This window comes from Hibiscus syriacus, unplaced genomic scaffold, assembly GCF_006381635.1.
Source record: "Hibiscus syriacus cultivar Baekdansim isolate YM2019G1 unplaced genomic scaffold, ASM638163v2 tig00110469_pilon, whole genome shotgun sequence".
NCBI lineage: Eukaryota > Viridiplantae > Streptophyta > Magnoliopsida > Malvales > Malvaceae > Hibiscus > Hibiscus syriacus.
The window spans coordinates 1,529,351-1,601,439 of NW_024062751.1; the positions used below are offsets into that span (position 1 = coordinate 1,529,351).

At 34.6% G+C, this 72,089-nt stretch overlaps 7 protein-coding genes across 7 annotated transcripts in view; 5 read left to right on the forward strand and 2 right to left on the reverse strand.

Moving 5' to 3' along the window:
* Nucleotides 1-2,733: 2,733 nt before the first annotated feature.
* LOC120127600 (ankyrin repeat and SAM domain-containing protein 6-like) lies at nucleotides 2,734-3,982 on the forward strand. Its single transcript, XM_039145461.1, has one exon. It carries the CDS (start codon nucleotides 2,795-2,797, stop codon nucleotides 3,716-3,718), a length of 924 nt encoding a protein of 307 aa, XP_039001392.1. The 5' UTR covers nucleotides 2,734-2,794; the 3' UTR covers nucleotides 3,719-3,982.
* A 1,203-nt stretch (nucleotides 3,983-5,185) lies between these two features.
* Nucleotides 5,186-8,820, reverse strand: LOC120127570 (long chain base biosynthesis protein 2a-like). The gene is made up of 12 exons (XM_039145433.1): nucleotides 8,528-8,820; nucleotides 8,335-8,400; nucleotides 7,950-8,038; nucleotides 7,559-7,704; nucleotides 7,351-7,475; nucleotides 7,142-7,235; nucleotides 6,894-7,057; nucleotides 6,540-6,701; nucleotides 6,250-6,376; nucleotides 5,968-6,134; nucleotides 5,696-5,803; nucleotides 5,186-5,566 (listed from the first exon to the last, which is right to left on the reverse strand). The coding sequence occupies exons 1-12, from the start codon at nucleotides 8,651-8,653 to the stop codon at nucleotides 5,468-5,470; spliced, it is 1,473 nt and encodes a 490-aa protein (XP_039001364.1). The 5' UTR covers nucleotides 8,654-8,820; the 3' UTR covers nucleotides 5,186-5,467.
* Nucleotides 8,821-20,236: 11,416 nt separating this feature from the next.
* On the forward strand, nucleotides 20,237-22,993 carry LOC120127595 (ubiquitin-conjugating enzyme E2 27-like). The gene is made up of 5 exons (XM_039145453.1): nucleotides 20,237-20,535; nucleotides 20,880-20,928; nucleotides 21,903-22,062; nucleotides 22,270-22,359; nucleotides 22,587-22,993. The coding sequence occupies exons 1-5, from the start codon at nucleotides 20,358-20,360 to the stop codon at nucleotides 22,692-22,694; spliced, it is 585 nt and encodes a 194-aa protein (XP_039001384.1). The 5' UTR covers nucleotides 20,237-20,357; the 3' UTR covers nucleotides 22,695-22,993.
* A 737-nt stretch (nucleotides 22,994-23,730) lies between these two features.
* On the reverse strand, nucleotides 23,731-28,993 carry LOC120127637 (probable protein S-acyltransferase 7). Its single transcript, XM_039145499.1, has 6 exons — nucleotides 28,889-28,993; nucleotides 28,219-28,401; nucleotides 27,300-27,596; nucleotides 26,766-26,999; nucleotides 26,098-26,627; nucleotides 23,731-23,742 (listed from the first exon to the last, which is right to left on the reverse strand). The coding sequence occupies exons 1-5, from the start codon at nucleotides 28,976-28,978 to the stop codon at nucleotides 26,118-26,120; spliced, it is 1,314 nt and encodes a 437-aa protein (XP_039001430.1). The 5' UTR covers nucleotides 28,979-28,993; the 3' UTR covers nucleotides 23,731-23,742; nucleotides 26,098-26,117.
* Nucleotides 24,135-25,964, forward strand: LOC120127638 (mitochondrial import inner membrane translocase subunit TIM8-like). Its single transcript, XM_039145500.1, has 3 exons — nucleotides 24,135-24,265; nucleotides 25,600-25,873; nucleotides 25,914-25,964. Exons 1-2 carry the CDS (start codon nucleotides 24,218-24,220, stop codon nucleotides 25,792-25,794), a joined length of 243 nt encoding a protein of 80 aa, XP_039001431.1. The 5' UTR covers nucleotides 24,135-24,217; the 3' UTR covers nucleotides 25,795-25,873; nucleotides 25,914-25,964.
* A 37,204-nt stretch (nucleotides 28,994-66,197) lies between the features above and the next one.
* Nucleotides 66,198-67,665, forward strand: LOC120127553 (bidirectional sugar transporter SWEET12-like). The gene is made up of 6 exons (XM_039145422.1): nucleotides 66,198-66,249; nucleotides 66,376-66,412; nucleotides 66,501-66,711; nucleotides 66,790-66,951; nucleotides 67,069-67,188; nucleotides 67,345-67,665. Exons 1-6 carry the CDS (start codon nucleotides 66,198-66,200, stop codon nucleotides 67,663-67,665), a joined length of 903 nt encoding a protein of 300 aa, XP_039001353.1.
* A 4,180-nt stretch (nucleotides 67,666-71,845) lies between these two features.
* LOC120127641 (bidirectional sugar transporter SWEET10-like) overlaps nucleotides 71,846-72,089 on the forward strand; it is a 1,590-nt gene continuing 1,346 nt past the window's right edge. The window contains exon 1 of the mRNA XM_039145502.1: nucleotides 71,846-72,036. Coding sequence (XP_039001433.1) covers nucleotides 71,957-72,036 — 80 coding nt within the window. The 5' untranslated portion in view covers nucleotides 71,846-71,956. The remainder of the gene's footprint in view (nucleotides 72,037-72,089) is intronic.

Below are 72,089 nucleotides of genomic sequence, written 5' to 3' on the forward strand. Positions count from 1 at the left end.
GTAATTTATCGAGTTAAGTACGAATCCTCAAAGTATTTTCTCATTCAGGGTTAACTCGGACTATTTTTACCTCTCAAGGCGTTTTCATAATTTCTTAACTAGATAACTTCGGTATTAACTCTTAATGAACATTCTTATAATTTAGAGATCCTATGGTTAATTGTTTCCTTGATCATTATCTGATCTTGAAATGATTCCTTAACAGACTTCTAGTATCTTGCATAAACTCTCTTGGGGTTAAAAATCGGTTATTCAAAATTTTCAAATAAAACTAATATTTCTTATGCACATCAATAGTTTTATCAGATCAATGTCTCTTCAGATTTATTAATCCACTTCCAGGGACAATTCTTGTCATTTTCCAACATAAGGGTAATTTCGTAATTTTACCTAATCGAAATATTCTCATAATTTATCATCTAAGTACCTTTAATGAGATAAATTATAATCTACATATACATGGTTGATTCCTTTATCACTTAATTCCAGAACTTGTAATTTAATTCTAAGTGTCCTCCAACTTATAATAATCATCTGAGCCATATTCAGTTACTTACTTCCTACCGCATTCGTATCGAGTGTAGAACTTCATTACTTACACATATGAGACCAAACATTTTCATTCATGCATTTACCAATACCAACATGTTCTATAAAGCATAAAGAGGTAGTAATGTATTACCTCGATTTCTGTGCCATATTGCTCGACCATTTAAATTAAATTTGAACGCCCTCGATCTTGAAATCAACTTCCAATAAATCCTCAGGTACATATTAATAGAAATTTTATAAAAAACGGAGCTTAATTCCGAAAAACGGATCGAATCGGGTGATTAATCAGTGAAAAACAGCTTATCGAGTTTAAATTTGGTGAAACGAACCTCAAAATCGAAACATCAACAAAACCCAAAATATTAGTCTTAAATTCCAGCTCACCAATTTGATTTCTAGCTTCCAATCTTTTTCTAACGAACACGTATAATTTATCATACAAATACGACTTCCAATAATTTTCCTTACCATAAAAAAACAACTTGTTAGAATCTAATTAATAATTTGGAAACCCAATTTGTATAACTAAAAACTTGAAGAGCTAGTAATATTTAATTACTAACATCATGGACTAAATTGATCTTGTAAAAACTATTATGTCATAACTATAACCACTTGGAAAATAAGAGATAAGGTAAAGATCTCACCAAACTTGGATAACATACCTTGTGGTTTACCCCCTTTTGCTTGTTATCTATAATTTCCCACAACCACGTGAATTCTTTAATTGCTCTCTTTTCACTTTCCCAAAGCCATATGCACTATGACATTCCTTCATTTTCACGCAACTTTCACAAATTCTCTTTTTTTTATTCTTCTACGCTCTTCATATTTCAAGCAATGATGTAGATCAAAAGCTGATATGGTTCAACGATATGGCTCAATACGTTTAGCTTGATATTCTTTAGGTTTCGTCGATCTACGGAGTTGAAGATCCACAGGGGAGTCTTGCTAAGCATGTTGAGTTGGGCGGAGCTTCAATCCTCCACATGAAATCCAAAGCTTCTTTCATGGCTTGGTTAGTTCCTCTCAATATTTCACCACATGTCACAATTAGCGTCCATCAATTGATTCAGCTCCGGGTCTTTCGAAGTGTCTCATGATATCACTAAAGATCATTGCCTCGCTTCAAACTTCTATCTAGCAACAGCTAATCAAGGCACTACTTCAGGCGAAGCTCTACACTTTTGAAAATCCATGTAAGCTTCAAAGAGGCTAGTAATGAGGATGAGCAATGATTCTGGCTTTGGTAGCTTCTGTCTTATTCGAGGTTTTGCTCCCTTCTTAACAGTGATGAAACGCTTGGTGCCCTCTAAACAAAAGGGTAGTGAAATTGTTTTGACCACTTTGAGAGGTAATTATTAGAGAAAATGAGTTGTCTTTGACGGTTGATGAACAGATAAAGATATGTTTATCACAAATTTTCACTTTGAGTTCGTAGGCTCAGGGAATGCTTTTATTATAATGGATTATTACACACTCTCCATCTCTTTCATAATTGAAGAGTGGTTGGCTTGGTGCCTACATATAATAATGGCATTAACAGGTGATCATATTAATTACTACAGCCAATATACATGTGATCTTAATAATTATAATAATTGGGGTGTTACAAGAGGACTGAATGCAACAGCCCCACCACTATTGTTTCGCTACTGTGGAGATAAAGAAACGTTGGATATAGTCTTCCCTAATTGGTCTTTTTGGGGATGATAAAGCTTTCATTTTTATTAATTTACAACCGCGCCACCATTGTTTATCTCTTTGAAACTTTTGTTGGCATCTGCATGCATGGTATAATACACACCTGTCAGCTCTAAATGTAAATCAAATGCCAAATGTAATTATGGCCTGCCCATGCAGTTCTGGTTTATTTGCTATTAGAGGGTCCCTTATTCACTGACAAGTGGTCTATCATTTTTCTTCATATGATAGCACTATGATACCAAATTATATTTTTTTTTTGTCTCCTTGAGGGTTGAAATAAATATAAAATAATGACACAACATACTGAAAGATATTAAAAAGCGAAATAATAATATCAAATGGATAGATAGGAAACAATAGTTTAGGTACTTACCCTAGAATTTAATGTTTGAATTCACCTTCAATCCTTTTGAGTAGGAAAACAAGGACACGTGTTACTAAAGCAGCATTTCACTTTCACAGTCTCTCTTCCCTCTCTCTCTCTCTCTCTCCCCATTACGAATTCAGAAAAGAGAATTCGAAAGTAGGAATAAGCATGGTGGATATACAACCATCAGACGTCCCTTTGAACGGCGTCGGAGAACCCCTCGCGGTGGTTTCATGTGAGACCGTTGCATCCAAACGCCAGCGACGTCCCAGCTTCCGCTTAGGCGATATCGGCGGCGGTCAACCTTACGACTCTCATTTCCGACGATCCTCCTCTTCCTCCGGATCCGGCGCCGCTTCCAAGCAGTGGAAACACCAATCCCATCTTCCGCTAAGCCCCTCAGCAGCCGTCGCCAATGCTAAATCGTCCAAGACTCGCGCCCTAACCAATCTCAGCACTGACGTCAACGCCAGCAACGAGACCCTCGATAACGAAAGAGAAGCTAACAACAACAACGGAAATTTAGACGGCGTTGCGATTAGTAGCTGGAGAGTCAAAGATTCCAAGAAACGGGGGAACACTACGAAGCGGGTTCGATCCAATTGGGTCCCCAAATTCGACGATTCCAGTGGCGGAAATCTCAACATCAGCAGCAATAATGCGGAAACAGAGGGAAAATACAGTGGCAACGTTGATAACGATGACTTCGAATTGGAGAACTCGGAAAGTCCCATGAAGAGCCAGAGTCCAGTACTTTCTTTGGATAAACTGCGTGTCAATGGCAATGAAAGGGAAATTCTTTATCATGGGAGTAATCGAAGGAGGCCAATTCGGACTCGGGTTCCAGATGGGATTGAGTTATCTGGGCCATCTGATACCGAAACGAGACGGTGTGAGGAAGATGGGGTTAGGATATGGTTGAGTAGTTTGGGGTTAGGAAGGTATGCCCCGGTTTTCAAGATCCATGAAGTGGATGACGAGATTTTGCCATTGTTGACATTAGAGGATTTGAAGGACATGGGAATAAAAGCAGTTGGCTCTCGAAGGAAAATGTTTTGCGCGATCCAAAAGCTCGGTAAAAGCTTTTCGTGATGGTTTTTTGATATGGTTGTAGGGTTTCTGAAAGCAGAATTTTGTCAGACATGACAATGTAAGAAGCTTTTTGTATGTTTACCTTCTTTTTATAGTGAAATGTAGGAGAATCAGTAGGATTTTTTGTTAGTGTTGCAACTTCTTTGCAGTGCATTGTGCTAACTACTGTTTGTTGAGAACTTTATTGGGAAACAATGAGATAATACCAGCTTTTCTTTTGGTTAAAGGAAAGTGGTTGACAGAACTCATAAGTAAGGTAATTTAAACCATATTCTTACGGTTCTCATTTTTTTCATTTTCTTTTTGCAATTAGATGTGTTTTATATGGTAATAATCGGGGCTTATTAGTACTGAATATCGATATCAAGAATGTATTTCTTAAGAAATTGTTAGAAGGTTCTGTATTTTAGTGTCACTAATTATATTGTTATAGGTTATATGGTGATTATCTTGTTGGGAGTATATTTTTTCACATCTCAAGTGCTTGAACTTAGTTACCCTTAAGTCCCCGATCGTTCTGCAAATAGTAATGATGTTTGAATCTTCAGTTAGCAAGTCGATAACTGCTTCAGGCATAATTCTGGAAGTTCTAGCATTCGTATCGGGTTAGGCTTTATCATACATTATCATGTGTTGATTATGCATAAGATTGTAACTCTATATAGCCTAAAGTTCCATAAGATATCATAACTTCCTATAGCCTAGAATTCTTGGTTTGTATACCTGATTCTAATTTTAAACTCTATTAACATTTTTACTCTCGTCTTTTCCTGGCAAACCTTGGTAATATACATGCTTGTGAAACAGTGATAGTATGACAAAAGATACTACATGAATTGGTGCTGACATAATTTTTGCATTCCGTTTCATTAATTAGGAAGTTAATTTATGGTTTTGTTGAGTACATATTGATCTATAAAGAACTTGGTTCGCCAAAAAAGGAAAGAAAGAACAAACAGAATGGAAGGTATTACTGAATTGTGGATATGTATTACTGGAGAGATGCTCAATCCATGTGGTCTTTCGAATAAGAATAAGTCGGGTATTATACCATGCTTTAGGTGTGAGGAAATGTAGAAACTCTAAGGAAATCCAAGTTTGTTTTATGAAACTTGGTTCGTCCAAGAATATCCGCAATTTCATTTGTGGTTTTCTGAATTATTACTGGACTTTGTTGTTTGCGAGCATGTGCATGAATTTGTTGTATTGTATAAGATATTTCTTAGCTTCTCAACTGCCAACTGTTATCCTAGAACTGGGAATGATATACCAGGAAGAATGGAGCTATCGTTTTTGTAGCATATGGTTATGATATACATTTGCAGACAGGAAATTGCCTTGACATCCCCATATTGTATTACGCAATGGTGGTATATTTTGAATCAAACCCAAGCATCTTGCCATTTGGTTCAATTCAATTGAACACCTGCATAGTATCATCATCTTGATAAACCTGCTTGGGTTTCTATACAAACAAAAATGATGATATAATTGAATTAAATTAGTACCCTATACATCAATTGATTCACTAAAATCCAAAGAAGATGCCCAAAACACACCGCTACAAACGCGAAGGAAAGCCTTAGGATACCCAAGCTATTGGTTCTACAAACTTCCCCCTGATTTTCAGAGAGGCTACGACAATCAAAACATGGAACCCGGTGAAGAATTCGCTTGATTGACATCAGTTCTACGGTACCTGCTCGAAAACAAAGCGGGAATTCAACTTCAGCCAGTCTTGGAAACCTATCACTCCAACTTAATTGTCTCTTTCCCCGGCTGCAGCTGCTTCTTAGGCTCTGCAGGGAAGTATTTTATGCCCACCAAATCACCAACCTGACTGATAACCTGGCCATAAGAATGATTATAAGTAACGATATTAGATAAAAACTTCTGCCTACTATCTGAGAACTCCGATAATAAATTCTAATCTGTGCTTTAAACTGCCAGGCAAAAGAAATCACATCCAGTAGTTACCTCCAAAGCTTTAAGAAGGTCCTCCTTGGTATGCGAGGCCGAAATGCAAATCCGTGCCCTGGCCAAAAGTAATGGGGTGGCAGGGAAAGCAACCGTAACAACCGCAACCTGTAACAAAAGGATTACATTTTCAATAACTGGTCTGTACGCACTTAGAGGGATACAAGCAAAGGGAATATAGAAATAATGAATGGAAGAACTAAAATGTCAAAATAAGAATGGCTGAAAGTTCAATGTGAATTCATGGACGGCTGGATTTGGCTTAAACTCACATTTTGCTTGAGGCACTCTCGAGAAAATGCGGGGATTTTTGCTGGATTGTAAAGCATTATGGGCATCACAGGGGAATCATTGTCTCCAAGGACTTCAAAACCCATCTTTTGTAGTTCTGACCTGAAAAAGTTACTATTCTCACGTATCCTTGCAAGTTTTTGAGCTCCTGATATTATACAAAAAAGCCAACTCAAGTCATGACAAAACGAAATGATGATCCAAATGTGAATATTCCAGTAGAAGTCCGGAGATCTTAGGAAGAGAGAATATGATGTGCGTACCTCTGCTAGAGCCATCATCTCCAAGAATAACCTTTATTGAAGATATTATTTGCTGTGCAGCTGGAGGTGATATTGACGTTGCATATAGATGAGCAGGACATGTGTACTTAAGATATTGTATAAGTTCCTGAAATCGACATAGGAACAAGTTAGTAAAGAGATTTATAGAACCGATTTCCATGAACAGCAGGACCAAGCTCGACTATAAATGGAGCATAATAAAAAATGACGACCGTCCAAAGTGACTTTAAAAGATCCGGAGAAGTTGACAATTAGCAAAAACAACAAACCTTGGATCCAGCAATATAGCCACCACAAGACCCAAAAGATTTAGTAAAAGTTCCCATCATGATATCCACATCACCAGTATCCACTCCTAAGAGTTCACATACACCTCTTCCTGTTTTTCCCACGGCCCCAATGCTGTGAGCCTCATCCAAGTAAATATATGCCTGAAACAAATGGGAGATAAACACAAAATACTTAGGACAAGAAACAAATATGATGGCTAAAAATGCATTATAAATGTAGTCAGAAAAATCTATAACTGGAGGAACCAATTAAAAAATAAGACGGAAAGGACATGTTCAAGAACAAGCCGAATGTATTATCATGGAACATGATCAATATATCAACTGCATCACCTTGTACTTCTTGCATATGGCAACAATCTCAGGGAGCTTACAAAGTTCGCCTTCCATACTATAAATACCCTCCACAACAACAATTATCTTCTTCCATGGCCTATGCGTCCTGGGCTGCCCCTCAGCAATTTGTTCTCTCAGAACCTTCTCCAAATGAGGAGGAGCTAAATGGAAAGAGCAATTTTCTTATATCAGTATAATGATATGGAAATAAATTTACTAAGTGTCAATTACCACATAAAACTTACTATTATGTTGAAAAACTCGGATAGTAGCTCCAGAGCCTCGAGCACCATTAACAATAGAGTTGTGGTTTAATGAATCACTAATAATTAACCCTCCCTGTTGATATATGCAAAGAAGAAGAAGAAGAATGACGATAATCAGAGAGCAATGACCAAAAGAAAGTTCATATATGAACTTTTCACTTAAACACTCAAGCTAACATTATTTATACCTTTCCAATTATGACAGGAAGAATAGCAGAGTTTGTCACATAGCCCATGCCAAAGACGACAGCAGCAGGCTTTCCAACAAAGTTTGCAACACACTCCTCCAGTTCTTCATGCAGTGCCGTAGTTCCTAGTAGAAAAAGGGAAGTGAAAGATTTCAAATAACCAGTGTGTGACCAGACAGACTACGGTGAAAAATAAAAAAATATATACCTCCCTCAACACGAGTACTACATGTGCTTGCTGAAAATTTATTTAATGAATCAATTACACGTGGTGTGCAATATTCATCAGCTGCTGCAAAGCCAAGATAATTGTATGATCCCAAGTTAAGGCACCTACTTTTCTTTTCAGTTCGCCTGTAAGAGATCAAGAAAAAAAAAGTCAACATAAGCTAGTTACATATATATTTAGCAATCAAGGTTTCTATCTCAATCATTCACCTAAGAAGAACAGCTTTTAGTTGACAAATTTTATTTGTATATTGTCCAAATGCGGTAATAAAGCAAAGTCAAAATTTAGCGCAAATGGTTGTAGTCTTGTAGAATGAATGAAAGTGGGCTTTAAATAAGATTGAAGAGTGAAAGCACATCAGAAGTCTTACTTCAATGTTTTATTACAGTCATTGGAGTACCGCTCAACTACATCAAACCAAGCATCCGGAGCACTCGCTATCGGTCTTCCGAAACAATCCTACAGAGGTGAAAATGTCAGACATGTTAGCAGCATATAATCATGCAACAGAAAGTCATCAAAAGAGCAAAAAGACTGTTGAATATTAAATTTGAGCTAACTTAGTCTTCAACGATTAAATACGAGCAAGAAGCAAGTGCTTCAAAGCAAAATATAATAATAAACCAGATCAGAAACCAAATTTAGATTAAAACATTGATTTTCTTCAGCGATTTCAGGACGAAAAATCTCAAGGAAATCTGAATAGTAAATAAATAAATAAATCAAGAAACATTTGAAGAAAAAAAAGTAAATACCTGAATACGAAGATACAAGCGTCGAATATAGAAATCTTCAAGTCCTAAACAGATCGGCGCATAACCCTAGAGAACAAAAAACGAACAAATCGTCACGCAACTTAATTTATATCCACGCATTTTTTAAGCCAAATATAATCTAACAATCACGATTCTATAAAGAAAACGAAAAATTTAAGAAGAATGAAACGACCTGAAGATTGCTGGCCTGCCACCAATCAAAGATTTTCCTGAAGAAATCACGGAATTGGCCAAACGCGAAGAGAAGGCCATAGCTGAAATATGTGGTTAGAGCGGTCAAATACGGAATGGTGATCATTTTTTTGGTTCGATTTCTTTATCTCTTCCCTCTTTTATCTCTCTTCGGCCAATTTAAAGGGGGGGGGGATTGAAAACTACTACTACGATTTAGATCTGAAATTTATGAAAAATTCTAAAGATTTTTCAATAATTTATGCGTCCAAATGAAAGAAAGAAAAAGAGATCAAAGACATTAAAAAAAAAAACTCTCTTGAGGAGCGAGAGAGAAAGGCAGAGAGTTGGATTGACCAATCTGTTCTACGGTTTTAATTTTCAATTTTGGAAAAGTAAAATAAAATTCTAAACATTGTTTATCCTGAGTTTACCGCATTGAATACAAAAATAGTTCAAGGTCACATTGATTTTTAGAAAAGTTTGAAGGCCTCACATACCATTAATCCTTCAAAAATTAATTCATTATAAGAATTTTAAGTATGATAAATTACTTATTTGTTTACTCACCTATTCTTGTGTTTTTGTTTTAGTCACCAACTTTTCCCCCCAAAATCATACATATTAGTGATGGTAAACGGGTACAATTTCATGGATTTCGTATCGTACTCACTTCTATTGGGGCGGGGTTGGGTATAACTTTAGTGGGTATTAGGCGGGTGTGGATTTAGAAAGTGGTACCCATCACGGGTAGTGGGCAGGTGATGGGTTTGAGACCTTACTCGCCCCACATCCGCCTGCCCACTAAATACCCATTAAATTTTGGACCATTATAAATTTAGGTATAATTTTAAGGTTTGTCATTTATGTGTGCCAAAGAACAAAAATATTATGTGTTTGTCATTTAAGTTTCTAGGATTTAATTATGTCTTTTATTATGGTGTTTTATGTACTTTAAGATCTATGTTAACACTTAACTCAGATAATCATTAGTTTATTTTATTATGTTTCTTAATGGATGTGTTTGTTTTATGTTTGTTGCTTATGTATAACTTAAAGTTGATGTCAGACGGGTCTAGTCGGGTATGTCTCAAGTTGGGTAGTGGGTGTGGGGATGGATTTGAGAATGTACCCTTGTGGGCGGGTGTGGATTTGAAAATTTTACCCATCATGGGTGGTGGGCGGGTGGTGGATTTGAAAATATTAGGTGGGTATGGGGATGGTGGAGAGGGTATCCGCACTCGACTCGCCCGTTCGCCATCCCTAATACATATGTTTCGTTTTTGCTTTGATCACCAGTCATTAGGTTTGTATTGAACTTATATTTTGATATAACAAATATTTTTTAAATTGATTTTGAACTTCAAATATTAAAAAAAAATTCAAAGTCCAAGATAATTTGAAAATTATGTTTTCTAAATTATTTTTTATATTATGAAATATTTTTTTAGTTAATTAAAACATGTTTAAAGTGTTAAAAATTTATTTAAAGCTTTTAAAATATGAAAAACATTATTCAATCACTATTTGATACTATTCATAACATTGTTTATACATGGGTCTGTTCATGAATGGTGAGTTCTGAAACTTCTGATAAAGTTTCAGAAATCTCGCCCGTGGAACATGTAACACCCTAGACCGGTACGACACACAATCGACTGATGTAGGATGCTACACGGAATCACCAAAGTGGCTAACCAACTTTAAACTTATTTTCTCATGCTTTAAAACAACAATAAAATAAACTGAAATATAATAAAAATCTTTTACTGACGAGCTCCAAAATAAAATATTTACACTTCAAAAATATTACAGACCAACTTGACTGAATTTACGACTCAACTAGACAATAATGTTTACATATATACAAGCCCAAATAAAAATGCTGAGACGTACATCTGATATGCACTGGACTAGTCTGGACCTTGGATTATCTTTTGCTTCCCAACTGCTTGATCTACTAAACTGCCCACAGAAACATCCGAAGGCTGAGTTAACTAGCTCAACGTCGCATTAACGACTAAAACATACTAATTGCATCACTAAAAAACTCAAGCTATCAAGTCTACTAGTATAAGGTCTACTGGTATATGTTATACTATTTGTTCTATTCTACTAGCCCACTCCTTGAGTGTTGGACCTTGCTCCCAAGTTAGTATACTTTAAAATTGATTTAGTGAGTATTCTCAAATACTCACTCTCTACGTTATGGTAGACATCATAGTGCAACTGAGGGTTCTGCATCTCGGAGCTCACACACCCCTCTAGTCTATCCTGAATATGGCCCTCAGAATTCTCTACATCGGAAACCATACCCCTGACTAACCCATCATTTCTTCTAAAGAGTGTTAAGGCCTCTGCAAACATAGTTAGTCTGAAGGGCTCAGCCATACCTAAGGATATTCGGACTGAATCTATACTGTCGACTCTACTATCTTTTCTAAAGGAACTCAGGTGTCATTGTCGTTTTCCCGAGCATTCAAATAAAGCTAGTCTTGTTTCACCCTACTTTATTCTCGTTTCTACGTTTGAAATTAACATTAATAAATGTTCTCACTTGTAGTCTTATTTGAGAGGAATTATAAGATATTGGAAACTTCACTTACCTCTATATTTTCTCTAGACTTAATGATCATTTCTCAACCTTGGTATCGATACTAGCCTTACAATATCGATATCCTCTCTTGCCTCTACACTTACTCGTGCTTTAAAGCTCAAACCATACCCTCTCTGTAGTATTGATACACTTCCTAAAGTATTGATACCTCTACAACTATTTCATCTATTTTAACGTAACTTTAAACACCTTCTATAGCACTTATTCTAGTGTTGTATACCTATTCAATCCCATTTATGGTCATACTATGGGTCTAGGGCCTCTCGGCAACATTTTGACCAAAACAAACTGAAAGTATCAATACTAGCCCAAGAGTATCGATACTTCTGCAAAAGTTTCAACACTTTATATAAGTATCGATACTTTTAAACATTCTGTTCTGGCCAGTTTCAAAACTTTCTGGGAGTTTCAAAACTATGACCCAAAGTTTCAATATTCTTGCCCAGAAACTCACGAATCTACCCAAAACGAAGAACATATATCGATACTATTTCTATAGTGTTGATACTCTACATGCAGAAATCATAAAGCAAGTATTAAAAACTATATTTTTTTAATTCCAAAGATCCTAGTAAGGTCCCCAAATATTCTTTAAAGTCTTATGTGATTACAAGGAGCATAAATAAGGTTTTATACCATACTTATAACATCAAAAGAACAATCTAACATGGAAATTGCTAAACATGCTTTAAACTTAACTTTCTAACACATCTTAACTTTTCATGATCTACACTTGGTATGAGAAAGCTATAAGTATGTTACCTTACTGCCTTGGCTGCTAAAACACTTCTTGAATCAATTAAGATTCACCCTACCTTCAAGAAAAACTCATTTTGAAAACTAATTCTAAAACTTATAAAATGTAGCTTAAAACAAAGCTTGAAGTATGGAGAAAAACATTCTTACCTTGGCTACAACAAAATAAGCTTGAATCCTTAAAACTTATCACTTAAGAAATGAAGAAGAAAAGAGAAAATGATGAATAGGAAGAGATGAGTGTTTGGTGAGAAAATGGTGGAGTGGTTCACGTATAAGATATAAAAAAGGGGAGGGTTTTCAGCTTTTCGTTTTAGCAATGGGCAAACTACATTATTAGTCCCCCAACTTCTAAATCATAAGACTCTTATCACTTAACCATAATTCCCTTAGGCTTCAACTCAAGCTCACTAACACTAAACTTGGTCCAACTAATTTATAAAGTCTTTTGGGCTCAACTTTGGGTCTCGGGTTAACCAGAACTACTAACCCGGATTCAGGATGTTACAACCATCCCTCCTAATAGGAAATTTCATCCATGAAATTTTGATAAGGCATATACTACCAATCTCAACTGTTAAGACTTATATTCTAAGGGTTGATCTTTGGGTTAACTATAATGGTTACTGGAATAGAAATAGGGTAAGGTTACCTGAGATATCATCAACTGCATCATCCTCTTCACTAATTCTGATCGCAAACTAACGGGATACAACTCTAGGTTCCCCACTAGCTCTGAGTTGAACAACACATCTACCAATCTAACCAGAAGAACTCTCTCTTCTCTGAAACCCTCTACCTCTCTGAACTGATGGAGCTGACTGTTGGGTCAACGCTAGATCTACATCCTAAGCCTCTAAGCAATCTCGGAGAAAATGATCTAAAGATCCATAACAATAATAACCTCTGGACCCAAATTTACAAACTCCTGAGTGTATTCTACTACAAATAAAATAAATGGGCCGAGAAAGTGCTATCAACGATCTTCCGACACTAGCTACTGGTGGGTAAACAATGGTCTCCTGCGTTAACTGGTCATACTCTCTCATCTGCTCACATTTTGAGCTGGTCGGCTAAACTAACCTATCAGGGATCTCTCTAATTCTTGAGATCTTCTCAACCTCTTGGATGGTTGGGATAGTTCAGCTGACTCGACCACCTCTCTACCCTGACTTAAAGTGGTACATTATTCTGCTGCTCTTCTTGTAACAACTCTCTCTACCGCTTTTGCCTGATGAACTAACTCAACAAAAACTCTTGGTGGATTAGCTGCTAAATGAGTGAAGATGTCTAGTCAGAGACCTTATCTGAACTTCATGCAACTCTGATACTCTGAAGAAACCAACTCTAGGGCATATCTACTCAGTCGGAAAAATTCTACTTCATACTTAAACACTGATTTGTTCCCTTGAACCAACTGAGCAAACTGATCTCTCATAGCATTCATATGGGTATCCCCAATATACTTCTGACGAAACTCCTCTAAGAACTAGTCCTAAGTAAATCGCTTAGGCTCTAGCGACATCTCCACTGTCTCCCACCAATCTAACGCGTCGTATTTCAGAAGGGATATGGCGCACTTTAGCATACCCTCTGGAGTGAGATACAGTAAACAAAGAGTTATAAGGGTTTCTCTTAACCACTGGTTGGCTACTACGAGATCATCATCTCTGACTCAAAAAACTCCGTGGTTCGGTACCTATAGAGCCTCTCTACTGAGGTCTCTTGAGGTGCTACTACTGAAGAGACTTACTGGGCTGACTGAACATGTGTCTTAGGGAGGACTTTAGCTATACGTTCCAAGGTGAAAGTGTGATTTCTAAAGAAGTTTGCCTTCTTTACCCCTACACTCTCGGGCTCTTCAAACTATGTGTCTAAGACAAACTCATCTCCTAGATCACATGCTAAGAAAGCTCTACTCTCATCTATAACCCCTCTATTGCGGTCTGGGCTACTATCCATATCTAAGATTTTGAAATTAAGAGGAAACAAACAATTACTACTACTATTAGAGATACAGAAGTACGACTTAACTTTGTAAAACAAATATACTCATAAACACTTTTACTGATCCACGAGCCCTAGAAACGTCAAACCAGATGCTCTGATATCACTATATAACACCCTAGACCGATACAACACACAGTCGACCGATGTAGGATACCACATGGAACCATCGAAGTGACTAACCAACTTTAAACTTATTTCTCATGCTTTAAAATAACCATAAAATAAAACTGAAATATAATATAAAAATCTTTTACTGAGGACCTCTAAAATAAAATATTTACACTTCAAAAATATTATAAACCAACTTGACTAAATCTACGACTCAACTGAACAATAATGTTTACATATATACATGCCCAAATAAAAACGTTGAGACGTACATCAGATCTGCACTGGACTGGTCTGGACCTTGGTCTATCTACTACTTCCCAGCTACTTGTTCTACTAACCTGCCCACAGAAATATCCAAAGGCTAAGTTAACTAGCTCAACGCCACACTAACGGCTAAAACACACTAACTGAATCACTGAAAAGCTCAAGCTATCACGTCTACTGTTATAAAGTCTATTGCTATATGCTCTATTGTCTGTTCTGTTTTACTAGCCCACTCCTTGAGTGTTGGACCATGCGTCTAAGCTAGTCTGCTTTAAAACCGCTTTAGTGAGTATTCTCGAATACTCACTCTCTAAGCTATGGTAGACATCATGGTGCGACTGAGGGTTCTACATCTCGGAGCTCACATACCCCTCTAGTCTACCCTAGATATGGCCCCCAGAAGTCTCTGCATCGAAAACCATACCCCTGACTAACCCACTATTTATTCTAAAGAATGTTAAGGCCTCGGCAAACATAGTTAATCAGAAGGGCCTCAGCCCTACCTAAGGATATCTGGACTGAATCTATATTGTCAACTCTACTATCTTTTCTAAAGAAACTCGGGTGTCCTGATCATTTTCCCGAGCATTCAAACAAAGCTAGTCTTATTTCACTTTACTTTATTCTCGTTTCTATGTTTGAATTAAACATTAATAAATGTTTTCACTTATAGTCTTATTTGAGAGAAATTATAAGCTTTTGGAAACCTCACTTACCTTTATACTTTCTCTTGACTTAAAGCTCTTTTTTCAACCATGGTATTGGTAATAGCCTTACAATATCGATAACCTTGCTTGCCTCTACAGTCACTCGTGCTTTAAAGCTTAAACCATACCCTTGGTATCGATATTGGCCTTACAGTGTCAATACCCTCTCTGTAGTATCGATACATTTCCTAAGGTATCGATACCCCTACAGTTATTTCATCTATTTTAACCCAACTTTAAACACCTTATATAGCACTTATTCTAGTGTTTTACACCTATTCGATATCATTTATGGTCATATTATGTGTCGAGGGCCTCTCGGGCAACGTTTTGACCAAAACAGACTGAAAGTATTGATACTAGCCCAAGAGTATCGATACTTTATATAAGTATAGATACTTTTAAACATTATGTTATGCCCAATTTCAAAACTTTCTAGGAGTTTTGATACTATGACCCAAAGTTTCGATACTCTTGAAATAGTATTGATACTCTTGCCTAGAAACTCAAGTGTGTTACCTTACTACCTTGGCTGCTAAAACACCTCTTGAAACAACTAGGATTCACCAAACCTTCAAGAAAAACCCATTTTGAAAACTAATTCTAAAACTTACAAAATGGAGCTTAAAACAAAGCTTGAAGGATGAAAAGAAACATTCTTACCTTGGCTACAACAAACTACGCTTGAATCTTTAAAACTTTGCACTTAAGAAAGGAAGAAGAAAAGAGAAAATGATGAATAATAAGATATGAGTGTTTGGTGAGAAAATGGTGGGGTGGTTCATGTAAACATGATATAAAAAAGGGAGGGTTTTCAACTTTAAAAAAGAAGGGAAATTTGCACTATTAGCCCCTCTACTTTCTCTTAAATAAAAGATTAATCACCTATCAACCAAATCTTTTGGGCCCAACACAAGCCCACTAACAAAAAACTGGTTTAGCTATTTTATAAAGTTATTAGGGCTCGACTTTGGGTCTCGGGTTAATCCGAACTACTAACCCAGGATTCAAGGTATTATATTTTAGGTATAATTTGGGCACTTATTTTAGTATTAAACCCAATATAATATCCAACAATAAACCTGGAAAACTTGACCCGAATTACCCGAATCGATCTACCCGACCCAATACTCGATATTAACCTAAACATGATGATCAAATTTGATCCGAAACTCGAAACATACCCGATCCAAAATTTAGATGACCTAATATGACCCATATCTAATTTAACCTGAACCAAAAACAATCTGAACCGAAAACAACCCGAACCAAATTTAATCTAAACCGAAAATAACCCAAACTGAATTTAACTCGATCCAAAAGTAACCCAAACCGAAATTAATCCGACCTGAAAGCAATCTGAACCGAAAATATATATATACTTGATTAAACTCATAGCAAATTCAACCTGGATTGACCTGATTCAAAGGTTGACCTAAACTGAAAATCAATCGATTTGATATTGACACGATTCAAAAATCAACTGATCCGATATTGACTCGACCCGAAATCTAATTGATCTGATACTAATATGACCCAAAAGTTAAACGATCTTATATTGACCCGAACTGAAAAACAACTGATCCAATAATCACCCAACCCGAAAACTTATCCATCTGAAAATTGACTCAACCCGATTTATCATACAATCGAATTAAATTCGAACCAGATCCGATCTGATCCAAATAAAATTAAACTGAATATAATCTAAACCCAAAATGACCCCGACCAAAACCTGATCCGAATGACTCGTTTGTCAACTCTAACCAACAATCAATTAGTTTAATATAACGAGACACTAAATCCTTTAAATAAATTTAAGGATTCAAATCTAACATTGTAAATGTAATAAATTAAGTTGAAATAATCATTTTCATATTAAGTAATACGATACTCAATTTAGATAAATTGATTAATAAATTAGATATTAATGATTAAAAATTAAACAAAATAATAAAAGGGAAAAACTAATAATCCAAACTTAACTTTTTACTAAACAAATATTCTGATTTTTTTTGTAATTTTAAATAATATGTTTATTTTTTAAAATATTTAAGGTTAAATTGAAAAATAATAAATTGTTGAGGGATTATTATACCTTTATTAATTGAAAATTATTTTTTAAAATATTACATGTCAGTTTTTTTTAACACATTATTGTTCTTCAAATTCCGTCACGGAATTGACTAAAATAATTTACGATATAATATTTTATATATAAATTCAGATAAAAACAATTTATATAAATATTACAAAACTAATATAATATATATATAAATAATGCATGAATTAAGCAATTTAAGTGATAAAAAATTATTGTTATTTTTTAAGGTCTTAGGTTATGAGTATTTAATGTCAAATGGTTAAGAATTATGTTTACTTGTATTTACTTCAGATTAATCAAAATAAATTCGGAACTAGGGATGGTCAAAATACCCGAACCTGATGGGTCCCAACCCGACCCTATATGAGCTATTTTTTAATTTTGGAGCTCGAGGCGGGACATGTTATATGGTATAAAATTTTGGAGCAGGACTGGACCAGGTTTAAATTGAAAAATCACCTACCTGACCTAATTCATTTTTATTTTTATATACATATTATATTTAATATTTTAATCATTTTTATTTTTATATAATTAAAATATATTATTCAGTTATTAAAATTATTGACATTGTTATAAAATATATTAATTTAACATTTTAAAATATAATAAATAATTATAAATATATTATTATAAAATATATTATTTTAATTATTTAAAAATATTAATATATTGGATCGGATTGGGTCAGAGTCGGGGTTTTAATCTAAAAATTGGGACAGTTCCGGGGTGGAAAAAACCTAATTTTTTTTGAGACAGATTTTAGGCATATATTTTCGGGGCGGCCAAAAAATTAACTAACACTGCCTCGTGCCCATCCCTATTCGGCTCCATCTATATATCACACTTGAGTTTTTCGATGAATATTTTTATATACACAAAAACCGAAGTCGAAAGGTAAAATCAAATTACTTATCACTTGAATATAGTTTATAGTATATTTTTAATCAATTTATTTATTTTTAGGGTAAAGTATATAAATAGTTCTCGAATTTTTAGGACGCTTGCATTTTGGTCATCCAACTTTTGAAACTTGCAATATGCTCATCGAACTTTTAGTTCGTTTTCAGTAAGGTATTTACCATTACCTCTCCTTAGTTTTTGCTGGCGTGACAGTTAACCCTCCGTTAACCTTCTTTTTTTGCTGACGAGGCAGTTCTTTCTTCTTCTTCAACTCCCGTTGACTTCTTCTTTTGCTGACGAGGCAGTTCTTTCTTCTTCTTCAACTCCCGTTGACTTCTTCTTCTTCTTCTTCTTCTCCTCTCCTAATCCAAATCATTCTTTCTCCAAGTTAAGCATTATTGCCCATTCGACGGTCGTCGTACTCGTATTGAAAGAACCTTATTTTCATCGTTGGTTTTGTAACTTTTGAAACTTACAATACGTTTTCTTTTGATTGATGTCGGATTATGGATTGACCACTTTTCCCTAGCAATGGCTGTGCAAGGGGTTTTTGTGGATGCAGAAGATGGATAGATATAGAATCTATACTGTAATTATTCAGCAGCTTCTGTACAATTTTGGTTGTGAAGGAAGTTATATGACAGTGAAGAGCAGTGTAGGTGAGAATGATTGAAAAAGGCGCTGTTGGTTCATTATTGCTTCATGCTTTGTGTTTTTATATGATCCATTGTTAGTTACAAGCAAGTTGAACGAAATTATACGAATAATTAAGAAGTGTAACATTTTTATGTTTATTTTTAAAGTGTAGTTACTTGTAATCCCAAGTTAGAAGTAAACTTAAAAAGTGAGTGTTATCAACCGCATTACAGTTGAGGGGGGAGAATAGGGCAAATTTATATGCTTGTTAAGACTTTTTTTTTTTATTTTTTATAATTCAAGGTCCATCAATCCCAATCACTACCTAAATTTAGGGTATGCTTCTTTTAATTAAAATATTTTTCGGAAAATGTTTTCCTCATTTTTTCAGTGTTTGGTTAGAAGAAAATTGATTGATTAACGTAAAATATTTTCATGGTCAACAAAATTTCCTTTTCATTTTTTGAAAAATGACTTACGGTCTAAATGACTTACAGTCTGATTTTCCGTAAGTCATTTTCCGAACTTTTCACTTCAAAAAATAAACACTTAAAATTATTTTATTTTATAAATTTGATATTAATATGATATTTTAATATCATTTTAATCAAAATATTAATTATTAAAATATTTAAAATATATTTATTAATATTTATAATATATAATATTATATCTTTAATGTTATAATAATATACTCAATTATATTATAATAATATAAGATATTATATTTTTATTTTAATAATATATAATAAATTATTTATTATTTAATAATTTCATAGAAATAATATTATTAAATTATTAATAATGAATAATATTATTTATATATTTAATATTAATATAATAATATTTTAATATTTTAATAAAAACATTTAAAATATATTAATTAATTTTAAATATATATAATATTATTACTTTAATAAATTAATATAATTTATAATATTTTGTTTCAATAGAATGTATTAATCTTAATATTTTATTAATAAAATTATATAACTAATATTTTAATAATAAATAAATTATTCTAATATTTAAAAAATAGTAATATTAATTTTTTATGAGAAATAATATTATTTATTGTATTTAGTATTTTTAATAAATAATTTCTAAGAAAACTCAACAACAAGTGGAAAATGATTTACACAATCTCTTCCAAACATTGTAAAACATTTTGAGAAGATGTTTTCCAAAAGATGTAATTCTTTTTATGAAAAATATTTTCAGTGAAACAAACGAAACGTTAGAGGAAATGAACCCCCAACACACACAATGAAAATAAGGTTCTTACTATACGAGTACGATTACTGTCTAATGGGCAATGCTTAACTTGGTTCTAGAGAGAGAAAAAATGAGTTAGATTAGGAGAGAAGAAGAAGAAGAATGAACTGGCACATCAGAAAAATAATGTTAACTGTTACGTCAGTAAAAACTAATAAGTAATTGCAAGGATGATTGTATTGTAAGTTTTAAAAATTAGGTGATCAAAATGCAAGTTACCTAAAACTTTGAAAATTATTTATATACTTATTTTTATTGGCGACGAAAGAAAACAACTAGGCAACTAGCTAATTACCTCACTTTTTTTTAAAGGAAAAAGAAAGCCAACTGACGATTGACGAAGAAAGGGAGCGAGAGTGAAAGACTGAAAACGTAAAAAGAGTGAAGGGGGAACGGCTTACTTGTCGAGGGCGTAAGGTTTTGATTGGAGGAGGAGAATTTGGAGAAGATGATAGACTTTGCTCGTGTTCAAAAGGAGCTACAAGAATGTGGCAGAGAGAAAGACTCTTCGGGCATTAGGGTCTCCCCAAAATCAGACAATCTTGCACGCTTGACTGGCATCATCCCTGGTCCCCTTGGCACTCCCTATGAAGGGGGCTCATTTGAAATCGATATCACATTGCCCGGTATTTCACTCTCACGAGTTTCTTCTGTTTCTTGTTTTAAAGTTGAGATTTCCCCCTGTTGAGTTTAGAATTTAAATTTCGGCTGAGGGTTAAGGGTTTTGCACTGGGTAACTTTTGTTTTCTTATAGAAATTTTCAGAAAAGAAAGAATGAAACTTTTATGTAAATTTAGATTTTTAAGTGAGTTTATAATTATAAACTTGGAATGCTGAACTTGTCTCTGAATGCAATATCGATAGATACTGTCAGTTGGGTGATAGTTGGACGAAGATTAGTTAGCCGTGTTTTAAAATGGAATGGATCATCGATATTGATAGTTGCTTGTGATTGGTTTCTATTTTACAGATGGTTATCCCTTCGAGCCTCCCAAAATGAAATTTGTGACCAAAGTTTGGTATGAAAAGAACAAGCATCATCTTATTTTAACTGCATATTTATGATGAAGTTTGTGACCCCACTTTGGTAGACAAAAGAACAAGCATCATCTTATTTTATGATCTGCACATTTATTATTCATTTGTTAACTGTGTCGGATAGTTGAATTGGTTTTATGGTAAGCGTAGTACAATGGGGATGGGATTGATGGAGCAGTATAGGTTGTATTTAAAAATGGTCTAAGGTGTCCCTAAAAAAAATGGCCTGTGAATAGTAAAGAAGATGGTTAATTGCTCTTATTGTACATTGTACTAATCATAGTTTCTACTTTCTAGGGCTTTTTTTATTTTTTGTGTGATCTGTTCCTTATATGACTCGATTGGACGAAACATTGATAATCTTTGCACATTTTTATTAGCATTTTGCACTGATGAAAAACTTGGATTAATAAACTTGACTTGGGAATCTAATCCCGATTCTGCATAACCGTTTCCGTTTTGCCCTTTCTCTTACTCATTGCGTAGCTGAAACTAAACAACCCCTTTCTGAAATCATGGTTATGAGTTGTATAATTAATTAGGCTTTCACTTTGCATTAAAGACTTGAAGTGATTTCTTTTCTCTTTCTTTCCCTTTCTCTAGAGAAAAATAACATGTTAAAAATGTCCTGCCTTGTACTGCCTGATAGATATTCAACACCATGTGCAAGTGTTATTGTCGTTAGAGGATATTCGAAAGGAGAAAAGAAAAAGTGAAGTTTATACCATTACCCATGCATGTTATTGCAACGAGTTCAAGTTGGTACAAATGACTTTGTTTTCCTCTTGAATATATTCTTGCGTATGAATTTCCAAAGCATAAAGAAGATGCACTTGAAATTAGGAGCCAACTGATGGTCAGTTATAGTCTATTGTGTTTGATGCATAGAGATGAAGTGACTAATGATATACGAAATTAACTCTTGAAACTTCCTTCTGTTCTATTACTACCAAAGGCACCCAAACATTAGCAGTCAAAGTGGGGCGATATGCCTGGATATTTTGAAGGACCAGTGGAGCCCTGCTCTCACTCTTAAGACAGCCCTTCTTTCTGTTCAAGCTTTGCTCTCAGCTCCTGAACCTGATGATCCTCAAGATGCTGTCGTAGCACAACAGGTTGGTTTGCTCGATGCCCATTCTTTGCTATGCTTCTTGCTAAACTGTTTTGTTGTTTCTCTTTTATTGGCCTTATTTGAATGTGCAAGTTTGTATATTATATATAACCTATGTTGTCACCAGTCCAGCTTCAATGCCTATTTTCTAATAAAAGTCTTTATCACTCTAGCAAGCCATTTATCTTCCCCCCCCCCTTTTCTAATGCAGTATCTTAGAGAGTATCAGACATTTGTCGGTACGGCTCGTTACTGGACAGAAAGTTTCGCCAAGGCCTCTTCTTTAGGGGTTGAGGAAAAGGTTTGTATTCTTTATCTGTGTAGGAATTCGCAGAATCAAGTAAATATTTCTTGCTACGTATGCTCCAACTCCGAGTAAATTCTTGAGAGGCGACATCTTTTTTAACAATAGACATTTTCCATGCATTAGATGCATTCTTTGAATATGTATTTTGCTAATGGACCAATAGCGACAAATCGTATGTTTAACGACCTAAATTCGCTAAGACTGAAATTGGATGGGTACAGGTGCAACGACTCGTGGAAATGGGTTTTCCCGATGGTTTGGTGAGAAGTACTCTAGAAAAAGTTGGCGGAGATGAAAACCTGGCCCTTGAAAAGCTTTTGTCCAGCTGACCTGTGCTGGAGCTGCCAATTGTTCTACATCATTTTAGCTATTCTTCACCTACCTGGTGAATTTGAACAGTATACAAGGACACAGAATTATATCCGAATATAAGCTCTTTTTATATACTGAGTTCTGATTCCATAGATTCCTCTTTTTCGTCGACTATGCTTTAACTTTTGATGACGAAACGTTGTTACTTGCACTTTGTTAAACAGCAGCTTCAAGTTGCCGATACTGGTTTTCTTGATGATTATGTGTATGCTAAGTCCTAACCTTGTAATGAATCAAATTCTGAACTGTATGAAGATTTATGATGCCTGATTGGATTTCTGTTCTGTGTTTTTGGAGTTACCGGACAACTGTTGCTCGTGTCTGCATGTAGAGATTGAACCACTGAGAGCCAAGAGGATCTAGCGGGAATCTCTGAATCCGAATTTAAAACCTTAAGGCATTCAACTCTTTTAGCATTTTCCCTCCTTTGCTTCTAGCTGTAAAATCTACATTGCTGCCGATTTTTGAGTAATCAAACTTTGGTTAATCTAAAACTTGGCGATCCTCTTCCTTTTCGTTACCACCACCACCATCACCACGATTATTATTATGATTATTATGATCATCATCATCATCATTATCATGATTATTATTATGATCATCATCATCATTATTATCATGATTATTATTATGATTATTATTATTATGATCATCATCATCATTATTATCATTATTAGATTTTGATTATTATGATCATCATCATCATTATTATCATTATTATGATTTTGATTATTATGATCATCATCATTATTATCATGATTATTATTATGATTATTATTATTATGATCATCATCATCATTATCATTATTATTATTATTATTATCATTATTATTATTATCATTATTATTATTATAATTATCATTATCATTATTATTATCATTATCATTATTATTATTATTCATTATTATTATTATTCATTATTATTATTATCATTATTATTATTATCATTATTATTATTATCATTATTATCATTATCATTATCATTATTATTATTATTATCATCTTCTTCTCTAACATCATTATTAGAAATCACAAGCTCGATTGACTCAGGTGAACCGAATGGATGATGATAATGGTAAGAAAAAGGGTGTCTCGATCTCGAAATTTCAAGGGGTAACATTACTTTTAACTGGATAATTGCTATGTTTTTTCTTCTTATTAATGACATTTTTAGCAAGATATAAGAGAAAACACTATCCTTGGTGTCCATCCTTAATATCATATTTCAAAAATTTTAAATATTTAATAAAATTTAAATTTTAGGGTTAAATTGGGAACCAATTTAGTGCCCAACAAGGCAAAGATTTTAACCCATAAGGTTAAAATGGGCTTAAACTGGTCATGTGCTTAGTCCAAACCATCTATTCACAGTGTTTGTTTAGGGTTTTTGCGAATATTTGCCGAGTTCGAAAGAGGGTTTTAGGGTGATTTTCTTTTTGGATGCCATTGCAGAAGCAGTGCTTATTTCGGTCTTATACAAATGGATCCATCAGCTCTCAATTCTCCCGATTTGCAACGATTCCTCAATGTTTGATCTCTTTATATTTTGCTTCATTGTCGACATAACCTGTTAATTGCTCTGATTCTGTTAATTTTATCACCCAAATTTCAAATCTGCTTTAATTTGATGACTTGATTGCTTTGCCACTTTTGGGTTTTGATTTTATTTTTTGTAAAAATTTTGGGTTCATAGGAAGTCTGAAACAAAATCATGGCGGTAAAGTCAGGTAAATTGGTTCATGGCATCCCCTTTAGCTATTTATATGACATCTTTTGCACCTTTTTTAGGGTTTACTTTGCTCTCTGTGTATACCCTTCAACCGGTGCAACTGAACATTGATTAGTACTTTTGTTAAGTGTTTTTGCTGTTGAATGTCTTAAGGTTTCTCTCTAGGTAAGTAAGTATGCTATTTAGAATAATGTTATTACATTAAATGTAAAAGTTGGCAACTTTGTTGATTATTTCAATACACCAGATAAAGATATTAGTATGTATAGAAACTTTGAAGAGTGCTCTTAAGACAATTACTCGGTCGCATAACATTAACACGTTATCTGAATTAATAGTCTGAAGATTTTTGTTTTTCCATTTTGTAAATTAGTTTCATCACTAGATTATTGTTTTCTAGTAAACACAGTGGCATATTCTAGTATTGTTTTTTATTCCAGATTTTGTTAATGAAGCCCTAAGCACACTGCTTAAAGTTAGTTTTTGTCATCATTGTAGTTTTCTCTCATTAATTGCAGTTGGTGAAAGTTTATATACTGATTTTTCAATGCAATGTGAGAAAATATTACTCGAGACAAAAAACCTAAAGAGTGCTCTTAGGACTTTCCAGTGCAAAATTCATTTAGTATTTATCGTGTGTTGTGTGAATGATATGATTAACATATTGTATAGGTAGACATTATTTGTGTATCGATCCATGCACATCTTATGCCCCCATGCTAGGTTCGGAAGGGACAAGTGTGTCTTCTGTTGATTTATCTCCGGCCAGCTTGGAGGAGGCGGACAATGTGCATGACATGAGTGGGTATAGATGGGATCCTTATACAAGGCTTTCAGAAAATTCTGCTGAAATGGAAATTGGAAAGTGAGAAGACTTAAATTTGAATGGTTTGTTCTTTTGTCATCTTTTAGAGATTGTCTCATTTAAACTCGACTCTAATTTAATAAGTGGTTTTATAATTAGTATGATTGGTTATTGTTGTCAAGTGTGATGGATTAATGATTGTTGATATAGTTTGAGGACCTTTGCAATAGTTGTTTTTGTAATAGTTGAATGCAGCCTTTCTGGTACATCGAGAAACTTTGAATCCTGCCTTCTTTGGCTCTTGATTTATTTTGTTGTGGCTATATAGCAAGAAAAGGAGAAGGCCATGGTCAATGAGATGGTGGCAAAGCTTACGAGTGTGTGCTGGGACAAGTGCATCACAAGCACTCCCGGGAACAAATTCAGCTCGAGCGAATCAGCTTGCCTTTCTAATTGTGCTCAACGGTTCATGGACATGACCATGATCATCATGAAGCGTGTTCAATCCATGCAGGAAACCTAGAGCGCACTGTGCGTGCAGGCCTGGTTACAAGTTAGTTTTTCCTGCAAAATTTGCTGTATTTTTTACAAACCGATACTCTGTTTTTGAAATTCATACACAAGGACATCTTTTGGGTTGAGTATTCTACAAATCATTTATCTGAACTATTGTGGCCGTAAAAAAGCATGCTTCTTTTCTTTTGTAGAGGAATAAAGCAGCCCCAAGATATCGTATCAACACAACGCCTTACAGCATAATACAGTTTAGCATGTCAAAAATTAAAGCATTAGTTTCCAATAAACCAAATCCAAGACATTTTTCCACTTGTTTTTTTTACTCGTTGATCATTTTGTTTCGTATTGTTGATTCCGGTTCGTAGATTCGGTATTGTTCAAACCATTCATCCTCTTTGATTCTCCAATTCTGGACAAAGGAAGAATCTCAGGTGATATTTCCCATCTTTCACTCTTCCTTCCCCAATTCAAACGCCTCTCTGTGTTCTCCGAGTGAAGGATCCGGCTTAAATCGGGAGAAACATCGGGCAATCCACTGTCCTTGTCCATATAGTCAACGCTGTGTTGTCCTTCGTAATCCCTGATGTCTCGTAACGCCTCTTCCCAAACTGGCTTTCTCCCCATTGCAATTTCACCAAAGGTGTTCCCCTTGTTCGGACGTATAAAATCCCCGCCCACTGTTCTCGGTGAAACTGCAGCTTTCTTCGGAACCTTTGCCCTGAGATTTATTGTCGAAGGAGGAATACTGATGCAGAATACCTCCATGAAGTTCTTGACGACCCCTTTGTTGTATGGATTCTCATGACGATCGTATCGGTATCTAAAGTTCTCGTACGTAGACTGCCAAAAGTACAAAAAAAGAACTCGGTCGATTCAAGCCTAAAATAATGCAGAGCACTTAAAATAGAACAAGGACACAAGATTCAAACATAATAAACTTATCACAACACATTGCATTTTCAGTATCCCATCATTTACCTGGTTTGTACTAATTAGATACAAATGGAAGACGGATAAACCACCAACAAACCAGACAGCAATGAAGGTGTAGATTATTAGCGCAATGGAGGCGGGAGTTTTGGTCATCGCTCTCCAGATTGTTGTTTCCTCACCGTCCATGATTCTCCGGATATAAACCCAGCAAAACCCGTGCACGTATAAACAAAGAAGAGTTGTAGAGAAGATAAACATGAAGAAGAATCGGTAATTCCGCTGCACCAAACAGGAAAGAAAAGGAGTGATTAGTCGTGCCGGGAAAAGCCAATTCGAGATAATAGCTATGCCAATGCACCAATGCAAATAATAGCTACACTGAAAAATTATTAGGTTGCAAGGAATGATTTGTTGTGCCGAGAAAAGCCTATTCGAGATATCGAAAGGACTGGAAAATGAGGGGGGGGGGGCTTAAACAGATGTAAAAGAACCATAGAAATGGCCGGAATAAGGTTCTGAACAGTTACAGCTAGTTTGGATGAAGAAAGCAGAGAAGAAATGTAAAACAATTTATATTACCAGTCCAATACACTGACCAACCCAAGGGCAGTGGTGGTCAAATCTGTTGACGCAGTTATTGCATATCGAACAGTGAGAACATCTGGGAGGTCGATACAGCATACAAGTATCGCAGTATTTGATCTTCACACTTATACCATTGACAACCACATCTTTTGTACGTGGTATTGGTAATGGCGGAGTTCGGCCAGGCTGAACTTCAGTCATTCCTTCATAACCTTCAGGCTCGGGAGGGTGCAAGTTTCGCGGAATTATACCGGGATCTCGTCCTGAGGTTATCAGAAGAAGAATTATATCCTGCAGAAACATAAGTCATTTCTCGTTAGATTTGCAACGATTTTGGAATAAGAAACCGGTGATCACAAACAAGTTCGAATATGGTGTGATTTAAGAATACAAAATGAACTTATTTTGTCATAAAATTGAGTCTTGAAAAACTTAAGGAAACATTCTAAATGCATACAATAAGCAGTAGAGAATCCAAATGATTTGTGATATCTGTCACGAGATGGTATAACTTTTACTCAAAGGCAAGCAAGCATCGGCATTCAATAATGATATCTATAGAGTTAGAGCCGATCGTAAAATCGCCATAAATATACCGTTTTCGAGAGTTCGATACACAGAACACCAGTAACAAGAAGTACTGCACATGAAGATCGAGTACTGAATCGATAACTTGAGGAAACACTCCAAATTCAGAGAATCAACAGCAAATCGAAACGGTTCATGATATCAGTCATACAAAGGTAGAAAGTGTATAAAAAAGGCACGAGTATCAACATTAATAACCATCATGGATCATATAATCAACAACATAAACAACACCATTTTCGAGATCTCGATACGCAGAACATCATCGACAGAACGTGGTATACATGAAGAAACGATGGTGTTTTAAGGAAGGAAATGAACTGACAGATAAAGTGAGAGCCACAACGACAGCCATTATCGATATTCCAAGGTGATGAGGGAAGTCATCCAGTAATTTTCTTGCTACGAACACACAGAAGACGGCAACTGGAGCAACGATTAAGAAGATGGTGAAGAAAAGGGATCCAGCATCAGGTCCAAATATAAATCTTCCTCCCAAAACAAACACCTGCAGGAAAAAAAAGGGAAGATATTTGCATAAAACACAGCTAAAAGATAAAACAATTGCACTATATTTAAACTTTGCAGCCCAAATTTCCCGGAACTGAGTGACTTGAATGACCTTCCATAGGCTTAAAGTTGGACAAATTGTTCATAAAAAGAAGTTGGGTCAAATTGCAACATCTCAATCAATTCACAAAAATTCATATCAGGCTTAATCATTTGCCTTTCACTACCAAACCAAGTAACTAATCCCTACTCAACTCAATCTGATGAACTACCAATGAACTAATACCAAGAAATTCATCAACCAGACACCCTTTTTTTTATTAAAGGAAGAAAAAAACTTTCCCATCAATCAAATAACAACAAAAACCCATGATCATACACTACCGATCCCATCAAATTAACCTAAATTGAAGATCTTTGATCAACAAATCATCAAAAGAGATATATAAAAGAAGTAAGCTTTTCTTTTGATCTTTTTTGCTTACATTGCTGCCTTTCCAAGCTTTGTAAGTTCTGATGAAACCATCACCCTGGTTAGCTTCGTCGACCAAATCTGGAGGCTGCAGGCCATTCATCTTCCAAAAATTCAATCTTTTTCTCCCTAGTCTCAATTAAGTACAGATAAATTGAAGAATAACAGTAGAAATGAGAAAGGAAGAAAAAGTTTCCTTTTTGGCAAAAAAATTCAATAAATTTTAAAAGGCGGCTCTTTTTTATTTATTTTTATTTTGGGTTCTCATATTTTTTTTTCAATTTTTGTTTCTCTCTCGTGTAGCAGGTTTCGTTGACTTTTCTCTACTTCCGATAACTTAGTCAATTTGCCAACGCCGTCTAAGGTGGCCAAGGTCCACCGTCGAGCTGGTCAGCTGTTCCAAATTGCTCTAATTTTCATACTTTTATACTATATATATGTAAAAGTATTAATTAATACGGCTCATATCTAACGATAAAATAAATATTACTAACCCTTAAGAACAAAACGAGGACAGAGCTAAGAATATAAGATCGATTGACATAAAAAATTAATAAACTGTACGTAAATTCTTCTATTCCGACAATTATATTCGTGTATGTTGTTACTTGTTAGAATGAAATAAAATTAATAGAGAAAATAATTTGAGTAACCGAAAATGTCTTATAATATATGATTTTAATCATTTTTTTTTGGATTTGTAAAAATAACCAACGAATTCACAATTCAATTTCGAATTCGTAACATGAAAGCCAATTTCGCAACACAGTTTCCGAATTCGCAACACAGAATATGGAATTCGCACACAGAAGTCGAATTCGCAACTCGAATTTGACAAATTCGCAACACAAATTTCTTTTTCGCAAATCGATTTTTAAATTCGCAACACGAGTTTCTTTTTCTCAACTCGATTTTTTAATTCGCAAAGCGAGTTTTAATTTCGCAACTCGATTTTAGAATTCGTAAAACGAATTTAAATTTCGCAAATAAGCTTTTAATTTCGCAACACAAATGTTTTGAGTATATCTCCTAAATCGCAACTCATAACCTAAACCCCTAAATCGCAACTCAATCTCATCTCCATCTCTCACTCTCTCCAGCGACATCCGTCCCCATCTCCGACGACATCCGTCCCCATCTCCGACGACCCCCCTCCATCTCCATCTCTCACAGCCACACTCTCACAACTATTCACGACCACAAATGAAAAATCAACCACCGAGGGTTAGTTTTCTTAATTTTTATTTTGAAATTTTTGTATTATTATTAGATAATTAATCATTTTCATAGATTAACCATTTCACTTAGATTGCTTAGTAAATTCATTCGGTTGTTGCCAATACTGCTAAACAGTTGTTTAGTCTTTAACCATGTGAAGTTAGTATTTGGTAAATAGACTTACATTATGTGATTGCCTTTTGTTTTTTGGTTGAAATAATGCACTTCATTCAAGCTTTAATTTGCAGAAAAAGAGTAGTTTATTTCAAGAAACTTAAATTCACAACACGAAAATGAAATTCGTAATACGAAAATCGAAAATTGCAACTCGAAAATAAAATTCGAAAATAAAATTCGAGTTGCAATTTTCGTGTTGCGAATTTGATTTTCTTGAAAATTTAAGCACTTCTTCTACTCACAGCACTTATGCTGAGAGACCTTGAACCTACACTAAACCTATATGTTATCTTTTTGTTTATATATGCTTACTTCTAGAATGTTATCTGATGCATTTTGTGAACTATGATAGAATAATGACTTGGGTGAATACCGGGCTAGTTTGAAAGATTAATATCATGTCTATTTATTGTGTATAATTTGTAGTTTTGGTATATTATTAGTATATCTAACTTAGTATTTTTATTGTTTTTGTTAGGAAATTTTTTTCGACTGCATTGACTTTAAGGAATAAATTAAGCCTAGCCACTATAATTGTGTCGACACTTACACCTGTCCAAAGAAATTTGTTTGAGAAAACTTGTTTCGGGCCATGGCTGAAAGTACAACATCCAAGTGGAGATGCTTTGTTGACTCATTTTTTTCTACAGACCATGACTAACGATCTACCCGAGGGGATACCATGTGGCGATGAGGAGATATTGTTTCATTTTCCATCGGCGTATACTCGTTTTGGACGGGAGGAGTTTTGCTTGGTCACTGGTCTACGTTTCGGACGACACGATGAATTAGGTCCGTACACTAGTCATATCGACACCCCATCATGGTTATTTCGGGTTTTTCCTGACCTGGCAAAGGTGATGGCCACTTTACACGTCGATGATTTGAGCAGATTACTTCTTAAAGATGGTTTTACTCGGATGGATGACCTTGATGTTGTCCGAGTATGCCTTTTGTTACTTTTGTATGCTGACTTTTTAGCAAAACAGGGCAGACAACCTATTTGTAAGGATTTAATATTATTGGTAGATGACCTAGATGCATGAAACATGTTTTTGTAGGGTTCATATATGGAAAGCTACTAGAAAAAAAATTGTCGTCTGCCTTTGAGGACTGTCGTAGTTTGCATGGGTATGGTTCCAAATACACTTTGATAACTTTATTTGGGTCTTTAAGGTAAGAAATATATATTTTTTCCAAAATTAATTATTTAACAATTACTAAAATTAATGTTTGTGTATTATATTGTAGATTTGGATATTTGATGCATTTCCCAGCATGTGTACTTATGCCATCAAGAATTCAAATTATATTCCTAGGGCTATTACGTGGAAGAGGATCCAACAGTTGGATTGGGATGAGATACTACCATATATGACAATCGATGATGTAAGTAAACACAAATACTATCATATATAAACAATTTATTACTAGTAGACGTTTGACTTTATTTGGGCTTTTATATTGTTAGGAGGTAAACTATCCATTACAGACATTGATACCCACAGAGGCTGAGGTTTTCACTGATTGGTGGTAAGCTAGTAGGCGTTTTTTTATGGGACGAATGATGAGCACCCCCACTTTTTCATCAAGTCGATTCTCCACTTCGACACCGAGATCCATCACCTCATCGAGTCGATTCTCCACTTCGACACCAAGATCCATCACCTCATCGAGTCGATTCTCCACTTCAACACCGAGATCCATCACCTCTAGCCGACTCTACACCTCGACACCGAGATCCATCACCTATTCCATCACATCATCAAGCCTCTTCTCCACCATCATCTCATGATAGGCGACTGGCAAAGATACCACAATATTTATCTCCCCGTTCTCCACCTCCACGGGATGAGTTAGGTGCTTTACATGACGAGGTCAGTGCTTTACGTGATAAGGTCGGTGCTTTACGTGATGAGGTCGGTGCTTTACGTGATGAGGTCGGTGCTTTACGTGATGAGGTCGGTACTTTATGTGATGATAATGGTACTTTACGTGATAAGGTAGGTGCTTTACGTGGTGAGGTAGCTGCTTTACGTGGTGAGGTAGCTGCTTTACGTGATGACAATGGTGTTTTACGTGATGAGGTAGGTGTTTTACATGGTGAGGTAGCTGCTTTACGTTATGAGGTAGGTGCTTTACGTGAGATTGTTTCATCGTTGCAGAATGAGGTGCGTATTCTACCCGAGGAAGTAAGTTTGTTTAATTTTATAAGAAATACTATACTAAAAATGCAATAAATATAACCTTTTTTCGATATTATTTATTTATTTACTGATTTATGTATTAATTTATTTTTAGAGGACTGATGATAATATGTTACATGACGACCACTATAATTCCGAGCCAGACCAACCATATGCCTTCAGATATATAGATACCGTTTTTCTTACACGATTACGTTTCCTTTCACCCCAATAGTTCCAAGACTATGTAAGAAAAAGCCTGATCCACCTATCATTGTTCAGGGTCCACATCCCATTGTTCAGGATTCACCTCTCATCGTTCAAGAGGCCCCTCCCATCATTCAGGATCCACCTCCCATCATTCAGGATCCACCCCACATCGTTTAGGATCTACATTCCATATTATGTAGATATATTGGTAAACCCCCTCTTGTGCCCGGTATGCTGGATCCGATATGACTTTTGTATCAGTTACCGGCCAGTACCATTCCTCAGCACAAGATATGCACACTACCGGACACAGTTAAGGATAATATCGTTTGGGCTAAGACCGTAGTTGACTTTTATCTACATGAGCAGAGGAAGGGGTGCTTCACCGACATATGCAAAATCGACCATACACATTTGTTTCTTGATCGGTCTTGGTGGGGTGTTTATTAGGGGTTGAAGATAATGGCTATTTCGAATAGGGGGTAAGTATTATATTCTTTTTATATTGATTTTTATTATTTTTTTAATTTATTAAATTCACTAATATATATATATATATATATTTTAAAACAACATATTGATGCATGGGTAACACAACTTCTGATTTTAAGGAAATTGAAGAAACTCAAAAAGACGTGATGGACTATTATGCCTTCGTCTTTTCACTCAACTCACTTGCAGGATCAGAGAGACGCTTCATATGCGTTAGGTAATGGCAAAGCTATCCTTTATCATGAGTGGTGAGAGGTCGATAAGGTTAGTTTTTAGTTTTGTATATTTAAAGGTGTTCATCAAATTTATTTGATGTGCGCAGTTGAAGTATTTTTTATTTAATATTGCAGGTGTTTATTCCTGTTATGGAATGTCGTCATTAGTTTTTCGTTGAGCTTCAGCTCCCATCACTGAAGACGATAATATACGACAACTGTTTGAATTACATACCATTGTCTGCTTTGAAAGATATTATTTGTAGGGGATGGATCAATCTTTTGTCTAAATACTTGGATGTGATTGCTTATTGGACTAATTCAGGAAACGAGAAGCTAAATAAGTTAAAAGTTACAATGATTAGAGACGAGACAGCGCCATAATAAGCGTCAATAGCCAGAGGGGATTGTGGTTCATTTGTATGCATGTGCTTAGAACGTATGACGAGAGGAGGCAAACAATTTCTACCTCCGACAGATAGAGATAGAGGTGTAGTAGGCTTGTGGTTTCGACATTTTATGGCTAGAGAGATATATGCGAGACGTTGCCTACCTGCATCCCATAGATTGCATCTGTGTTTCTATATTGCTTAGCATCCACGCAACAAATTCTACTTCTTGGTGAGCTAACCCACTGGCATATAATCAGACTTCATTTCCTCTATTAGCTTATTATATTGTGATAACTTATTATGTTGGTACTTGAAACTACATCCAGTTTTACTTTAAAAATCCCCGTCCACCTCCAAATGATCTAAAAGAACAATACATGTCTCAAATCAATCAGTTCTTTGTTGGCCACCCAGATGGACTACAGCTACCAAGTAAGAAACATGTGTGCTTTGCTTTGACTGATATTTCTGGTACTAATTTGATATTCATGTTTTACTTCCTAAAATTTTCAGATTTCAAACTTGTGACCAAGTTTGCAAGCTGCCTTCATTTTTCTCCACACCACTTTTCAAAAAATATTGATGTTAATGGCACTGGTTTGGTTACAAGGTATGCTTTCTTATTCATGAAAGTGAACTTTTATATATATATATTTTAGCTCCGTCATATTCTTTGAAACTGTTAGGAAATTTTTTAGAGACAATTAGAGTATTATATTTGGATTTCTTTTCTGTGGTGAGGTGCTCAACCATGATGTGCCTTGTTGGAGAACGATGTGTTTTAACTTTAAATTGCTAGTTTATAATCTCGCTCCTAATCTGTTACTGTTTCTCCTTCTAGTTGCTTTTCAGTTGTGATTTGATTTAGTTCATTTTAGATAGTAGCCCTTTTCTGATTTTTTACTTTAATCTCCTTACAGGGATGCATTTGTGGATTATTGTGTCAATGGAAACATGCTGACAAATGATATCTAATTGTCCTTGTTCAAGCTTAACTTCTTTTATACTTTTCAATCTTCCAGGAGGACTTCAAACATTTACTTCAATCTTAAATCAATTGTATATGTATTCAAGTCTTATACCAATGTGCTGTAAAGTGTAAATAATTTGAAATTTTTTTTTTGTTTGATTGAATCTGCATTTTGTTGAAGGCAAACTATCAAAAGACCTGTTGAAGGCAAACTATAAAAAAATCTTTAATCAAATTCGTCGAGTTGCGAATTCGATTTTCGAGTTCGAATTTGAATATCGAGTTGCGATTTTCATGTTTCGAATTGCGAATTCAATTTTCGAGTTGCGAATTTGATTTTCGAGTTGCGAATTTAAGCTGCGAATATGCAAATTTTCCTACTAATCATACTTGTTTTTTTTGTTACAAAATTAAAGTTCAAGCATATGGAGAAGTTTACAATAATACCATCCTTTTTCTAGTTTCACAATATCTCAAGGCAAACACATTCACAAAGATAACAGACAATAATCTTGATAATTGATAACAACTGAACAGATCATAGCAATGGTCAAACTCAAGCTAAGTAATATATATAGAAAGAATCAAGTGATGTTAGGAATATAGCTTAATAATACATGCCTAATTGCAAAAATGTATGCATCCACACATAAAATACACATAAAGTTGTTTCTGTAATGTTCAGATGATTATAGCTATAAAATACAGACAAAAACTGTAAGAATGAGAAAGTTGTTATAAATTAAAATGATACAGACAAAAAAACATGGACTTCATTCATCCGGACTAATTATATAAGTGTTATACAATCATGAATACATAATACAACGTTTGCATCTAAAAATCACCTAAGTTAATAGCCCCAAAAGGTGAAGGCGATTGTGATTGAGATTTTGATTTTGATTGCGATTTTGATTTCCCTTTACTTGGCACCATATGAGCTTTGGGTTTTGATGAAGATCCATATTTTGGTGGAGGAAAAGATGATTATGATGACACTGGTGATCCACAAGTCAACCTTGTATGACCACTTTCCTTGCACCGACTACATGTCGATATCTTTTTCTCTTCACCCTTAGACGGTATACGATCCTGATTTTTTGGTCGGCCAGGTAGCCTTCTGTCCATGAGTGGTGGCAAAACTATTTGTAAGTCATCTGGTATGTCCCACTCAGAAGGATGTGGAATAGGGTAGACAATCTCGGCATAAGTCTGTTTATATACTTCTGTAGTGTAGCAATCCATAGCGTATGCGCTTGAATCATCTTGGTTTAGATAAAGAGCAACTTTTATAACATGACCACACGGATAACCAGATGTTTTACATTTCATACAACTACACGTCTTTGCATTTAGATCGACAAGCCCATTTAAGTTATTATCCAAGACTTCAAACAAAGTGTTTGAAGATGGTTTAACTCTCCATGACGTTGACTTTACAACCCGTTTCATTATCTTTCTTTCAGTCCATGGTGTAACACGACGTTCCAATGTTCCTATAATTTTAAATAAATAATACTTAGTAAAATCTATTAAACATGATAAGTTACGAATTTAAAGAAATAATACATGCATGGTTTATTTTCTTATAGTACCACTGTTGAATAGAGGCTCGAAAAAACTCCATTAACATAGCAATGGGTAATTTTCAGGAATGACGACTTAGAGCGTTGATTGATTCTGCACTATTAGACGTCATGAAACCATGTCTTGCTCCAAGTTGATGTACTCTTGACCATCTTTCAAACCCGACATCTTCTAGTGTTTGAGCACATTGAGGCAAAACACGTCTTAAACAATTTATATGCTTATTAAAATCCACTTCCCGGTAAGCTTTTACAGCCTTCCAGTATGTCCATTTGTGATTTTTTATACCAGCAGACCTTGATTTTAGATTTCTGTATAAATGAACATCACAAATTCCATGAAAAACATCTGGGAAACACCTTCTAATTGCGTTATCAATTAAGTTTGCCCTATCGGATATGATTTCAGATTGCTAATAGGACCTATGCAATCCCTAAGATGCCCCATAAATCATGTCCATGAATCAGAGGTTTCAGATTTGCCAACCCCGTAAGCTATTGACAATATCTCATTGTTAGCATCCATGGCTACTGCTAATAAGTTTGTTCCAAGGTATCGACCTTTCAAATGTGCTCCGTCAACTATAATAACTGGGCGCATGCAAGTAATAAACGAACGAATCTACAAAATAATATACACAAAAAATATAATCATTTAAATGTGAAATGCATGTAACTAACAAAAATGAGTAAACAAAATTATATTGATTTACTAACAGAAGCACCAATGGCGATAAACAACAACTCAAAACGTCCATCTCTATCTGTTTTGATATGAGTTACCGACCCAGGATATTTCAGCTTTAAATTATGACAATAAGCCGGCAGTTGGGCAAACGATGCTTCTGGCGACCCTTTGAACAATTCCAAGGCATAACATTTGGCTCTCCAAGCTTGAGAATATGATATACTAATCTTGAATCGAGCATTCATGTCAGTCATAATTTCATGACCCCAATATACCCTGCCATTCAAAAAATCAACTAAGCCAGAAAATCACCCAACACCTTTTTTTTTTGCCTGTCTATGGTGAGGAAAAATTTGGGTTCTTGAACATGTATGTTTATCAATAAAAGTCCTAACTTGAAACATTTCGTAATCTTTTATCCTTTTTGTAATCATACGCCACGTACAATTTTTGTCAATCCTACACTTTGTTTCAAAACGATCTTTGTTTGATTTGTTAACTTTTAGTTGATAGCCATCTTCCACACATTTTGTATACAAAGCTATCTTCAAGTCTTCCTTTGTATCAAAACAATCATCTTTCTTGATACAAATAACTTTTGTGTAACAATCAACTACTATCTTTACCAACTCTTCTTTCGGTATCGGAAGTAATTCTGGAATATTCCAGTTATACTCCCGTGGCTCTTTCTTCTTCTTCTTTTCTTCGGGGACTTATTATTCTTCATTTTCTTCTTCTTTAGGGTTATATGAATTACATAATGGATGTTCAACATGTTCATTCACAACCGTAACTTCTTCCTCATTATCATCAATAACATCTTCCTCGGCAGAGGCTGTTTCATCATCAAAATCCGGGTATTGACCAATATCAAAATCATTATTGTAATAAGCAGGGTCTGTTTCTTCTTCTTTACTTTTAGACCAAATCTAATCTGAAACATCATCAAAATCTGAGTATTGACCAAGATCAAAGTTCGGGTATTGACCAAGATCAAATTTCGAATACTTACTAGTACTCACATTTTTATCTGTTGGCTCATCATCGTCTAACTGGTCAATACGAAAACTGGAATTTGGGTCTGTAAATTGATTTGGATTTGTATTAGGGAAAAGTTGTGAATTTTGAGATTGTGTTTGATATTGTGATTGGTATTGGAAATGTGGTAAAACAAAATTTTCTTGGTGATGAAATTGTGGTGGAACCATGAAATTTTGAGGTTGATAACAACGTTTTACATTGTGAGCACCATAAACTGGGGCTGAAAGAACTTAGTTGATTACTACCCATTGCTGACCCAACTTCACTACTTCTAGGTTCAACAACATATAATGTAACATCATCTTGCGAAACACTAATGTAAGCAATGAATCGTTCAACATCTTCATTGTTGGTTAACAAATAAAATTTACCCTTTCTCTGATAAGATAACCTAAATCCACTTAGAGGCTCTAAACTCAATTTCTTTGAAAAACGTAACATTAAATTTTCATAAGTAAACTTTTTTAATGACAGTTTTAGTTGAAGATTCATGGGTAAATACATATATTGTAAAACACCATTAATATTCTCCCATGACCCTCCATAACACAAATCTATCCAAACATGGTCAACATCAGATGATTTCATTCTACAAATTGTAAATAAAGTAATTTACTAAACAAACAAGCTATAAACTAGATATCATCACTAACTTAGAGAAAAACATACCTTTATTAAGTTGATACTTGATAATTTGGGAGAGAAATCATTGAAAAATTATATAGAAATAAAATTATGTAAAAAAAATAGAGATGGGGAAGGATGTCGCCGGATATGGGGAAAAATGTCGCAGGAAAGAGTGAAAGATGAAGGTGGACTGAGTTGCAATTTAGGGGTTTAGGTTATGAGTTGTTGCTCTGCGTAGTTTATATACAAAAACATTTGTGTTGCGAACTTAAAAGTTGTATTGCAAAATTAAAATTCGCGTTGCGAATTGAAAAATCAAGTTGCAAAAACGAAATTCATGTTGCGAAAATGAAACTCGCGTTACGAATTAGAAAATCTTGTTGCGAAAAGGAAACTCGTGTTGTGAATTTAAAAATCAAGTTTCAAAAAAAAATTTGTGTTACGAAATGTCAAATTCGAGTTGCGAATTATACTTCTGTGTTGCGAATTCCAAATTTGTGTTGCGAAATTGGCTTTCGTGTTGCGAATTCGTTGGTTATTTTTGCAAATCCAAAAAAAAGTTGGTTAAAATCGTATATTATAAGACATTTTCGGTTACTCAAATTATTTTCTCAAATTAATATTAGTAGAAAAAAACAGTCAAGCCATATCATTAATAATAGTTTAAATAGTATTTGAGAATTTTAAATTTCAGAATCATGAATTTATTTTACATATAATTTGATTTTTAAATTGAAAAAAAATTAATTTTAGTTTTTAATCAATATAAATTATCATTAATAGTTACATTATTGATACAATGATTCACAATTCTAATATGATAATTTACAATAAGTGAGGACATAATAACGGAGTTTAATAGATTCTTTAAGAAAGTTCAAGAAATTTATTATTTTTTAAATATAAAAAAATTAAGAAACGCTTAAATTAAAACTATTAAAATATTAAAAAAATAAATAAATATTAAAAAGTATTTTAAAAATTAAGAAATAAAAAATAAAAAATAATTTAAAAAAGATAAAAATATAAAAAATGATAAAATATAAATTATTTAAAATTATCTAACTTTTTTAAATAATTTAAACACTTTCATCGAAAATTCTCTCATCAGTTTGAGTATATTATTATTTATTGAATATAGTTTTAATAAAAATATAAAAATAAATTTTATTTTTTAATATTTTAATAAAAATATAAAAATATAGTAAATTAAATTTTATTGAATATAGTTTTAAATAAAATGAAAACGTAGGAAAAACCCTAAAAACCTAATTTTCTCTCATTAGAGTGTCGTTCATCTCTTTTTTTTCGTCTTTGTTGATCTACAGTGACACCAACTTTAATATTGGTTGCCGACCACCGATATTCTTTACATTCTTTTTCTTGTCTATTTAGTATCTTTATTTTCTTTTATTTTTTATTTTCAATAAGTTTGTATGTGTTGCACGTTTTTATCTTCCATTATGACACGTTTTTATATGTTTTTATGGTACATTTTCTTATTCTTTATGGCATGTTTTTCGGTTCTTTGGCCATTTTTTATTTATATTTTTTTAAGGATTGATTTGACGTCGTCACGACTGATCAAGATGTCACTTATATGATATCTTGTGATTTTCCCTACTTTGGAGCCTCGAATTGCATTTGGATATCCAATTTGCGTTCGTGGATAGTTTTCACGTCGCTCGAGTCTGATTTGCGGTTTGTCGGTAGTCTCCCAATAACTTGGTCTCTTTTTGTGGTTCGTTTGCCCATGCAATCAGATCTGTTTATATCTATCTTTGTTTGATTTTCTTGGTTATATTTAGTCTTTCCTTATATAATCCTTATGTGATCTTAAGTTACTAATTTTGTTTTAATGATCTACTACTTTTGTTTTAATGATTATAGAAAATTTTCTTAATTATGTGCTTAATTTACGACCGTGATTGTAAATCTTTATTGTAATTTGAGATATTTTCTATTCTGAATAAAATTAATTGTTTTACATAAAAAAATGATAACGTAATTTATCCATGGTTTTTAGAACCGGACCGGTCATCGAACCAGCCGTGCTACCGGTTCACTGGTTCAACCGGTCGAACCGGTCAGACCGGTCGAAAGAACCGGGCAACGTCATAATTAATTAATTATTTAAAAAAATTAAATAAAAATACCAAAAACATTTAATAAAAACAGTTTTTTATATCACAAGTCATATTCAAAGCAAGTCATAACATATATAAGTTAAAAACTATAAAATCAAGTGAAACAAAATGATTCAAATCAACTACAACATAATATTTAAGGTAAAACATATTAAATAATAAATATAATTATATAACTATAATCAAAAAATAAATTTGGGGCTAAAAAAATCATAACAAACGATGTCGTTTGGTTTAATTTTTTTTTAAATCTCACATGGCTAAGAAACATAGAAGAGGATCACAAAAGTCTAAAGAGTAAAAATATGAAAACAAAACAATCCTACATGACTAAGAAACATAGAAGAACATCTCAACTGACTTCTATAAATAATAGAGGTAATTTGACATTCAAAATCATGGAGTCTTTTGGTGAGCACAAAGCAAACTATTCTTTTGCTTCAATCAAGCTCGAATTTCAGGCTTCAATCGAGCTTCTAATTTTTTTTGAGTTCGAGCCTTTTTGAGTTCAAGTTTCAATATTATATTTCGAGTTCGAGTTGAACTGATAATTTTTAGCTCGTGAGTTTTTGAGTCGAGTTGAACTTACTTTTAAAGTTTTCGAGTTCGAGTCGAGCTCAGCAATACTCAGTTCGACTCGGCTCAGCAATACTCGAGTTCTCATCCGGTTCTATCGGTTTTCAACCGGTTCACGGTCCGGTCTGGTTCGAACGGTTCACAGCTGGTTCAGCGGTTCCTTCTGGTTCACTAGTAGCGGTTTAACTGGTATAGAATAAATCGGACCAGACAGCGATTTCCGGTTGAACCGGCCGGTCCGATCCGATTTTCAAAACACTGAATTTATCATATAGCCATACTCATATAATTTAGATCATAAGACAAATCAAGCATATTCAATTATTTTTGTAACAAAAGCCCTTTATTTTTTTCATATTTATGATTTAGTACTATCTCATTTATTTAAGAATATAAATATGTCAAACATATAAGTATTTTTTAATACAAAAGGATAATCAAGCATTAAGGAGTACAAGCACCCCCCCTGTCTCTATTTACCATAGCAGTTATTTCAGCCGGAGGATTAACAAAGCAATGTAGCTGAGTTGGGGGAGTCCTCCCCAACTTAGGCATTGCGTCCGTCACTCTATTCCCTTCTCGATAAACATGAGTGGCGATAACCGCTCAATCTTGACGAATCAAAGAAGTAAGATGAGGAATCATATGGGACGAACCAGTCATCACAAAATCTTGTCGATACAAATCCGAAACCTCTTACAATCCGTTTCAATCATAAGACGACGGATGCTGAAATTTCAAGCCAGCTGTAAATCCTTCGTACATACCCCATAGTTCCGCATCTAAAATCGAACACACGCCAACCATCTTTGAAAATCAAACAATCCAATGAATCTCGTACAACTCCACCGCAAGTTCCAGTCCTCGTCGCTGGATTTCTGTTACCATCGATGTTTAGCTTGAACCAATCAGCAGGCGGCAAACACCACTGAACATCTCTTCTTTCTCGGTGCAGAACCTTATTATCAGTAATAGCAGTCCTGGTCTCCAATCATAACCTCTTACCTCGTTGAATAATGCTTTATCTATGCAGACAGAGTCATAATTAAATATTGTCAGAGATCGAAATATTAGATTATTTAATAAAAATATAAAGACATATTAGGTGTTTAAACTCGAAATTCATCATAAAACAAGCGACCTTAGTGATTAAAATATTGTTGTTATCCTTGAGGTCCCGAGTTCAAGCACGTATGTAGGGGTATGAGTGTTCATTGTTAAATAATTGAAAGTTTTTGTACATATATTACATTGTATTCACCCTAAATTAAAAAAAACTCAAAAGACAACTTTTAATTTGTCTAATATTTAAACTTACAATGACTTAAATTATAATTAGACCAAAAATTTGAGAACACATACTTATCATTATTTAGTTCTACCCCTACTTGATTAATATTTAATATATTTTTATATTTTTAAATTTAAATATTTATTTTTACAAGAACCAAAATACTATTAAACCAAAATTGTATTGAATATATAAATTTTAACAGGGTCGGGGGGCCCCTTGGGCTCTAAGGTAGCTCCATCCTTGATCGAAGATCATCCTTGTAATACCTCTTCTTGTACCCGTCACCGGCTACGAGACAGAGATGTCACATGAAACATATAAATCATTCCTTATTTAAAAATAAGTAAAAATTTTGTTTCTTTTAAAATTTATTCAATTTCACATTAATCACCAAAAATCATTTAATCGCATAAAATCAAAATATAATATTTTATCATTCAATTTAAGTTCGATTTTAGACAACAACATGACAGTTCTATAATGTTTCATATAATCAGTGAAACTGCCTAAATAAAAATTCATATTTAGATTAATAAAATATAACTTTATCAAAATATAAAACCAAAATCCATGTTCATGACCATATATTACATAGCTCTGCCATTTTCTTTAAGGTGGTATCATTCTAGCAATGTAAAGGTACACCAGAGACTTCCAGCCAAGTCGTCCTCTCCACCTGGTTCAGCGCCTCCGATCATGGGCTTATCTCAGAGAATATCTCATATAAGTAGGACCAATTGAGTTCTTCCAACAATAGATATAAATCTTCATCTTCAAAAGTTAGAAGGAACGTTTTAACGCCCATTCTTTGAACCAATATCTCTCCGAGACCCCGAGTCTATAGTCTCGAAAGGATACCCTTCATGCTACATGTAAACATCCAATTTCTTAAAAGATAGAACTAGTAAGAGTTTTTTCTTAGGAAGACTCTTCCACCACCATATCTTTTAAAGCAACAACCACACTAACAAACGTGCAACAACCGAGCAAGAAGTCTAGTTGCATTAGGATTCTATTGTTAATAGGATTCTAAAAATAGTTAGTTTTTTTACTATAAATACATGTAATCATCCCCATTTGTAAGACATGATTTACATACAAAATACAGAGGAAAGCACAGAAAATACAAAAGCAAAACTATTGTAAATGATTCGAAAAGGAAATAAAAGGTAACATCTTTTTTACTTTTGATTCGGTCTCTTACATTTACGTTTTAATTATTATTATTTTATTTATTTAACTTTATTTATACACACATTTCTCTTGTAACTCATTTTATTTATTTTGTTATTATTTTTTTCATATAATATTTTTTACATTTTTTACATTTTCTTTTTTACTTTAATATATATTTTTATTTTTTAGATTATATATATATATTATTTTTTTATTATCAATTTTATTAATTTATATATATATATATTTACTATTTTTTATTATATATATATATATATATTATTTTTACTTTTTTATTATTTTATTTATTTGTTTTATTTATATATATTTTTTTCTTTTTCTTTATTTTTTTATATTTATTTTACTTACTATTTTATATTTGCTTTCTTTATCTTATCTTTTATTTAATTTGTTTTTTTCTTCATTTTAATTTTATTTATTTATTTATTTCTTACCTTTTATCTAACATGAGTTTTTGACTTTCTTAAGGCCACACCTTTAAAACTATCTAAGGTAAGTAATTGTGATCGTATTTTTACCTTTTAATTTTAAATTACAATTTTCTTAATTTAAGACAACCGGCAAATTAATTGGGACCGTAACCGACTCCCGAACCCGACACATTTCTGGTAAAAATGCATATCAGGTAAGATGGTGTTTGACACCTAAATTCGTTTTAAAGTGGTCGGTGGCGACTCCCAACCCAATTATTTCAAGTCGAAGCCCAATTCGGGACCCAACCGAAAGACGGTTACGACAGCTTGTCGACTCTGCTGGGGACAGGTAAGCGAGTCAGGCTAAGGTAATTTTCAGTTGTCTTTTTAACTAAAAGGGTAAGTTTGAATTTTAAGGTAACTTTTTGATCTTTATTACTTAATTTTGATTATATTTTTCAAATAAATAGTTGTACTGAGGTTTTTTAATGATTTCAGATTTTTCAAAAGTGTTCATCTCAGGTTCTATACCCGAGCTCCGAACCCTTTTAAGTGGGGCTGAAAGCGACGCCTTCGTGAGAATTTATTCTCCGTATGGGCCTAGCAAGTAGCCTTTGGGATTCATATACCTTATGTCTTCGTGTGAATTTATTCTCCGTATGGACATAAGGGAATGTATCCTCTCGAGTTTAACTTAGTCCACACAAGCCTGTGATAGGTTTAGGACTAAGGGTCTGGCAAGCCCAAGGGGGCACCAGCAAGGAGAACTCGGGTACCTTTCTATAGAACCAAAATCGGGAGACCATGGAGAATTAGAGCCAACCCCAAAACCTCATTGCAAACCCTAGGCTACTTTGTTTCATGCTTTATTTTCAGTTCAAAGCATGCGAACTAGACAAATATGCGGTTAGGATTTGTTTAAAATTAGCATGCGGGAAAGAGATCATGTCCGGGTAGGAATTAAAGCATGTGGGGTATGATTTTTTATTTTTATTATTGTTTTGATTTACCTCAATAACTCTTTTTATTTTTTGTTCTCTTTTATTTTGTTCTCATCATTCGCATCATTTAAAAGAGGTGTTGATCCACTAAAAAGTGTTTGTTAAACATGAATAATCGGCATTAATGGACAAAGGGGTTGTAATACAAGAGATAAGAACGCATGGGTCTGATTATGGTCAGAAAAGACTCAGAAAGAAAAGGCAACTATGTGTCACATTCGATCAAGAAGACGTGGTGCCCATAATCAAATACATCAAAAGTTAACTTTTCAAAAATGGGTTGAAAAAGGTGGTAGGGGCAAGACGAGAAAAAGATTACTAACCTCGAGAATCCATTCAAAGACAACAAGAACAAGATGGAAAGTCATTGTCGACAAATTCAAGAAACAAGCAAATGAACTTCGAATAATCCCTTTGATGGAGGATTTCAATGGAGTTTCCGATTCAACAAAGGATGAAAGCCAAAGATGCAGTCATTCGATACTTTTGGGAACCAGTACAAAAAACAAATCAACATTTTCACGGTTCATCCAGAGAGGTCGGAGCGGTTCAACAGGTTATTCAACCGGCGAAAGATTAAGACAAATGACTAGTCAACCTGTTTGGGTCTAGAGGATTTAGTCCGGATGTACCTTTAAATATGTTTATTATCTCTTAAAAGATAAAACACTTTTGTCCCAATAAAGATTATTTATAATAACATACATGTTTTTGGATCAATGCTTCGAACATTTCATGCATTTTTGCATTTTGCATCTACATTTCATTTTTAAACATTTTCATAAACATGAAATTTCTTCATGGAGGATTCGATGAAGTGGTCTTAACCACATAACACAACATGGAAGCAAGATTTTAACAATTAAAGAAAAAACTGAAATCAGTACAGTGGGAGCTTGATCAGTTGATTGTAGGACTAAGTCTGCCAGGATGATCTGAGAAAAGAGTCTCCATCTCCTAAGGGCTACGATGTTGAAGATGTTTACGGTTACCACATAGGAACCCCCAAACATTCCTCTAAGAACTGTAAGGCACTGAAGCGCAAGATTCAAAACCTGATGGCTTCAGGGGCATGGACAACCGAAGAATGGGACATTGCATATATCATTTGCACTTAGAGGATTGTTTTGTTTGAACACGTCTTTGATCTTTCATGTTTGCTTAATCTTTTAAACAATTGAATTTATGCTACTTTCTAAGGTGGAGCAATTGAACAAATTTTAATCTTTAGTTCTTCGAATATTAAATGAATTAAGGATTCTTTTAATTCTTCAAGAATTATAGATTTTTGACATATGACATGATTAGAAATTTCTTATCCTGTCTCAAACCCCAAAATAAAATACCTTGATTCTTTACCCAAAATAACTCATGGTCATTACCAAAAAGACCAAATTTTGACATTACCTCCCTTTGAAACTTTTGAACATTGCCTTTATCTTTTGATACACCCATACATTTCTTTGAGTCAAATAAAGTCACACTATTGTCTTTTTAGACTAAAAATTGACATTTTATGTCATTAAAACCCAAGGCATTGAGTTTTTTTCATGAGCCTTCTTCTAAGACACAACTTGGGGCATCTCGCAGGGAGCATGAATATTGAGACATGTTGGGGGCAAGAAGCAGAAAGGAGAATTCACTCGAAATAATTCTACTATGCATTAATTGCATTGTTTTCATGTGAATAAAAATAATCCTGAAAATCTATCCCCCTGGGGATACCTCTTCTGTGAAGACTTTCATGTATGAAAAGATGAACGACTTTCTTTCTTTATCCCTTCACAACATGAGAAAATATATATCCCTTGTGTCCCCTTTTGAGCCTATAGTATTTTTCTTCTGATTCAACCCTAACCAAGGATCACCCTCCACGCTGGGGGGCAAGGTGGAGAAAATCTGCTCGTATGAGTGAAGACATTGATTCAGATGGGTAATGAAAGGTGAATCAAATGCCAAGTTCAAAGATTCAATCAGAACAAAAAGAAAAAAAGAGAAAAATAAAAAAAACAAAGGAAAATTGACGAAAAAAGAAGACAAGATTCATATGTAAAGATTCTCTCGATTTAAACGATGCATCGAGATTCAAACTATGAGATTGATCAAGCACAATCATTTTCGAATCACTGAATCACTTCACTCGAAGATCATAGAGCATTAAATGAGATTGATCAAGCATAATCATTTCGAATCACTGAATCACTTCACTCAAAGATCATAGAGCATCAAGAGAGAGACACATACGAGCATATTCAAATTGAGCAAGATATGATTGAAGACATCAGAATGAATTGATCCTTGGTTCAATACCCTGAAACACTTCTTTGAGCCTATTTATCATTTTCTTTCATAACCATGAACCATGGCCTACATTACGTGCCTTAAAAGTCCCTTCTAATCATACATGAAGTTCTGAACAGAAGAGACTATCTTCAGATTTCATCTCACCCATCAGGATTAATCTTTATTTGCAAAAAATAGTGTAATTAATGCATGATAGAGAAAAATAATAAAAGGGGGTTCAAGACATAAATTACGAATAACGTCTTGAAACCAAAGGAGGATTCAAGTTGAAAACCTGAAAAGGCGGCTCGAATACAAAAATTGGGCAGCTGAGGCAATCGCACGAATTCCTTGATAAGGCATCGCACAATCCGAGCTTGACCATGAAAGCTGGGAATCGGAGAACACTTCCAATAGAGGAGCATGCAAGATACCCCATCAAACCTTTGAGCATCAAATAAACAAAAATGCCAAACTTTTGACCAAACACAATAACCTGAGACATTTTTATCCTTTCCTTACTTAACCATTTCCCAAAAATAAATTTGATCTTGGCACTTATCAAACGACTATAATTTATTAAAGGATTAACAATGTAATTAATTCTTTGATATCCAATGAACTTTAGTTTTATGATTTGTCTTAATTGTAAAACCGTGAAAGGGGCAATATTTTCAAAACTTTTGGTTAAACATTTTGAAACTCTTTTTTGATATTTTCAAAACTTTGAAAATAAAAAAGAAAGAAAAATATTTTTTTTCAAAACAAGACAATCTCTCTAGAGTGGATCTTGGTAAATGACATGTGGCTCTCAAACACAAAACTCATGCTTATAATCAATATTGAAGAAAGAAATCAGGAACAATGAGGACATCTTTGAAGATTCAACATCAAATGTTGGGGCATTTTTTGAGATTCAATATTGAATATTGGGGCATCTTTGGGAATTCAACATCCTGATGCAAATTATCAGACCTTTTGAAGGCATTTCCTCCATATGCAGGAACAAACACACAAAGCACGAGACTCCATCTAGGGGATAAAACAGAACTAATTCATGTTACATGCATCTTAGACATACTTAAGAGCATCACATTTATCATTTTTTGTATACATAAGTTTTTGCAGCTTTTAGAGTCAAGTTTCAACTTAAGATGAAGGATGCTCGATTCAAAAGCACATGGTGGTTGCTCTACCTCACAGCGAAGGGGCGACTGTCTGACAACAAAACAACTTTCCAGTTTCAGTCAGAGTCAATTTCAACTTAACGGCGAATGATATTGAACTCAAAGCGACACAATTCACTCGAGAGTAGATTTTAACTTCACGACGAAAGATATCTAGCTCGAATCTAAACTTCACAATAAAGGGGTCATCCACGGTTTCGACTTCACGACGAAGGGAATCGTGTCTACCCGCAACATACAATACTTGGATTTCAACTTCACAACGAAGGATATCCAAGTCAAGGCTCAACTTCACGACGAAAGGGCCACATGCGATTTCAACTCCACGACGGAGGATATCGTGCCACTCGAGACAACACAAGTTCAACTCCACAACGAAGGGACGGCTGGTTGTCAACAAACAATTTCCTAATTTCAACTTCACAGCGAAGGATATTGGACTCGAGACAACACAAGTTCAACTTCACAACGAAGGGACGGTTGGTTGTCAACAAACAATTTCCCAATTTCGGAGCCAATTTCAACTTCACAGCGAATGATATTGGACTCGAGACAGGACAAGCTCAATTTCACAGCAAAGGGGCGGCTGGCTGTCAACAAACAATTTCTTAGTTCCATAGCCAATTTTAACTTCACGGCGGAGGATATTGGACTCGGAACAATAAAACTTACTTGGATTTCAACTTCACGACGAAGGATATCCAATTCCAAGGCTCAACTTCACAACAAAGGGGTGTCATCCACGGTTTCAACTTCACAAAGAAGGGAATCGTGCTCATCATTGTCTCTCTTGAGACAGTTTCCAAGTTTCCCTTGAAACAAAATATTTAAATTTGTTTTCATTGAAACTAATTTCGTCTCCCTTGATATATTTTCTTTTGGAACTAAATTTTGTCTCCCTTGAGACAGTTTCTCTTGAAACATAAACATTGAAAACATTTCCCTTGAAATGAATTTTGTCTCTCTTAAGATAGTTTCTCTTGAAACAAAATCTTTGAATCTGTTTCCCTTGAAACAAATTTCGTCTCCCTTGAGACATTTTCTTTTGGAACTAAGTTTTGTCTCTCTTGAGATAATTTCTCTTGAAACATAAACATTGAAAACATTTCCATTGAAATGAATTTTGTCTCTCTTGAGATAGTTTCTCTTGAAACAAAATCTTTGAATATGTTTCCCTTGAAACAAATTTCGTCTCCCTTGAGACATTTTCTTTTGGAACTAAGTTTTGTCTCTCTTGAGATAGTTTCTCTTGGAACATAAACATTGAAAACATTTCCCTTGAGATGAATTTTTTTTCTCTTGAGATAGGTTCCCTTAAAACAAAATTTTGTCTCCCTTGAGACAGTTTCTCTTGAAACATAAACATTGAAAACATTTCCCTTGAAATGAATTTTGTCACTCATGAGATAGTTTCCATTGAAACAAATTTTGTCTCCCTTGAGACAGTTTCTCTTGAAGCATAAACTTTGAAAACAGTTTCCTTTGAAACAAAATATTTGAATATATTTTACGTTAAACAAATCTCGTCTCCCTTGAGACAGTTTCTTTTGGAAGTTTTTGTCTCTCTTGAGACAGTTTCTCTTTAAACAAATTTTGTCTCTCTTGAAACAAATTTTGTCTCTCTTGAGACAGTTTCCCTTGAAACTTCAATCTTTGAATACAGTTTCTCTTGAAACACAAAAAACCTTTGAAATTGTTTCTCTTGAAACAAAAAAAAAACCTTTAAAAATGTTTCTCTTGAAACACTAAACCCTCGAGTTCGATTACACTCAGCTTCGAGGCACATCATTTACAGCATAACTCAAGGCTAGAAGGGTTATTTGTCACCAAAAGACCTTCAAGTTCGACTATGCTCAGCTCTAAGGCACATCATTTACATTATAGCTCAAGGCAAGAAGGGCTATCTGTTAATAAAATTGTCGAGTTCGATTCCATTCAGCTCGATGACACCTCAATCACACTATTGTTCGTTTTTAATCGAGGTTTTTCAAGTCGAGAAGAAGGTCTGTGTTAGCCGTGCCTTAGTAGCAAGAAGCCTTTTTTCCGTCAGCATAGCTTAAGTCGAGAAAAGCTATCTGTCAACGAAGACTTCTCGAGTTTGGTTTCATTCAGCTCGAGGGCATATCAACCATATTGTGGAGTCAAGAGATTACTTTCCAGTCGAATTTTTAGCCAAGGTCTTTAAACCGAGAAGAATACCAAATAGGACTACAACGAGAATCCACATTCTAATTCAAATCATTTCAAGATGGACTCGACTTCACGACGGAGGAGCCATCCGCAATTCAATTCGACAAGGAGTTATTCTTCAACTCCACTGAACGAAAATTTGTGTCTTTTTATCTTTGTCCTATTTTTCGTTCCACGAAAAAGGACAAAGAGGGGCAGCTGTAGACACCCATTTTCTTAAAAGATATAACTAGCAAGAGTTTCTCTCCTATGAGGACTCTTCCACCACCATATCTTTTAAAGCAACAACCACACCAACAAACAAACAATAACCGAGAAAGGAGTCTAGTTGCATTAGGATTCTATTGTTAATAGGATTCTAAAAATAGTTAGTTTTTTCACTATAAATACATGTAATCCTCCCCATTTGTAAGACATGATTTACATACAAAATACAGAGGAAAGCATGGAAAATACAAAAACAAAGCTATTGTAAACGATTCGAAAAGGAAATAAAAGGTAATATCTTTTTTACTTTTGATTCGGTCTCTTACATTTAAGTTTTAATTATTATTATTTTATTTATTTAACTTTATTTATACGCACATTTCCCTTGTTACTCATTTTATTTATTTTGTTATTTTTTTCTTTTTTTTCATGTAATATTTTTTACATTTTATGCATTTTCTTTTTTACTTTAGTATATATTTTTATTTTTTTAGATTATATATATATTATTTTTTTATTATCAGTTTTATTAATTTATATATATATATATATATTTACTATTTATTTATTTATTATATATATATATATATATATATTATTTTTACTTTTTTATTATTATTTTATTTATTTGTTTTATTTATATATTTTTTTCTTTTTTTTCTTTTTTTATATTTATTTTAATTACTATTTTATCTTTATTTTCTTTATCTTATCTTTTATTTAATTTATTTTTTTATTTTAATTTAATTTATTTATTTATTTCTTACCTTTTTATCTAACATGGTTTTTTTTTACTTTCTTAAGGTCACACCTTTAAAACTATCTAAGGTAAGTAATTGTGATCGTATTTTTACCTTTTAATTTTAAATTACAAATTTCTTAATTTAAGACAACCGATAAATTAATTGGTACCGAAAGGGCGGTTCAGGGTGCTATTCATTCCTTGACCGTAACCGACTCTCGAACCCGATACATTTCTGGTAAAAACGCAGATCATGTAAGATGGTGTCCGACCTACCTAAATTCGTTTTAAAGTGGTCGGTGACGACTCCTAACCAATTATTTCAAATCGAAGTCGAATTCGGAGCCCAACCAAAAGACAGATACGACACTACAAACATTGTCCATTCTTCCCATTAGACTCCTCCCAAGTAATCAAACATCTTTATCTTCGACATGCCCATTGATTATCTTCCTTTCAGTTTTTTTTTAGTTGTAAACTCCTCTGAGATACTAACTGATGATGACGATCCAGCTTTCTTCGGTAACCATTTTACGCCTGGACTTTGGTCTTTAACACTCCAGGTGTTCCTACCATGCTTTGCGAACATTGCAGAGACTCTATTCCCATAGATCACCAGGCCATTTAACCTTTCAATAATCCTCAAAGCTCTATCCTTGTTATCTGTACGAACAAAACTAAACCTTGTTCCCCGCTTACTTAGCTTGTTTGCAACGAACACGCTTCTAACCACGCCATGTCTTCCAAGGATCTGTCGTACTCCTTTCCGATGTAACTTTGATGGCAGATTATCCACCAACAATGACACGGCGTTTGTAGATCTGTCTCCAGCTTCTCTCTCTTATGGTTTCTCCATAACGTGTAGAACAAGGTTTTTTTTTACAAAAAATTGAAATGTCAGGGGATGAAAATAGGAATAAATTGATCATTTGTGTAAATGTTGGGTTATTTTTTTTATTATATACATTATTTAAATCTCATTATTTTACATGTTTAAAGATTGTTAGACGAGTCAAAATACTATTTAGATTATCACTTTATTTTTTCATGAATTTTTTATTATTAATCTCAATTGTTTAATTTCATTCGTCTAGCCATTCAATAAAGATGTACAATTAAAAAGGATTAACTACACGGATGATCACTTATGTTTGTGTTTTGTCTACTTTTAATCATTGATTTCAAAATACATAAGATATGGTCACTTTCGTATTTATTTAATTAAGATACGATCACTTTTGCTTTTATTTATTTAAGATGTGGTCATCACGGGTTAACTGTCGTTAAATATTTTGGTATAATCACACATTTGGTCTCTGTTATTTTCATATTCTCTCAATGTAATCATACTTTTAAAAAATTAAAATGAATTTAATCCTCCAATCGAATTATGTCACATGTCATTTGTACCACGTGTCGTGTCATGTGTCATCATTCGGTTGGAAGAGTAACTTTATTTTATTTTAATTTAATTTAACAAAACAAACCAAATTGGTGGAAAAATAAATATATTAAATTAAAATAAATTAAAATAAAATTAGTCCTCCAACCGAATGGTAACATGTGGCACGACACATTGCACCAGTGACATGACATCATTCAATTGGATGATTAAATTAATTTTAATTTATTAAAAGTATGACTAAATTGAGAGAATATGTAAATAATTATAGAACCAAATGTGTGATTATACCATAATATCACATCACTTAATATGTTAACTGTTAATCGTAGTTAATCCGTTGTGATCACATCTTAAATAAATAAAAACAAAAATGATCATATCTTAATTAAATAAAAATGAAAGTGACAATATCTTATGTATTTTTAAATCAGTAACTAAAAGTAAACAAAACATAAATATAACCGATCATTCATTTAGTTGACCCTAAAAAGTTTACACTGTGTAAAAAAAATCCGTCTCTCTCATGATTAATCAATAATTTTAATTTTTTTTATCTAATTAAAAGGTTTATTAATTGATGAAAAAAAAGCTTAGACTACAAAAAGTTTTCTTCCAAACGAATCGGATCACAAATTATCTAATATTTATTTGAAACATTTTTAACTATTAAATAATAAATGTTCAAATACATGTATTAATATCGTGCTTGAATACAAAACCTCTAAAAATAACAATTAATCCATTTATTTATTGAGATCGCTTATTTGGTATTACAAACTCTCTCTAAATATTAATCCGTAACACAAAGATTGTTCCCAAAGAAACAAATGACCAAACTTTTTTGATAAATCGATGACATGCAAATTAGGGTAAATGTATGTCCAAGTGTCGAGTTCATGCATGAACTTGTGTTCCATGAAAGCAACTAACTTGGTACCACCATTAACATTCACAGGTGCAGGCCCAGCCAGGCAAATATCTGAACCCAAGAAATTGATTTAAAATGTTGATGACATCTAATCATAGAGGTAATCTTATTTATTCAGATGATCATAGAGAAAACAAAAGAAGCAACAGATACATGAATAATTATATATGTATTTATAGTAAATCTTATCATTACAGGTGCGATTAGTGTGTGCTTAATTTTTAATCACCCCACCTAACAGTTAAGGGTCTATCTTTGGTTCTTTGCCAAAAGGAAAATGGTTGAAAGGTGACATAATAGTTTCATGCTTCTGTGCTTTTGAATCACCCCACCTAACAGTTAAGGGTCTATCTTTGGTTCTTTGCCAAAAGGAAAATGGTTGAAAGGTGACATAATAGTTTCATGCTTCTGTGCTTTTGATTTTCTATTTGTCCCAAGAAACATCGAAGGAGGATACATATAAAACTTTCGAAACGTGACAATCATAAAATCTTATGTAGATGATAAATTAAAAAAAATTAAGATGTGAAAATTATTAACAGTAAATATAGAAAAATAATTAAATTATATAAAAATTTGAGAGGATATCTATCAGAGTCCGACTTTGAATTCCCGCAGTTTCACGCGTGATGCAGTCAAAAAGATAGTATCTTGATAGAACGCAATAACCCAGTTTTGATGGGACTAAATATGTCTTCAAGTGTATTTAAAGGCTAAACCTATCTGATCTAATCTCTCAGTGTCCCATCAAGACTAGAAAATAGAAGCATTAAAGGTATTTGTTATCCTTATAATAAATTCAATTTATTACTTTTATTTTATTATTGTTGTATTAATTTAATCCTTAAAATTATATATAGTATTTATTTTAACCTTCAAAGTTTATTGATTTGTTTACTCTTCTACATATGTGGTTAAGGGATTGGATTTAAATATTTAGGTTAGAACAAGTTCTCAAAATTTTATTATTTATTTTAATGAGATTAAGTGATAAGGTCGAATTTTTAGTATTTTTTAATCATTTTATTTAGTAATTATTTTCTTATTTATTTTTAATAAATGTCACATCATTATTAAACCACATCAATAATATTTAATTGATCTAAAAATTTTTGGTTTTGAAAAATACGAAAGACTAAAGATTTTGTTAATCAAAATAAACTTCGAGTGTTAGAATGAACATCATAGATAATTTAGAAGGTTAAATTAATATAAAGAAAATGATGTATATAAAAATAATAAATTAGGTTTACTGTATAGACAACTGTAACAAATCAAAGGATCTTCTGTGACAAATCATTGAACCAAATAGTGCAGGGTTAATTACTGCAGGTAAAAAAAAACAATGAAAAACTCATGCATATATATGTGCACCGTCTAAAGTTGGGAAGCTTTTAAATCCCGTACAGTAAAATAAAATTGTTTAATGTAGGATTGTTGTCAAACAGAAACTATTACAGCTTTGATGAAGGGTTGGGTGTTTTCACCTTTGGGATTCCCATTCCCAAACATTCACATTTCAAACTTCAATATAATATTAAACAATAGTAAGTCCCCACTAACAAAGATACATACTCAATATTCATATTTTTTTATATACAATATCAAAGTTTATTATCAATGGTTGATAAAATAATTATTTTGATATTTATTTGTTTTGAAAGACTGTCTTCAAATGTTTTGTTTTGCAGAAAAATATCATTTTATTACATGAAGATCTTTCATTGATTAATGTTCAATATTTATCGTTAAAGTGATAAATTTTATGTGTATAAAGTGATGACATGATATATATTATATCATCATTTATACACATGTGATAATATCATATCGTCACTTATATACATGTGATAAGTATCATGTCGTCACTGTAACCCCCTAGACCCGGCCTATGCGTTTCGACTAAATCTAGTGGATCACATTATGATTATTAAAGACATTTTTCGAAACGTTATTCCATCAATATAAAATCACATTATAAATAACATGAAATTATAAACAAATTATACTATCAAAATCCAACTCGTAAATATAGTACCAATAAATAATAATTTAATTTAAAACATGTCTTCAAATTCAATATCACAATAAACCGAGCAGTATTAGCAAACGAGTTATCATTATAAAATCTGATATTTTAAAATAAGGTCCATGTCACCAAAATAAAGTCAACTTGCCAGATAAAAACATTACAATCCGATTTACTTCAAGAGATATGTTGATCCTCCAAGTGCTCGAACCAAGGTATCTAACCAACAGTATCTGAAAGGGGGAAAACATTTTCAAAAGGTGAGCTAGGCTCAGTGTGTCCCAACATTTCCATAAAATCACAATAGGTACAAATCATAGTCCAGTAATCTCACAAATTCGTAAAAGAGTTTAACTTTTTGAAAATCATAGTTTAAACCCTTTTCTGGTACACCATCAGTAGTTCCCAAAATTATTTTCCATATAGCTTACTTTATGCACATAGCAAAAAGAAAGCCGACTTAAGGATAGGCTCTGAAGCTTGTATCCTTAAGCCCAAGTCAATAAGTCCATATAGCTTACCCTAAGCACACAGCAAAGGAAAGCCGACCTAATGAAACATCTTGGGGCCCTCAAGAGTCACATTAGGCCCAGTTAGCTTGATCAGAGCTATTCCATCGTAATTCAATTCCAAAATTCAATTGCACCGTGACATAAATTCCATAAATCCAAAAACATGGTAATCATATACCATTTCAAAACAAAAATTAGATAGCAGCCATATTCCATAAATTGTCACATTAAATTGGTGCATCAATAAAACAATAACCAATGAATTCGGTGTACCACATATTAAAACCAATAAAACAGTTCAGTAATAAGTAGGGAACACACCTCGACAATAGATTCAAATAACAAATCTACTGATTGCTGGTTTCACCACGCTCTGCTACAGTTTTCGAACGGGTGAATACTGGCACACGTGGTTTAACTGATCTAGAAGAGCTGGGTCGAGCTGTCGAACGATCCAGAGAGTCTCTTGTACCTTCAAACAATAATATTTATCAGTCTCAAATCCTATTTAATTGTTCAAAGCTAAACTTCTTAAGTATATAAGCATTTTTCGGGTTTGACTATCAATTTGAGGTATTTCGAGTCTGAATTTGGCCAAACGGATTGCGGAATCGGAATCAGGGCGTCGAAAAACATAAAGTATGACTTTCCGAAAATTCAAATTCTTGGTCAAAGTCAAAGTCAACCACTTTGACCGTAGATTTGGAGACCTTCGGATTCGAATTTGACAAAACGGACCACGGAAACGGATTCGGCACGTCGAAAACTATCAGGATAGGTATACTCGGAAAAGATTAACGGTCGTTTAATGCTCGGTCAAAGCCATTTTAAGTTTTGGTCAAAGAAAGTCAATGATCAACGGTCCGGTCGGGTCGGGTCAACGGTCGGGTCGGGTCGGGTCAACGGTCAGGTCGGTTCAGATCGGTCAAACCGGTTCGAACCGGTTGAAACTGGTCAGAACCGGTTAAACCGGTTTCCAGTAGACACTCGCCCTGCGGCGGCGCGTGTGGTGCGTGAGGCGTCCTCCGGGGCCCTAAAAATCCCAGAAAATTTTCTAAAAATTATTTTGAGCGATTTCGAGATACTTACAACGATCGGTTCAAATTTTTGAACGACGGAGAGCTCGATTTCAAATCGGCCGAATCTTTGACTGTACCACCTCCTCACGCGTCGCCGTCTACGGCGGACAAGGTTGACACCGGTGAACTCGGAACGGCACAAGGAACACGATGGTGCGGGAGGTGTCGTAAACTGAGCAACGATCAGCGGTGAATTTAAGATTTCCTCGGCGATAGAGCTAACAAAACCGTCGCTACTTTGACTGGAAATTCCCGACGTTTGGCCGAGGGTTTGTTCCTCGCTCGATGATGAACACAACGGTGGTTTCAAAACAACGATCGGAATTCGGACGGCGTTTGGATCGGACTTGAAAGTGGAGGTGTGAGAGGAAGAAAATTGAAGGAATAGCATTTGTGATTTCTGATTGTAAATCAGAAATCACGCTTAAATCATCAAGCCTACCGAAAGTTTTAGGGGAAATTCAGGGCTTGGTCCCTGAATTTCCTTTACTTCAAAAATGGCATACAAGTTTCCATAAATTTTAATTTAGTCACTTAATTTCACCCATTTTCACAATTTACCTCCAATTTCAATTAATATTATTTTGTAAATATTCGGGTTGTTACAATTCTCCCCCTCTACAAGAAATTTCGTCCTCGAAATTTACCTTACGAGAATAGTTGAGGAAACTGAGCCTCCATTGACTCCAATGTCTCCCAAGTAGCTTCTGAGGGGCCTCGATTACTCCACTGAACTTTGACCATTGGAATTCGTCTATTCCGAAGAACTCGTTCATCTCTCTCTCTAAGATCTGAATGGGCTCCTCTTCATATGACAAATCAGGTCGCAGCTCTACTTCTTCAACCTGAATAATGTGACCTAGATCTGGACGGTATCTCCTCAACATTGATACATGAAAGACATCATGAATACGACTTAGCTCAGAAGGCAACTCAAGCTGATATGCAACAGGTCCTACCCTCTTCAAGATACGAAATGGTCCAATAAATCTTGGACTCAATTTACCCTTACGCCCGAATCTCAATACTTTCTTCCAGGGTGAAACTTTCAAAAAGACCCGATCTCCCACTTCAAACTGTATATCCTTCCTTCTTTGATCTGCATAAGATTTCTGCCTATCAAATGCCTCTTTCAGACGGTCACGAATTAATCTGACTGTGTCCTCCGTCTCTCGCACTAACTCAGGTCCCAACGTTTTCCTATCACGCAACTCAGTCCAACAGATCGGAGTGCGACATTTACGCCCATAGAGCGCTTCATAAGGTGCCATACGAATGTTGGTCTGATAACTGTTATTGTAAGCAAATTCAGCCAACGGTAAAAAGTTCTCCCAACTACCATGAAAATCGATTACGCAACCCCGCAACATATCCTCCAAAATCTGAATTACTCTCTCAGATTGACCATCAGTTTGTGGATGAAAAGATGTACTATAATCCAATCTTGTTCCCAAATCCGTATGTAACGCCTTCCAAAATCTCGAAGTAAATCTCGGATCTCGATCAGAAATAATAGACAATGGAACACCATGCAATCTGACAATCTCTGAAATATACAATCTTGCCAGCTTATCCAAAGTATAATTTACTCGCACAGGAATGAAGTGAGATGACTTTGTAAGTCTGTCAACAATCACCCAAACTGAATCTTTTTTCAAAGGAGTCATAGGCAAGCCAGTAACAAAATCCATAGTAATACGCTCCCATTTTCATTCAGGAATCTTGATAGGCTGTAACAAACCTGATGGATGTTGATGTTCTGCCTTAACTTGCTGACAAGTCAAACACCTAGCCACAAAGTCAGATATGTCTTTCTTCATACCAATCCAATAATACCTCTCTCTCAAATTCCGGTACATCTTATCTCCTCCGGGGTGCATATCATATGGACTACTATTAGCCTCAGTAAGGATAGTCTGCCTCAACTCAGCATCATCAGGCACACAATATCTACCTTTAAAGCATAAAACTTCATCCTGATCAATTGCGTAATCTGAGTTTGTCCCCTGCTCTACTTGCTCAAAGATGGAAAGCAAGGAGCTATCAAGGGGCTGCTTAGCTTTGATCTCATCAACCAAGGTCGACTTAACTTGCAATTCTGCTAACAAAGTGCCATCGCCATATAAATTCATCTTGGCCATTAAAGACCTCAACTCCGATACCGTCTTTCGACTCAAAGCATCTGCTACAATGTTAGCTTTACCAGGGTGGTAATCAATCACGCAATCATAATCCTTTAGAAGCTCTAACCAGCGACGCTGTCTCAAATTAAGTTCCTTCTGGGTCAGAAGATACTTTAAGCTCTTATGATATGTGAAAATGTAACACTTCTCTCCATAAAGATAGTGTCTCCAAATCTTCAAGGCAAAAATTACTGCTGCCAACTCTAAATCGTGAGTAGGATAGTTACTTTCATGCGGTCGCAGCTGACGGGATGCATAAGCCACCACCTTACTTTCCTGCATTAAAACACAACCAAGTCCTGAATGTGAAGCATCACTATACACTGTAAAATCCTTCTCGGATTCTGGTTGAATCAACACCGGTGCTTGAGTCAAAACCGCCTTTAATTTCTCAAAGCTCTCTTGTTGTGCCTCGCCCCAGTCAAACAGCACATTCTTCCTTAACAACTTTGTCAAAGGAGAAGCAATGATCGAGAAGCCATCAACAAAACGTCGATAATAACCAGCCAAGCCCAAGAAACTTCGGATTTCAGATACGTTCTTAGGTCGTTTCCAATTCATAATAGCCTCTATCTTGCTGGGATCAACCTGAACACCTCGCGCAGAAATAATATGCCCCATAAATGACACTTCTTGAAGCCAAAACTCACACTTGCTTAGTTTGGCATATAGACGATGCTCTCTCAAAGTCCGCAGAACGATCTTCAAATGCTCGTCATGCTCTGCCTCAGTACGAGAATAGATCAGAATATCGTCAATGAAGACCACCACAAATTGATCCAAATATGGTCGGAACACCCGATTCATCAAATCCATAAAAGCTGCAGGAGCGTTCGTCAAACCAAAAGGCATCACTAAAAATTCATAATGACCATATCTAGTGCGAATGGTCGTTTTTGCAACATCAGATCCTTTAACTTTCAATTGATAATACCCCGAACGAAGATCAATCTTAGAGAATACAGTAGCTCCTCGCAATTGATCAAATAAGTCATCAATCCTGGGTAATGGGTATTTATTCTTGACCGTCATCTTGTTCAATTTCCGATAGTCAATACATAATCTTAGCGACCCATCCTTCTTTTTCACGAATAGAACTGGAGCTCCCCATGGTGAAGTACTATGTCGGATAAATCCTCGATCGAATAATTCTTGCAATTGGACTTTCAACTCCTTAAGTTCCTTTGGAGCCATACGATAAGGTGCCAGAAATAGGTGAAGATCCCGGATAAGTCTCAATCTCGAACTCTACCTCTCTATCAGGAGGTAACCCAGGCAACTCCTCCGGAAAAAAAATCAGGAAACTCGCTAACTGTACGAATCTCCTCGATCGTGGACAATGCACCTTTGGTGTTCAAAATACAAGCAATGAAGGTCTCATATCCCTTCCGATCATATGATCAATTTCATCGCTGAAACTATATTGGAGAGATAACCACGCCGTTCACCAATTAACACAACAGTCCGACCATCTGAAGTCTTCAGAGTAGCCCGCTTGTATTCGCAATCCAGCTTTACCTTGTGTTTATTCAACCAATCCATTCCAAGAATTAGATCAAACTCCCCTAAAGGAAGTTCCATAAGATCAGCGAGAAAAATTTCTCCCTGAACCTCGAGAGGACAACGCCGAAATACTTTATTCACTAATACCGCTTGTCCTACTGGACTTGTAACTGTAACAGTATTTTCAGTGTTCTCGATCGGAATCTGAAGGTTTCGAGATACTGAGCTCGATACATAGGAGTGAGTGGAGCCATTGTCCAATAATGCAAAGTATGGGGTAGAATAAATAGTAAATGTACCTGCAATAACCTCAGGCTCATCTCTGTCATCACGACGTCTAGTTGCATAAACTAAAGCTGGCTGTCTAGCCTCAGAAGCTGTTGACCCTCTATTTTGCTGAGGTCGGGCTCTACTGTCTGTCCTGGACGCTGATCCTCGAGTCTTTCCTTGACTACGATCTCTAATTGGGGTCTGTACTATAGTCTGCGAACGCACAGGAGTTTGGGTAGTGATCTGCTCAAACGAAACTAACTGAGGACAATCCCTCCAATAATGACCACTAGATCCACACTGATAGCAAAGACCCATCTTCTTACGACACTCTCCTGAGTGTTGTTTACCACAATACTCACAAAGGGGCCCATTATAATACGACGAGGAACCGCCTCGACTGACAGCTAAATGTGAGGATGCTGCAGGCCTGAAACGTGTATTGCTTCTCTAAGGGGCTGAAGTACGAGTCCTCTTCCCGGACTGTGCTGATGACTCCATCGGGCCTGAAAATTTCTTAGAAATATCTTGATCAACACGATCTCTACCAGAAGCTAAATCCTCCACCTCTTCCGCATCTTTGGCTCTGCCCACCAGCACATCAAATATCTCATCCTGATGGGTTACAACTTGCCTACGCAGCTCGTATCTGAGTCCAAGGGCAAATTTACGACATCGATCTCTCTCCGTAGGTACCATACTGAATCCATACTTCAGCAATTTCAGGAACTCAATCTCATATTCAGAAACAGTCATGTCTCCTTGAACCAGGTCTTGAAACTGTTGTCGTCTCTGAGCTAAGTAGCGCTCTCCCAGAAAACGGCTCCGAAAGCGATCCTTAAAGAAATTCCATGTCAAACAATCGGTAGGAACACTACTGGTCACTGACTCCCACCAAGTGTAGGCATTGTCATCTAACATCGCCACAACACCCTGATATCTCTTAGTTGAGTCCAAACCCAACTGATCCATGCGTCTCTCTGTATCCTGGAGCCAATCCTCAGCTTCAGTAGGAGCTCCACCTATCTGTCCCCCAAAAGTTCTAACTCCATTGGCAATCAAAGTCTGCGAAATAGGAACCTCAGATACAACACCAGTTGCTCTGACTGCTCCCTGTATTAACTGCAGAAATTGTCTACCAAAATTCTCATCCAAAGCAAATCCGGTAGACTTTGACTCAATATCGGTCGCTCCTATTATCGGTGTAGTCATGCCAATACCAGCGGCAGGAGGCAGATCCGTTGGGGTCATAGGAGCATGATCATCTATCGGAGGTGGGGGATCTACCCGTATCTCATCGATCGGATCTATGAATCTAGCCACTCGACCTCGTCCACGGCTAGTTCGACGACCACGTCTAGCACTCATTTTGATGGATCTCAAGTTTACTACATAAGATAAAACTTAGGGTTAGATAAGCACTTGGAGTCTCAAACATAGTTAAAATCTTAATAACTTTGTGACATGGCCTTAGTAACTCGTTTTGTAAAATATTTCAAAACTGTATTTTCAATGTGGACTCATACACAGTCCGAGGGTTAAAAACCAAAAGCTCTGATACCAATAAATGTAACCCCCTAGACCCGGCCTATGCGTTTCGACTAAGTCTAGTGGATCACATTATGATTATTAAAGACATTTTTCGAAACCGTTATTCCATCAATATAAAATCACATTATAAATAACATGAAATTATAAACAAATTATACTATCAAAATCCAACTCGTAAATATAGTACCAATAAATAATAATTTAATTTAAAACATGTCTTCAAATTCAATATCACAATAAACCGAGCAGTATTAGCAAACGAGTTATCATTATAAAATCTGATATTTTAAAATAAGGTCCATGTCACCAAAATAAAGTCAACTTGCCAGATAAAAACATTACAATCCGATTTACTTCAAGAGATATGTTGATCCTCCAAGTGCTCGAACCAAGGTATCTAACCAACAGTATCTGAAAGGGGGAAAACATTTTCAAAAGGTGAGCTAGGCTCAGTGTGTCCCAACATTTCCATAAAATCACAATAGGTACAAATCATAGTCCAGTAATCTCACAAATTCTTAAAAGAGTTTAACTTTTTGAAAATATAGTTTAAACCTTTTCTGGTACACCATCAGTAGTTCCCCAAATTATTTTCCATATAGCTTACTTTATGCACATAGCAAAAAGAAAGCCGACTTAAGGATAGGCTCTGAAGCTTGTATCCTTAAGCCCAAGTCAATAAGTCCATATAGCTTACCCTAAGCACACAGCAAAGGAAAGCCGCCTAATGAAACATCTTGGGGCCCTCAAGAGTCACATTAGGCCCAGTTAGCTTGATCAGAGCTATTCCATCGTAATTCAATTCCAAAATTCAATTGCACCGTGACATAAATTCCATAAATCCAAAAACATGGTAATCATATACCATTTCAAACAAAAATTAGATAGCAGCATATTCCATAAATTGTCACATTAAATTGGTGCATCAATAAAACAATAACCAATGAATTCGGTGTACCACATATTAAAACCAATAAAACAGTTCAGTAATAAGTAGGGAACACACCTCGACAATAGATTCAAATAACAAATCTACTGATTGCTGGTTTCACCACGCTCTGCTACAGTTTTCGAACGGGTGAATACTGGCACACGTGGTTTAACTGATCTAGAAGAGCTGGGTCGAGCTGTCGAACGATCCGGAGAGTCTCTTGTACCTTCAAACAATAATATTTATCAGTCTCAAATCCTATTTAATTGTTCAAAGCTAAACTTCTTAAGTATATAAGCATTTTTCGGGTTTGACTATCAATTTGAGGTATTTCGAGTCTGAATTTGGCCAAACGGATTGCGGAATCGGAATCAGGGCGTCAAAAAACATAAAGTATGACTTTCCAAAAATTCAAATTCTTTATCAAAATCAAAGTCAACCACTTTGACCGTAGATTTGGAGAATTTCGGATTCGAATTTGACAAAACGGACCACGGAAACAGATTCGGCACGTCGAAAACTATCAGGATAGGTATACTCGGAAAAGATTAACGGTCGTTTAATGCTCGGTCAAAGCCATTTTAAGTTTTGGTCAAAGAAAGTCAACGATCAACGGTCAACGGTCGGGTCGGGTCAGACCGGTCAAACCGGTTCAGACCGGTCAAACCGGTTCGAACTGGTTGAAACCGGTCAAACCGGTCAGAACCGGTTGAAAACCGGTTTCCAGCAGCCACTCGCCCTGCGGCGGCGCGTGTGGAGCGTGAGGCGTCCTACGGGACCCTAAAAATCCCGGAAAAATTTCTAAAAATTATTTTGAGCGATTTCGAGATACTTACAACGATCGGTTCAAATTTTTGAATGGCGGAGAGCTCGATTTCAAATCGGCCGAATCTTTGACTGCACCACCTCCTCACGCGCCGCCGTCTACGGCGGACAAGGTTGACACCGGTGAACTCGGAACGGCACAAGGAACACGATGGTGCGGGAGGTATCGTAAACGGAGCAACGATCAGCGGTGAATTTAAGATTTCCTCGGCGATAGAGCTAACAAAACCGTCGCTACTTTGACTGGAAATTCCCGACGTTTGGCCGCGTTTCGCTTCAATTAATTTGGAAGGTTTGTTCCTCGCACGATGATGAACACAACGGTGGTTTCAAAACAACGATCGGAATTCGGACGGCGTTTGGATCGGACTTGAAAGTGGAGGTGTGAGAGGAAGAAAATTGAAGGAATAGCATTTGTGATTTCTGATTGTAAATCAGAAATCACGCTTAAATCATCAAGCCTACTGACAGTTTTAGGGGAAATTCAGGGCTTGATCCCTGAATTTCCTTTACTTTAAAAATGGCATACAAGTTTCCATAAATTTTAATTTAGTCACTTAATTTCACCCATTTTCACAATTTACATCAATTTCAATTAATATTATTTTGTAAATATTCGGGTTGTTACAGTCACTCTAAACATGTGGCACAAATCAAAAATTGTATCCATCAGAAGCTATTTTGTCTAAAATAAAATATTGAGATTAAGGTATAAAAAATAATTATTTAATCAAAAAATATCAAATTTTTTCATTAAGTTTTTATTTTTAAATATAAAAAATAATTTTAGTGATAAAAATTAAACTTTTTACTTGATGATCCGTATTCGGATAATATCAAATTTGATCGTGTTTCAAAACAAATATTATCATCTGACCATATATTAGAATGCTTAAAGAGAAAGTCATTTTTCATGCAAAAGCAATGGATAGGCTTCCTCTATATAAACCTCACTGCCTTGAACTATCTTTTGCATCCATCTCGAGTGAGAGAAAGATATCAAATACAGAGCATTTTCCCTTACAGTCCCACTTTTTTTTTTTTTAACTCTACATTGATAATAAGAGATGGGTGTATTTTCAGCTGATAATCCATGGGTTTTTATCTCTGGTCTCCTGGGTATATATACACACATTTCCTTCAAATTCACAATGTTTACAAGAAATCAGTTTCAATCTCTGTATTTAACAAGAAATGAGTAATAAAAACACTAAAGAGAGTTGATTATTTTGCCAATATTTGCAGGTAACATTACATCCTTCGTGGTGTTTCTAGCTCCGCTGTAAGTGTGTTTACAGGGTTTTATCTGGTTTCTGCAATAGCACTAACAAAAATGAACTCATATACCACGCGATATTATCGATTTTCAGACCGACTTTCATCCGAATCTGGAAGAAGAAATCAACACAAGGTTTCCAATCAATTCCATACGTGGTTTCACTCTTCAGTGCCATGCTTTGGATTTACTATGCCTTTGTCAAATCTGGAGCTTTCCTTCTCATCACCATTAACTCCTTCGGTTGTGTCGTGGAGACTATTTACATTGCCATCTATATTGCTTATGCACCAAAGCAATCCAGGGTATATATATGGGGTTTATACTTTCTCTTTCTCTTTATAATTAAGTTATTTAAATTTGCATGATTGGACTGCATGCAGATGCTTACCTTGAGGATACTCGTCCTGCTGGACTGTGGGGTATTTTTCTTTATTCTTCTTCTCGTCCAATTCTTAACAAAAGGATCGAATCGGGTCGAGTTTCTCGGATGGATCTGTGTCGCGTTTGCTACAAGTGTTTTTGCTGCACCTCTTAGTATCATGGTGATTATATATGATATCGGGGTTCTTCGTACTCCTTAACTCGTATTCGATACATATTCAAATATGAAATACATAGGTTTACGTGATATTAACTTTCCTTTGTTTAATATTCTGCAGAGGCAAGTTATAATCACCAAAAGTGTGGAGTTCATGCCATTTCATTTATCTTTGATGCTCACTTTTAGTGCTGTTGCGTGGCTTTTATATGGCATATTCCTTAAGGATTTGCATATTGCGGTAACTGATGCTTCAGATACAAAAATTATACATAAATACTTCGACAAAAATAAAGAGTCGAACTAACTATATATATATATATACACACACACATTCATTCAAACCCGACTTAATGGGACTAAGCATTTGGTGTTATATTTTTGGATCCACATGCAGATCCCAAATGTTCTGGGGCTGGTCTTTGGGATACTTCAGATGGTGTTGTATGCAATGTACAGGAACCACAAGACAGCGGTTATCGAGGAGGACAAGGTACCACAACATACGGTAGATGTGAAAAAACTGGGTGCTGTCTTGAATTCTGAAGCTGAGGAAATCAGTTCATCAGAACCGCAGATCCATGATAACGATCATCATCATCATGAAACGATTGCAGAGAGCTGTAAATTACAAAACCAATCTCGTGATCATGATGATGATCACAAAATCTTCGAGTTGCACAACTCAAACCAGATGCTGGGAACATGTGAAGCTTGAACTGATCTACGTTGATGTTGATCACATGCATGTAGGGACGAACATTAGATTTTATGCTAGGGACACGAACTTAAAATAATAAAATTCTAAAATGACGAAAATAAACTTTTAATAAAAAATAAAATATATAATAATTTAAAATTTCAATGGACGACTGTCCCGTTCTCTCCTGTCCATCTCTACATGAATGCATTGAGTTCTCTCTCTCTTTGTCTCTTAATTTCTAGATTGCTCTTTCTGTTCTACTGTTATGTATATAACAATTATGTATATGTCAATATTTTTCTGCAATGCATCAACAAACTGCAACAAAAGAGATTGAACTATAAGAGACAACCAATTTTTTCTTGATCAAGAGGTGGGTCATGATGAATATTATACGAAACGTCAAACTAGCATAACAATATACAAAATCGTGCCATAAAAATATGTTGAATAATCGGATAAAGAAAACGAAAAGAATATAAGAATTTTAACGAGGTTCATCAATGTGCTTATGTTTAGGTACCCTGGGCGACGCTAGATTTTTCATTCAATTATCTTATAGGTTTTGGTTACATATCCTTTATAATAAATAAATTCTGGTACATATTTACAAAAATCACCCTGTATAATTATTTATTACAAAAATCGCTTGCCTCGATTACCTCAACTTTATATTTAAAAATACTATAGACTTATTTTTCATGATTTTTCTTTATAATTTTAATCTACTCGATTTAAGTCCAACTATATATATAATAATTATATATTTAAACTGAACATGCTCAATCAATCATTCCACTTTCTGAACCATATAGATATCTATGCTCACTAATACATGATATATATTGCCACACTTAATGATTTTTGAATTATTGATATTATTATTTAACAAGTATGCCATATCAAGCACTTTCCATCGCACTTTCTCTCAAGTCTCTTCTTTTCTTGTGCAGTATAAAGCTCAAAACTCGTCTATTTTTTTGGGGTGGTGGGTTCTCAGCTTTCCAAATGCTAAACTTATATGCACAGTGGAAACAAATCCTTATCCTATATGTCTGCCCACTACCCTGCCTCCAAATGCTGCCTTAATTATTTATATATTATATGGTCTGTCCAATTTGCTTAATACTTGGATGGCTACTATTTTTTCCCAATCATAAGGATATCAAATGCGAACATGAAAAAATAACCCATAGTTGCCACCTACATCAAACCGCAAAGTTTGTTTAAATATATTTATAGAATATATAGAAATCATTTATTTAAGTGATGATTATCTCTTTTTTATTTTGTCTTTGTTGATTGACGATGGTATGAACTTTAATATTGGTTGTCGACTGTCGGTATTTTTATTTTTTTCTTTTCTATATCGTATCTTTATTTTCTTTTATTTTTTGAGTTTCAAAAAGTTTGTCTTTGTTGCACATTTTCATCAGTCATGATTTATGACTGATCAAGATGGTGCTTATCTGATATATTGTGATCTTCTCTACTTTGGACACTCGAATTGGATTTGGATACCCGATGGGTTTGTGGATAGTTTTTCACGTCGCTCGAGTCTGATTTACGATTTGTCGGTGGTACTTCAATAGTTTGATCTCCTTTTGTGGTTCGTTTGCCGATACAATCAGATATGTTTGTATGTATCTTCGTTCGAGTTTCTTGGTTAGATTTAATCTTTTCTTGTATGGTTCTTATGGGATCTTAAGTTACCAATTTTGTTTCAATGGTTATGAAAAATATTTTTAATTATGTGCTTAATTTACGATTATGATTGTAAATCTTTATTGTAATTTGGGATATTTTTTATTTTAAATAAAATTAATTGTTTCTATAAAAAAAATCAATTTGTATAAAAATTTTGATTGATATGGAAATACATGTCAAATTCGAATTATTAAAAACGATAGTTGTTAAAGGCAACCATGTATGTCCTCACGTACCCACAATTGCTGTCCACTTTGGATTTTTTTCCCTTTTGGGAAATTTTACGTAATGAACATATGGATTAATAAACTAAAGAAGAAAAGATGTTTGATTAACTTGGATTATTGAATCTTTTGTTATGAATATATAAATAAAAGTGGTTTGTCAAGTCGTATGGATGATGATTTGGATAATGTATGGTGTTAACCAGCAATTCCTGGAATGATCAAAAGCAATTGATATTCTTTCGCGAACTCGAGTTGAACGTGACCAATTAATGGAATACCAACACAAGATCAGGGTTTTTCTTTAATCACCATATAGGTCGCAGCTAAGTTGTTACCTAACCAATTTGTCAATGTGTCGTTATTGTTATATGTGTTTTTACGTTAGCGTTGATGGTGTTTATCTTTCACCATCAATTGTAATATTTATTTGCATCTATTTTTTTTTAATAGTCTAAGGTGATTATAATGAGATTATAAATTATCAATTAAAAATTAAATATTAAACATCACTAAAATGCATTTATGAAAGGAACCGGTGATTAGAGTTACTGGGTGAACCAGGAGTGGCGTCAGGGGTTTGCCTCAAATTCTGTTTAATTTTATTTGAAATTCGTAAAATTATAAACAGATGGATTATTCTGTAATTCAAACTATGCCATGATTATGAGCTTTATTCTAGACCGTTCGATGAGCTCCATCACTCTAGTGCCAAACATTCAAGTGCGATTACACCTCAGGAAAAAAGAAATAATAATAATAAAAATAATGGCCTTTGGATCCAGAAAACGGATCTGATGGGGGCAAGTGGGTTAGCTATTTTCTCTTTGATTTTACGTACGTATGGGATGGGATGTCCGTTCACATGAAGCCTTCTGTTACCGTGCAGGATTCCATCCCCTCCACTCATCCAATAATTAGTCTTAGGCACTTTCATGATTAATAATTTATGGTTATTAATACGCTAACATAAGCTCACGGCAAAGTTTAATTAATTACATGCAAAACAAAAAATCACATTCAAAATCTTAAATACCCATACGTGTTCAAATATATATATATATATATATATATCATTGCATTCATTGTATTATTTTTTGGATTTATATGACTCTATACTTGTATTTAAACAATATATTTATTCTATTTTCCTATCACAAATCTTACTACGTAAGGACAGATGAAGATTGACGAGCATCATCACTTTTCAGAAAATTTTAAATTTTCATATAATTTAAATATTTGTAATTTTTTATGACAAAATTCTATGTAGTTTTATTTGATTGGGTTTTTTTATGAGTTTGCATGGGAAGTTCTGGTGTGACCCAATGAAGTGTGAGTTGTAAACTTTAATAACCACATGGTGGGCGGCACATCATAAAGGGGACATTAATAGGACCCAGTCATGGGAGTATATTGTAATATTACATGTACTAGGAAAAAAAATATGTAAGGTTAATTATGTGATATGTAGGGGGTTGATTTGGTAGAAATTAGGGGTGCTTGCATTAATTGAAGATCAGCCGTCCTATTTGGGATAATTAGGGCAACTGACTATTGGGGATGGGAGCTTATTTGGAAGTTTAATATCCCAAAGCTCTTTACCTATTTCCAATGAGTGATTCTAAAAGCTCACAACCATGGAGAAAACAACATTATAATCTTTTAATGCTGGCCATACATTAAAAATCAAATTATAATCCTATTTAACAAATCAAAAATCATTTACTTAATTAATTTATATGTTGTGCTAATCAGCAATTAAATTGATTTGTTCAGTTTGATTAATGTGCTAGAATAGATCATTAGTTAAACCAATAAATATGCTTATATTTTTTTTATTAAAAAAATGATTATAGAGTAATATCTATTCTAAATACCCTAAACCATTTACCTATTGAATGATCTAAATAAAAATTAATTATATCATGTCGAATAAGATTATACATAACAGATGATGAAATTCTCTAAAATATTTTAAATAATAAAATTCTCTAAAATACTAATATATATTAGTGTATTCCTAAGATCTCAAACGATCCAAACTTTGGTCAAACTGAAATATCACTTAAGAGTTAAATTTTAATATAATTAATTTATCATAATCATATATTCATAATTATGAAATGGAAAAAATGAAATTTTAAATATGTTTATATTTTGAATAAAACTGACCACACCTTCTTTGCCCTTTCCTCCTCTCCACCCACCTTTTCCATGGCTATAAATATGAACCCCGAGAACACTTCATAAACCGTGGGATTAAGAGTAAAGAGCTAGAGCATCACTTTGCTAACAACACATACTCTCTCTTTTAGGAGAACAAAATACTACACTGCATATACACACACACATACATACATACATACATCGTCATGGCTCTTCACCTCTCTTGGGTTTTCGTTTTTGGCATTTTAGGCAACGCTGTTTCATTCATGGTTTCCTTGGCTCCACTGTGAGTTTTCTTCTCAAACTCTCTTTTTCCCCCCATTGTTTTAGAGAGAATTT

Coding starts and splice junctions, on each gene's coding strand:
- LOC120127595 (XM_039145453.1), top strand. CDS start 20,358: ATGATAGACTTTGCTCGTGTTCAAAAGGAGCTACAAGAATGTGGCAGA. Junction 20,929..21,902: donor AAATTTGTGACCAAAGTTTG/GTATGAAAAGAA, acceptor TTACTACCAAAG/GCACCCAAACATTAGCAGTC. Junction 22,360..22,586: donor CTTTAGGGGTTGAGGAAAAG/GTTTGTATTCTT, acceptor GGATGGGTACAG/GTGCAACGACTCGTGGAAAT.
- LOC120127637 (XM_039145499.1), bottom strand. CDS start 28,978: ATGAATGGCCTGCAGCCTCCAGATTTGGTCGACGAAGCTAACCAGGGT. Junction 28,402..28,888: donor AAGCTTGGAAAGGCAGCAAT/GTAAGCAAAAAA, acceptor TTTTTCCTGCAG/GTGTTTGTTTTGGGAGGAAG. Junction 26,628..26,765: donor ATCTAATTAGTACAAACCAG/GTAAATGATGGG, acceptor TACTTTTGGCAG/TCTACGTACGAGAACTTTAG.
- LOC120127570 (XM_039145433.1), bottom strand. CDS start 8,653: ATGATCACCATTCCGTATTTGACCGCTCTAACCACATATTTCAGCTAT. Junction 8,039..8,334: donor GCTTGTATCTTCGTATTCAG/GTATTTACTTTT, acceptor TCACCTCTGTAG/GATTGTTTCGGAAGACCGAT. Junction 7,058..7,141: donor CCGAGTTTTTCAACATAATA/GTAAGTTTTATG, acceptor CTTTCCATTTAG/CTCCTCCTCATTTGGAGAAG.
- LOC120127553 (XM_039145422.1), top strand. CDS start 66,198: ATGGGTGTATTTTCAGCTGATAATCCATGGGTTTTTATCTCTGGTCTC. Junction 66,413..66,500: donor GTGGTGTTTCTAGCTCCGCT/GTAAGTGTGTTT, acceptor ATCGATTTTCAG/ACCGACTTTCATCCGAATCT. Junction 67,189..67,344: donor TTAAGGATTTGCATATTGCG/GTAACTGATGCT, acceptor ATCCACATGCAG/ATCCCAAATGTTCTGGGGCT.
- LOC120127600 (XM_039145461.1), top strand. CDS start 2,795: ATGGTGGATATACAACCATCAGACGTCCCTTTGAACGGCGTCGGAGAA.
- LOC120127638 (XM_039145500.1), top strand. CDS start 24,218: ATGGATCCATCAGCTCTCAATTCTCCCGATTTGCAACGATTCCTCAAT. Junction 24,266..25,599: donor ATTTGCAACGATTCCTCAAT/GTTTGATCTCTT, acceptor GTGGCTATATAG/CAAGAAAAGGAGAAGGCCAT.